Below are 61232 nucleotides of genomic sequence, written 5' to 3' on the forward strand. Positions count from 1 at the left end.
CATTACCAAGATGCTGTCGGAGACACGAAGCGAGACAGGCTTCTTTTCCAGCTAGCAACTGGAAAAGCCATGTGAATTGAAGCCATCCATTAAAAAACACATTCACATCAGTGTACTGAAAAACCAACAGACCACCAGAATGATATAAAGCTTCCAGAATCAGTGCAGTAGTTCTGAAGACAAAATATGTTTTAATCTATTTCCTTTTTATTGTACTCTTTCTCCAATGAGCTTGGAGGAGTGTACATTTTATCCTCAATGACCCTGTGACACATAAAGCTTCCTTAGACTGAATCAGACATTGGTCTATCGAGGTCAGTACTGTCTATTCTCACTGGTAGTGGCCCTCCAGCTCTTGTAGGCAGAGGTCTTTCACATCACCTACTATGATCCTTTGAACTGGAGATGCCAGGGATTGAACCTGGGACCTTATGCATGCAAAGCAAATGCTGTGTCACCCAGCCATAGCCTCTTCTCCATGAAGCTGGCTAAGCTAAGAGGAGGTGACTGGCCCACCCAGTGGGTTTCATAGAGATCTTTGAACCTAGCATTCCCCCGCCCTAGCCCACTGCTCTGAGCACGGCACCACAGTGACACTCTGTGACCGCATGCATGGCAATTAGAGAAGTATCCTGTTCAATGCAGTACAAGTCAGCAGCATGTAATCAGCAATAATGGGAAAGACATTGGACATTTCATTGGAATGTTGCCTTCTGTTTCAACTTGCTTGTTTTAGGAATATGGATCCATTCCTTAGAGATCCATTCCTTGCAAAACCAGACTGAAGTATGACTGATAAGGGAGAAGAATTATGGCTGCGGTCACACAGAACAGTAGCCACACTACAGAGATGGAAGATAGGCGGATTTTCCAGGCACAATCATAGTGCCACATCTGGGAAGCGTAGAGCTCCCGTGCCGAACCCGAGGCTTCCCGCTGAAGATGCGGGGTAAAAAACTAGTACCTCCAAGGCACTAGTTTCCAGAAACTGCGGGGCAAGGGCGGGCGCCTGATCGCGTTTCTGGTGGAATCCCGTAGCATCCAGCGCCCGCCCATGTCCCGTCGCGAACAGGTCCCCCCCAAGTCTCCACAGGATGCGCACAAGCGCCCAACCGTGCATGCGCACAAAGAGGCCCCCTCCCACTGCAGCCAGGCTTGCCGCCTTTGGAGGGTCGCTATGGCCACTGTCACGCAGGCGGTTAGAGCGGCTGTGACGAGGGGGCCCACCTCCCCCTCCATTGGCTATGCCTCAGAGCTCTGTTGGGGTCCGGAAATGTCTGTCGTCCTCTCCGGTAAGCCCACCACCGGCCTTCGGATGTGCAGATACGATTGCTCAGTCATGCGTATGCACAAACTTCAGTTTAAAAAAAACCCCATCCCGTTTGCCACGGAAGTGGCGCCTAGTGATTGCTGGTGTGATCGCACCACGCCGCTTCTTTGCCACGCTGCAGGATGGTCGTGTGATCGGCACCTCCCCCCTAAACACAGGACCTCGATGGGACCTCGACGGGTCATCTGATCACACAACTGCACGTTATTTTGCTCCGGGGCAAACAGCCACACTCGCCCCCCTGCATTTTCCTGCCTGTGTAACCGGGGCCTATCAGTCTTTAGAAGGGGATCTTCTTTCATAGGTTTTCATAAGCTGAAAGAGAATTACTTGCCTAAGGCTACTCAATGAGTTCATAGGAGAGGTGGGATTTCATGTGAACTCAACCAGAAAGAGCATTTTCTTCCTCTACAAGAACTGTGATGGCACAATTTTCTAAAGAGCTGAGAATATACGAGCCCCACTGAATCAGTCCAATGGTTCACCTCTAGTCATACTCCTGGAAAAGGCAAGCTGAAACAGAAGGCAAAATCCCAATGAAAATGCCAGTGTTCATTTTTTTAAACTTATTTCAGCAGTTGTTAACCAAACCTTGGAACAAACAGTGCTCAGAGGCCACCTCCCCCTTTTTTTGTCCTCCAGAAATTGCCTTTCAGTGGTGTACTGCCTCTGAAAATGAAGACTTGACTTAACCATGGTGGCTACTAGCCATTAATGGACCCATCTTCCATGAATTATTTGCTCTTCAAGACTTTTATACTAGCAGTGACCACTTGGTCCTATGGCAGTGAGGTCCACAAGTTAATTATGCATTGTGTGGAGGAAGCACTTTCTTTCGTCTATCCAGAACAAACTTCTCATCGACTTCGTTGAGCGCATCCAAGTTCTATTGTTTTATTTATATATTTATTTATTATTTCGACTTTTACCCCGCCCTCCCCGCCAAAGCAGACTCAGGGTGGCTCACATAAAACCAGTAAAACAATATATATTGAATTCAGAAATATTTAAAACACTGCATAATACAATTTAAAACCATTATTATCGATGGCGGTTCTCTGAGTAAAGTGTGTTCACATGCTGTTATGGGAGGGAGAAAATTTCTCTCCACTTTCTCCACTTTGTGCATAATATTATCAGCTTCTATCGTTGTCTCTTTCCTGTTGTCTTTTAACACATTTGAAATATAAGAAAAATTATGTGCATAAGTGATGTAAAAGGTCATGTTTGTCCAATTCAGGCTCAGATTCACTCTAATCTGAGTATCCCATCAATGACTGTAATCCTAATCCTAACAGCCTTTAAGTATTGTTCTGTCCTAACTTGGTAGAGCTAGCATTGTGTTTCCCTGTCTTGAAGTTTCATTTTTTTAAATTCCCTTCTAGTTTACATAGGTCAGACAGATGACAGCAAAACATGTAATTTAAAAGTGGGGGAAACTGTTTTTCATTCCTTCACTGATCAACTGCCCTTCATTCAAGTCTGTGCTGCAATCTCTCATCGTGGTGTCTCTGAGAATAGCAAATAAGTTTTTTACCTTCTCACATCGCTTCAAAACAGGTTGTAGATTCACTATACCTAATGATATGCTGGGTCGCTTATGTCAATTGTAAAAGCAAAAAAACTATGCCACCCAAAAGAGAATACAAGGTTTCTAGATATTTGGGGTAGGGCTAGCCGAAGGATTTTTGGAGCCCTAAGTGAATAACTACTGTAGGAAAGTGCACCCGCTCAGGCTGCCCTCATTGGGTCTAAGTCTGTGGCTTGCTGTGGTGCTCCATCCACTGATCCCAGACCTGGCAATGGGGATGGCCTGAGTTACTGCTTGACATACACTTATGCCTCTTGATCCCTCTTTGTACCTAGTAATGGGGAAATGCCATGCCATCTGCCCTGGTGCATTAGCACAGTGGCACCCAGGGCTTCCACTTGCTGCAGCTCCATACCTCCCAATCCTGCACCCAGCATGGTGACAGGAGGAGGCCCGACACATCTCCCAGGTGCCTCATGCCCAATCACACAACACTGCTGGAGGGCTGGTTTGCTGCCCCTCCAGCTCTGGGATAGATTGATATCCTAGCCAATTGCCTAGGTACATATAAAGGATGAGCTGGTTATGTCTTGGAGTATTCTGCAGGAAAGCAGAAAAACACTACTTTGGTCCCGGTCACACGGGCCATAAAATGCGGGGGGGGGGGAAGCATGGCAGTTTGGCCCAGAGCAAAATAACGCGTGGCCACCCGATCACACGTCCCTTTGAGGTCCCGTGGGTAGGGGCGAGGTGGCGATCACACGATGATCCTGCAGCGCGGCAAAGAAGCGGTGCGGCGCAATCTCACCAATGGCATGCGCGATTCTGCGGAGCAACGGAACTTTCGCTTTCCTGTTCATGCGCATGCACCGTTGGGTGCTTGTGCGCATCCTGAGGAGACTTGGAGGAAAAAACCTGTTTGCGACGGGACATGGGCGGGTGCCGAATGCCACGGACAACCACCGGAAACGCGATCAGACGCCAGCCCTTGCTCCGCGGTTTCCGGAAACTAGTTCCTTGGAGGTACTAGTTTTTAACTCCGCATCTTTGGTGGGAAGCCTCGGGTTTGCCATGGGAGCTCTACGCTTCCCAGATGTTGCAGTTTGATTGCGCCTGGAAAATCCGCCTACCATCTGTCTCAGTAGCGTGGCTAATGCTCTGTGTGACCGCAGCCTTTGTAAATCAACCAAAAGACCTGCCCCCATTCCTGACAAGGACTGAGAATAATTCAGGAGATCTGGAATGCTGAGAGGAATGTTTGTCATTGGGGGAACTCAAGCAAATTCATTTAATATTGTGGCTTGGGGAGGAATTTTTTTTTTGCCTCTGCAGAATAGCTCTCTATTCTATTGAAGAAAAGGAAGAAGTCCTACCTCAGAGACAACTAGGGATGTCACTGCCTGGCAACCCAGGGAATTTTGGGGGAGGGCAAGGGCAAGAATGACATCAGGCTACATTACATCACTGTATTGCTCAGCATTCTAGAAACTCTATGGTATTACCAACAGTTTCTACAGCATCAGCTGACATCTGATATCATGTTCCCTTTTCCAGTGATTCCTTGAAGGCTAACTTCAAAGCCTTAGGGAAAAAACTTCACCATCAGGATAACTACAAAGAAGTCTATTTGATTTCAAGTGTGCCTCATCATCATCAGTGCTGTTGTTGTTATTACGAATGGGAGGATGGCTGACTAGTTCTGTAAAACACTGAAGGAATGAATGCCAAAAAATGTATTCTCCAGATACAGTAATGATCCCACCTGGATTTAGATCAAAGTAAAAGTTATCAGGGTTTCTAGCTGGAGCCACAGTCTACGTAATCTAAAGTAACTTCAGTTTAAAACAGCTGACTTCAATGGGAATGAATTGCTTTAAATCCAAGTAATTCAATATAACTAGATTGTAGATAGGGTTTTAAAAGTTGAGTGTAAATAAAGTTTGGTAAATTACTGATATGCTTGCGGTTATTGACTAGTTATTGCCATTACAGATATTGCAGATGATAAGACCTAACCCAATAATGCTAAAATGTAGGAATGTGATTACTGTGAATATCACAGAACCCCCACCATTGCCCAGTGAAACACTGCATATACCCTCCCCTTCTTAATCAGGAGAAAATTAATTCACACAAGTAAAGCTGGTATTAGAAGAGTGTCTGTACAGTAGAACTCATTTGATCCAAGCTTGGTTATCTGCTTCTGACAATTTTAAGCATTTCTAAGCATAGACAGACCCATGGTTATTTCCCTGGTTGTTTAGATAAACGATGCAACAGGATATTTACTGGTTTCCTAAAGACAAAATCACTGCACCTTTGAAATGTAATTTTTAAAAGAAGTTTTGCAGTGCATGCTTTTAATTTTTTCCCCCCATCTTGCCTTCAGGATCTTCAGCATTAAGGACCAAATCAGCTGAAAGAGGGTGCAATCTTGAATGCATCACTGCTGGTGGTGTGGAGGCTGCTTAACCCTTTCTCCTCATGCTGTATTTCCACTCAGATGGTGATATTCTAAGCACGTCTATTCAGAAGAAAGTCCTATGTTCTTAAATGGGGCTTACTTCCAGGAAAGTGCCCTTAAGATTGCACCTAAAGTGTCAGTGGGTGCTTTTAAACAGGCTTTTTGCCTCTGTTTCACTTCCAAAGTGGTGGGGGTTTTGTATCTCTTTCAAACAATTCCTAACCAGTTTTCCTTCTCTGTGTCCACATCCCACCCTTTCCAAAATGCTGCTGGGGTGTTTCTCTTTGATGTGATATAGCTGTTGGCTGATTGGCAGACTATTCTCTTATATGGCATTGTTTCTGCAAACCTGAGATCTCTTTGTAGACCTTGTCTCCTAGCAGCAGGGGTCATTTCCTGCAGGAGCGCACAGGAGCGGGCACATGCAATAAGCCCCACCCCTTGCTCCCAGCAGCCCTCAGTCAGAGCAAAAAGCAGCCAGGTAAGTTGCAGAGCCCCCCTCCCCCCGTCCAAAACAGTCCATTGGCACCTTTAAGACCAAGTTTTATTCAGGTACAAGCTCTCCCTCCTCTGCGAGGACAGATCTGCACGCCCCCCCCCCAACAGCTAGCAATCCAAAACAGTCCAGTGGAGCCTGAGCGATGGGTGTTGCCTTCTGACACACTTCCAGTGACGTCATGGGGTGTGTGGCATATGCAAATATGTTATGCTAATGAGTTATGCTAATGAGCTCCTGCACCTCTTTTTCTATGAAATGACTCCTGCCTAGCAGCAATTTCACTTTGCTCAGAGGCTTACCAGGAACTTTTGCAGTGCATTTCATGGAAGGGCTGCAGCCCTGTAGCCAGAAATTTTTTAAAGGGGGGCCCAAGAGGGAGCAGTTTAGCTAATTTAATTAGTTGAACTGATACAATTGTTGAGGCTAATTCAATTTCCTGAGCTAATTAACAGAGCTAACTCAACTACCTGTCCTGGGTGCTGCTGCTGCGACTGTGAGGCAAGTGTCTCCAGGTGAAGGTGGGCCAGGCTCTTTGCACATGCTCAGAGGCTGGCTGGGGGTGGAGCCGGTTGTGACGGTGCTGGGCATGTACTGCTTTCCCGCCCCGGGGGAAGAGGAGAGAGGCCAGCCCTATCATGGGTTCTGTTGCCACGGCTGCAAGACATGCATCTCCAGGCAAAGGAAGGTCAGGCCCTTTACACATGCTCAGAGGCTGCCTTCCGTTACCCAGGGCTGGAGGCAGAGCTGGCTATGCTGTCACTGGGCGAGCACTCCCCCCCCCTGCTCTCACTTTCTTGCTCCCCCCCCCCCCGTGGCTATGAGCCTGAGCGGCTGACTCCCCATTTCCTTTTAAACATTGTCTGAAATTTCCCTGGCAGCAACAGAGAAAAACCGAGATAGCGTAGTCATGTGAAAATTCCCAGAGTTAAATTTGAAAGCAAAAGAGTATATTTTTAAAAAACACTGTTCACTGATCTGTTTAGTTTACTGTTGTCTTAAGTGCAGGAGTCAAGCCTGGTGTTATATTATTTTATGGTCTTCTCTAGAAGGGTTTTATTTCAGGGCTTGTCTTTCTTCCATATGAAATGAAGGAGAGACTACCAGCTCACCCACTGTACTCTGTCTTTTATCAAGAGATTTTTGTCTGAAATTGTTGAACTCATTTTATGCAGCTCTATGGTTTTGTTTTGTTTGTTTTTTAAAGAACAATTCTCCTGCTGTGTTTTTTGAAGTTTGGATTTTTAAAAACTTCTAATGTTCTTTTTTTTATATTGTTATTTTGTAAGCTGCCTCTGGCTGATTGCCCAAGAGTGATGGCATAAAAATTCCCTAACTAAAATAAAATAAAATGAACTCAGCAACAGAAACAATCTCATTTTCAAAACCAGTCAGACCAGAAACAGTATGCCTCACAGCACTCAAGTATAAATTGGTTTAAATACATATTCTCTAATCTACTGATAAATACTCTACTGGTACTCTACCAACGAATTCACAAATAGCTACACCATCTTGCTGTTCAATTCTAATGGAAACCAGTCATTTTTTTAAAAAAAAACCTTACCCATAATGGTAGGGAGATTTTCAGGATAGAAATGTTTCATTCTTCCATAGGAAAAAATCCCAAGGTTACTATCAAGTGAATACCTGGGGATTGTGTTTGTGCAGTGTGATCCCAGGGAAGCTTTTGGTTCGAGAACAAAATCCACAACTGCTCCAAGCTACCTTTGTATGGGAAGATGAGAGCAACTGGTGTCTACTTTAGCAGTGCTGATGTCTATGCAAGAATTTCCAAGCACTCTGCTGTGTTTTGTAGCTGGAGATCTGTAACTTCAAATAAGAAGAGTAGCATTTGTACTTTGAAAAAAAGCCTCTCCAGGGCAGGGTATCACAGAAACGTTCTGAAACATGGAAAGAAAACTCTCTTTTTCTGGTTCTACATTAGAGGATCTGTTTGGTACGATCATAGTCACCGAACATGATCAATGTCTCACTATGACTTGTGGGCAATTGTATAGCATAATTCAGTAAACTTTATTTATCTGGATGACCAGGTGGGGGGGGGGGGGAAGAAAGGCAATAAAACTGAACGGGGCTGTTTGGAGTCCTGTTGCCAGAGCGACTCTTTCTTTAGAAACTGTGCTTTCATAAGTGAAATAAAGCTGGGGTGTGAAACCCTTTTTGAGTATCCCCATCATGAGGTTTTCAGACCTCCTTCTGAGCCTACCAACCATCCTTAGAGAGAAAGCCACCTTTACAATGTGCTCTGCCCATCCACCTGGGGTTCGCCGAAGCCTCCTGCCCTGAGGAGTACACTGTTTTCCATAATAGGAGCGGGGTACATTGTTTTCCACAGTAACTCTTCTAACGTTGTGCCAGTACTCTAAATGCACGGAAGCTTCCAATGTTATGACCAAGGGCCAAAGAGGATACAAAAATGACCCATGCATTCAATTTTCTTAGGAGCTACTGGGCTACAGTAGAATTGGTGCCATCCTGCATGAATGGGTACAGATGGGATATGTATACCTTAGAGAAAGTGGTGTCATCAGAGAAAGAGAAGGTAAAGATGATGTGTCCCCGACTTTCCCGAACAGCAAGAAGGGCCTGGTCAGTGCTACTTGGATAGGTCCTTTTGGAAGACAGCACCCTGGAAATGTATGGTCTCTTTGTAAACTTCCTTTATTCCCAGATTTACAGTTAGAACACAGGTAGAGGCAAAGAGCAGCAAATCCACTACTCCAAAGCAGATCCCTGGAGAAAGCAAACCTTGCAGCCCTCACACAGCTCTGTCTGCTTCTTCCTCTGTCTGTTCCCCCCAGGACAGTTCTCTCTCTCTCTCCACAAACACCACCCCTGCCCCCCTCCTCTCAGCTGGGAGGAGTCACCTTCTCCAATTTCTCATGAGTGCTTTAAAGGAGCCATCAGGGGACCATCTGTTAATTAGCACCCCTTGAGGAAATACCAGCTGCCCATTTTGAGCCATTAACCTAACAAAGCATGAATGGGCTGAACAGGAAATGCAGAAAATGCTTAACGGGCTTTCGGGTAGAGTTGAAAGAGTGCCTTTCTGGGAACTTTTTAGCCAGAACAGCCTTCAGATGAGATGGGTCTAGATCTGGATCCAGGTCTTTTCATGACACTGGTTCAGAACAACTTTTTCTTTGACACTAGTAGCGCTCTTCAAGAGTAAACCATCCCTGTCTTAGTCCCAGAGATGATTTATGTGAGCCTGACAACTTTGATGAACGAACACAATATTTTTTTTTGCTACCCAAATTACAATTGTGTGCATCTTAGATGGGAATATCATAAAAATTTGCTAATGAACAGCTGAACATTGAAGCAGACAGAACATTTTTCAGATGCCTATCTGAACGCAGGCGTTTGGCAGACATTTCAGAGGACAGTCGTCTTCTCCGCATTTTAGAAGGCAGACTAAATTTAAAGTGCTGCTGCTTATTGATTTATGCTCTTTATCCTGGACATGGCTTTTTATTAAAGAAAGCAGATATTCAATAGTGTTAACTAGTAATGGGAATTGACTTTTCACTAATTGCACAGAGGCTGGCATTAATACACTTTAATAGAACCTGAGGCTTGTCTACTCCTGATCAATCCTGAAGGGTTTTTGTTGGCGTTGTTTTGCAGCTTGCTGTAGTCAAAGGGTTCCAGCAGCAGTGAGACCAAGGGAGATACGTTTCCCTTCTCAAAACAATTCCATCCATTTAATAGGATAAGGGCCATTACTTGGTAGAATAAGCTCATTGATGCTAAAGTTTTGTTTTGTGCCTTAACAGGCTGGGGTTCACATGGGGAATAATGGTAACAGCCTCAAGTGTGGTTTTGTTAGAAAAGGCAGAGCAGACCTTTTCTAAATGCATAATGAAAGGTAATGGTAAAGGTTCCCTTGCTCGAAAGCCAGTCGAATCCGACTCTAGGGTTGTGGTGCTCATCTCCGTTTCAAAGCCGAAGAGCCAGCGCTGTCCGAAGACGTTTCCGTGGTCATGTGGCCGGCATGACTTAACACCAAGGCGCACGGAACGCTGTTACCTTCCCACCAAAGTGGTACCTATTCATCTACTTGCAATTTCTTGCTTTCGAACTGCTAGGTTGGCAGGAGCTGGAACTAGAGACGGGAGCTCACTCCGTCTTGTGGCACCCGGGTCTCGAACTGCTGAACTACTGACCTTCCACAGCCTGCAGTTCAGCGTCTTAACCACTTGAACCACCGCAGCTCCTTTGCATGAAAACACATTCACTATATGTCTAAACAAATATCTGCAGTGTAATCAGTGTGAATGCTACGTACATAACCATGTGAGCAATGGCATTCTAAAGCCACAATCTTGCAGCTCAGCCCTATGTGCTGAACTGAGCATTTTCCATACTCCATTTTCCAAAACTCCATTTTCCATAGCCGCCAATGGGAGCTCCAAAGTCAAAAGAGTGGACTGGCCATTTAACTTCCAGTGAAATTTCCTGGTGGATCACTGCCCTAGAGATATCCAGTTTGGTGTAGTGGTTCGGAGTGCAAACTCTTATTTGGGAGAACCGGGTTTGATTCCCCACTCCTCCACATGCAGCTGCTGGTGTGACGTTGGGTCAGTCACGGGTTATTTCAGAGCTGTTCTCTCAAGAGCAGTTCTCAAAAGAGCTCTACATCACAGGGTGTCTGTTGAGGAGAGGGGAAGGGGAAGGAGACTGTAAGCTGCTCTGAGACACCGAGTGAAGGGTGGGGTATAAATCCAACCTCCTCCTTCTCCTCCTTCTCCTTCTTGGTTAACGATGGCCAGGAAGACAAAGATGGTTTGTATAAACTGCTTTTTTCTACTGTAAGGAGTGTCAGAGTGGCTTACAATTGCCTTCCCTACCTCTCCCCACTACAGGCACCTTGTGAGGTAGGTGGGGCTGAGAGAGTCCTGAGAGAACTGTGACTGGCCCAAGGTCACCCAGCAGGCTTCATGTGGAGGAGTGGGGAACCAAATTCGGTTCTCCAGATCTCCAGATTAGAGTACTCCAGGTTAGAGTCTGCCGCTCCTAACCACTACACCACGCTGGCCAAGCCCTGACAACCCTGCCAACGCCTTAGGGGCTGCTTGCCTGAGACCCTTCATGGGCAATCAGTGCCAGCTCACCAGATGTCTCCTCACATACTAAGGTTAGTTTGGAGCTGAACTCAGTGGCCCCTGGACTGCTCAACTGTAGCGCTGCAGGAGTTTCCCAGCTTGGCTGCTTTCACTTCCCAGTCTGCTCTAGCAAGTATATAAGGAGGTCCTGATTGTAGCCCACTTAGTAGCAGCAAATAGTGGGAAATTGATCACGAACTGTACAACCGGGGGAAGCGGCAGACCAAGGCGGAACAACTGCTTTTGCGGAATCAGTACAAGTTTACCCAGGGCTTTTTTTGTAGAAAAAGCCCAGCAGGAACTCATTAGCATAATAGGCCACACCCAACAGCAGAAACTCATTAGCATATTAGGCCGCACCCCTGACAGCACAGCTCATTGGCATATTAGGCCACACCCCCATGTTACCAGAAGTGTGCTCATCCAGCCACACCCACCTTTTGCTTCTTATTCTGTTTACCTTGTTTGTTGTCCAAAACCCAGGGCTTTTTTGTAGCAGGAACTCCTTTGCATGTTAGGCCACACCCCCCTAATGTGGCCAATCCTAATGAGTTCCTGCTGTTGGGTGTGGCCTATTATGCTAATATGTTCCTGCTGGGTGTGGCCAACTTGGAAGCCAGCCGGAACTCCGTTCCTGCCCAAAAATAGCCCTGAGTTTACCACAGTTGACACCCATGGGTGGTAGACCTGGCATCCAGAGGCCCGGTCTACCACCCAGGAACTTTAAGGTTTAAAGGGATGCAGCAACATTGGCACCATGGTCCAGCTGGGCTGTTTGCTCTCTTACTCTGTCTCCCAAGCTACTTTGCCTCCTGCTACCTCCCCAAACTAAAAACTCCCCCAACATTTCTGGGGAGAGAAAAAAATTAAACCCCCCCCCCACATTTCAGGATGTTTTAGTTTGTTTTGGATATTCCTGACTTGAAATAAAATAGGCAACTTCAGGTGTTGTGTTAGTTTGGGAATATACGAATGCACAGCCCTAGTACTTTGGGTCCAACTCAATATGTTCTGAAAAAAATCCTTCAAAAGCGCCTTAAAGACAAATAAGAGCATTTCCATTGTAGTAAAATAGTTGTGTTTTTCTAAAGAACTTTCTAGATCTAATTCACTAGCAGCATAGTGTGCTGTTCCAGTGATGGATGCAGAAAGCCTTGCCGGGGTGGGGTGGGGCACATAGCCATGTTGCAGGGCATCGTGTGTTTGTTTTAGCTACAGCATGTCAGCACTGCAGATGGAAATCTAGAACTAAACTGCTCATTGATGTAAAAAGTGAAAGAGTTCACATAATGGCCGGCCTGGGAGGGCAGGAAAGCAACACTGAGATGGACCTGTCTGACCTCTCTGTGCTATAAGCCCTACAAATCTGACAGCTACATCAGGGTACTATTGTACTAAGGGAAACTTGGATGCCTAACTCCAACCACTGCTCCCTGCCCCCAACATGCCATCAATAGTGGGATAAATGCTTTTAAGGGCAATCTTGACACGACAGGTAATCAGAATTGCGATGGCACTGCTTCCAGGGACAGTGCTATCATAATAGTTATTTAGAGGAAGGTGGGAGGGAGACGAAAGATGGGGACCAGGAGTCCAGGGAACAACAAAACAGTGGGTGGCAGTGATATTTTTCAAATTAAAAGATGGCAAAGATGGCAATGCTATCTTCCTGGCATGCTGGCAATGAGCCTAAAATGACTGCTATGCTCTGAGCAGTAGGGAATAGACACTATGTTGATGCTAAGTCCTTCTCAGATAATTGCACCTCAGAGGGCAGGAATGGCTTGGGTAAGCCTTTATCCATATCATACGTAGCTGGATGTTTAACCTGGCCTTAAATATGAGAAATGCCCTACATGTGATTGCAGACCATTTGCCTGAAGTTTTGCAGAAGCCTCAGTATCCGGTGTTGCCCCCCAGTCGGTATTTTCCTGATCCCACATTTCATCAGTTGAAAGATCAAGCACAGCTTATTATACCGAAGATAACCTGTCAGTGGCTTCTGTTTCAAGGCTTGTTATGTGACTGGCAATAAAATGTGACTAATATACTGTTAATTAATATCATGTCCTCCAGCTAATTTATCACATTATTAATCAGAGTGATAAAGCCAAAGAGAAGTAAGCTCACCTACAGTCATCTTGAAATTCAGCCCATGGTACAAAAATGGGCAAGTAGAAAAACAAAACATCAGAATGTTTCTGAATGGGTGCATTGTATTCACCAGCCCTTTAACTCATCCCAATGGAATATGTTATACAGAAAGACAGAATTTAAAGTGAAAGGGCAACCAATTCTGATCATAACCTTGGCTTTGCACTTCAAGTAATTATCCTTTAATTGCATTACACTATTTGAAATAGAGCCATAATTGGAAAAAAACAATCTGACATTCCCTGATGCTTTCTCTGACATGCGCTATTTGCTTTTTATTCAAATGTAAATTTTCTCTATAACACCATCAAAAAGGGGGGGGGCGGGTGGAATAAGCAAAATTGAAATGTCAGTAACAATTTCTGACATACAGAGAGCTTCAGCAGCCAGGATGGCGAGCAAGGTTTGAAGTTCAGGGCTTTTTTAAAAAAAAACCACCCTCAAAAGGTAGAATGAATGAATGTAAGCAGAGTGAAAGAGAAGTGAGAAAGGACGACGACTCCATTCCTTAGGGACACGTGTCAGTTTTGCACTATGCTATCAAAATATCAAAGCCACTGCCTTTAATTGTGTGATGAATGAGCCTTACAGGTTACACAGCAAGAATAAAAAATGAAGAATAATTTCCGTCTGTCACAGGATACTGATTTGGGGTTGATGACTGACACATAGACTTAATTCACACTTCTGCTTGATGTGCAGTCACAACGTTCTCTGTGATATAGGGGCAAATGGTCAGTCTTGTGTGTGTGATGTAGAATGGCAACCATTTGTACCGTTTTTGTTTTGCAATGGGATGAGTTAAAGGGCTGTTGAATACAATGTATACATTCAGAAACATTCTGATGGGTTCCCCCCCCTACTTGAAGCACCCAGTTTGCACCTGTGCACAAGGGTCACTCACAGGGTTGCCATTCCAGCTTGGGAAATTCCTGGAAATTTGGGGGCAGTGCCTGAGGAAGGCCAAGTTTTGGGAGAGGAGAGAGATCAGTGCAGATGCGGAGCTATAAAGCCCCTGGAGGACTGATCGTTGTGGCCTGGAGATCAATTGTACTTCTAGGAGACCTCCACATAGAGGGTGGCCACTGTAGCCACACGTGACATTTTACTTGTGCCTATGTCTCACTATGTGACATCACCCTGCCAACAAAAGTCTGCATGGTCAAAGCAATGGTATTCCCAGTAGTCATGTATGGCTGCGAGAGTTGGACTATAAGGAAGGCCGAGCGCCGAAGAATAGATTCTTTTGAACTGTGGTGCTGGAGAAGACTCTTGAGAGTCCCTTGGATTGCAAGAAGATCAAATCAGTCAATCCTAAAAGAAATCAACCCTGACTGTTCCCTGGAAGGCCAGATAATGAAACTGAAGCACAAATACTTTGGCCACCAAATGAGAAGAGAGCACTCACTGGAGAAGACCCTGATGCTGGGAATGATTGAAAGTCAAAGAAGATGGGGACGGCAAAGGATGAGATGGTTAGACAGTGTCATAGATGCAATGGACATGAAACTGAGCCAACTTCAGAGGACGGCGGAAGACAGGAAGACCTGGCGGGAGCTGGTCCATGGGGTCGCGAAGAGTCGGACTTGACTGTGTGACTGAACAACAACAAATGTCTCACTATGTCAACATTACATACTAGGCAACAGCATGAATGGGCCTGTTGTGTCTTTTCTCAGATGAGCTTCAGGGGAAATGTACAGGTCCCAGAGTGACCATTATTCAGGCCTTACCTTCCCAAATTCTGCAGCTAACCTTAAACAAACAAGTGGTTTCCCCTTTAAACACATATTCACTTGTGTGAGGCATTGCCGGGAGAAGATGTAACTGTAAGAGAAACCCAGGTATCACAGGGCAGCTTCGAGTCAGAATGGAGAGCATATAGGGCTGCGGGTTCACTGCTGACTTGCCAACCAAATATCTAACCAGTAAAACAGTAAATCACCGTGTACAATTAAACAATATTTGTTGTTTTCTATATGCAATGATTAGAATTCAATTATTAACAAGATTACAACAATAGCACTACAATATGCGATATAAAGCTTAGCAGTACATACAAAGTAATACAGTACTAGTTACAGACAAACGACGGAGTTCTAGTACACTATCCGTTTGCGTGTCCTTCATCAGGTTTGTCATTCTGTAATTATTTCTTCATTAGAATGAAGTGCTGCAAGCTGCAATGGAGTGTAACATGCTTAATAACCAAAAACATAAAAAATTACTCTAATATATAGAGGAGCATTTTACATTTTATAAGCTCACCCATATTTCACAATTTTTTGATGTGCGCTACCGTGCTTAGATTCTAGAAAAAAGCAGACAAGCACTATATGTATTTCACAATTCTCCAATGATAACACATACAAAAAAAATCAAAATAAAGAGAACATTTTAAAATTTACCAACCTGGTGACTGGGGAGCTCCTATAGCAAGCTCTAATGTGACTGGGTCTACAGCATATAATAATTGGCTAAGCTTGCCTCAGTGTGGCACAATGTTTCAATGGAAAATTTGTAGGCTGCAACAGGTGTTATGTTTTAAGATGGCATGTTCTATCTTAAAGGTACCCCGACCATTTACAGAAAAGAACTCAAGTCTAATTCCTGATTTAATCCTGATGGAATCAGTGTGAGTCAAGGAGAAGGCCATTTTCCGGGCTATAGTAAGTTGGAAGAAAGAATTTTTTTTGCACTACATTAACTTGCTTCTCTACCAGCATTGCCATGTTCAGTATAACCCCATCTACTTAACGGGGTCAGCAAAGGACAGCTGAATGGCATAGAAGGCCAGAAGCACAATGTCATTCAAAATCTTTGCCTTTCTAACAAGCCTAGCCTCTGGCTGATTTCGCACTAGAGCTGCCTCGATGTTGTGCTGCTGTTTGCCCCGATACTATTGGTCAATTTCACACCCGAAGCTGCGGGGCTGCATTTTGACTCGCGGCTTCGCTCGATTTCCCCCGCAGTTTTGTGATCCTGTTTTTTGAGGATCACGAAACTGCGGAGGAAATCGGGCGAAGCCGCGGGTCAAATGCAGCCCCGCGGCTTCGGGTGTGAAATTGACCAATAGTATCGGGGCAAACGGCGGCGCAACATCGAGGCAGCTCTAGTGCGAAATCAGCCTCTGTCTTGTTAGGGTTTAGTTTCAGTTTGTTCACTCTTAAGCCATTCAATCAAGCAATGAGTACAGACTACTTCTGGAGATAATTTTCCTAATATTAAAAAAATAGAAACAAAATAAAAAACTATGCCCATAATCACAGAATTTTGAATATTCAATGCACCGCAGTTTGCGTGCCATGGCAAATCCACTTCCTCACTCCCTCAGGAAAGTAGCTGGGGAGGGGGAGTGTATGAAAGCTGCCCTGGAGAATATACATCCAGCTTGATGTGGCTCTGGATGAGGGCAAGGTCTTATCAAAGCATGATGTGAGGAAGAGTCTGTTTACTGATTTACTTTATTTGTAGCCTGCCTTCCTTGCTGAGACTCAAGACAGATTACAGAACAATGCAATAGGCATAAAACGACCTGTGAGCAATGTGACTGGACTAAGGATTACAGAATTAGTAGACAATGTGAACCACAACTTTCCTAGGCAAGGTACAGTGGAATTACAAAGCTAGAAAGCAATGCAGTAAAAGAAAGAATAAACATTGAAGTGGATTCTTTGTAACAGACGACAGTCCTGTTTCATTATAATCCAACTCTGCAGGCACAGTTGCCATACCACTTTCAAGCACAATATTTTTCACTGTCCAGCTATGAAATAGGATGGTGAATGGTAAATCAGAGGCTGATTTCCCACAAGCGCTGTTTCATGCTCGCTCTTCCCTTTTGCCCCGATGGTACATGTCAATTTCACACAAGCTACTGCACTTGCCCAAGAGCTTTTTGCGGCCCAGCAGCTTGTGTGAAATTGACACGTACCATCGGGGCAAAAAGGAAGAGCAAGCGTGGAGCAGCGCTTGTGGGAAATCAGCCGGAGAGTGATGAGACACTGAATGATGGACAAGAACTTCTGAATCAACTCGCAGCCATGAGTAGGTCTTTGAGAAGGAAATACTTTTGTTTCCATGTTGTTTAGGAAGGCTGAGAAGATTTAACTTTGTATTTTGACAGCCTCTCATACATGCAGTGAGAATATTTACAGAGCTCTGGTCAAAGTCCTAAACTGTGATATTTCTTTGAACATTTATTTTTAGGATTTAAATGCTTCTTTAACTGTTAATGAAAAGAGAAGTCCAGCCTCAGAGATCACCGTGTTCACAGGCTGGGGCTGGCCACTTGCTTTCCCATATCACATGCCAAGAGTTTTCAGCTGTAGATTAGTTAAGTATCTAGTTACTTTACAGTTATTCTTGCTAAAGCTCACCGAGATTAACAAGAAAACATCTTATCTCCTTTCATGAAATTTGTTTTTCTGTCTGATCAGTCAAACAATTTCTTTGAAAGAGGTGGTAAAAGAGTCAGCCAAAAATCTCTCTTTACAAAAATGTCCAGTGCACTGTGTGGAAATATATTCCACTGAAAACTATGGAATTTCCTTCTGTATACTGGCTGCACTCTAATGCACAATTGTATGTACTTAATTCCCATAGACTCCGATGGTGAGTGTTTAGGATTATAATACAAGTGACTGATGCTCCGTCTCATGTGCATTTTTTTCTTTTTTAAAATAATAAACAATTTAACTGCAACAACAATAACTACAAAGCCATATCCCAGTAAGGTAAAGGTAAAGGTTTCCCTTGCTTGAAAGCCAGTCGAATCCGACTCTAGGGTTGCAGTGCTCATCTCTGTTTCCAAGCCGAAGAGCCAGCGCTGTCCAAAGGTGTTTCCGTGGTCATGTGGTCAGCATGACTAGATGCCGAGGCGCATGGAACGCTGTTACTTGACACCAAAAGGCTTGAATGTAAGTGCACGACCACCAACAATGAATGTAGTTAGCAGCATGAGTGCCGCACAGTTTCCAACAATGTGGTTTCTTCGAATGATGAATACATTCAAGCCTAGTTGGAGCCAGATACCACCATGTTACAAGTTAGAAGTGGTGGATGCATATATAGATATCATCATCATCATCATCATCATATTTCAGCTTATGCCAGGCTCTAGGCAATGTACAAGGCATGACACCATACAATATACAAAAACATTAAAATTCAATACATAACTTAATAAAAATTACAATACAGAATAAAAGATCCAAGAATTCCAATATTTTTTGCCAATGCTGTTCTGTGAGATTGGCAACCACAATCAATTTGCCATTGGGCTTGATAAGAAAACATCTTAGGTGTCTCCGACTGCAACAAGAAATCATATAGTAGTGTCATCAGTCCTTTAAAGGAAGACCAACCCTCTCTCAGTAAGCCTTCAAAAGGTGTAAGAGGCCTCACAAGAGATTGCTTCACAATAGGCATACCAAACAAATTCTGCAATTGCAGATACTGATGCAAAGGCAAAATACATTCTGCACCTTGTTCCAGCTTAAGTTTGGGTAATATGACCCCCTGCTTACTGATATCACATAGCCGAGTCAACTTTGCCTGCCTTCATACTTTATATTCACCAGACTGTAATCCCGGCTCGAACCAACACTGACCTCCCCACCACAGTTGATACAGTGAGCGAGCTCGAGGCCCCATGCACAACTTTGATTTTAGTTCTGGATCATTTCGACCCACTCAGGCTAGAGGAAGTTGACAAACTGCTCCTAGCTGTTCGTCCTACCACATGCTGCCTTGATCCGTGCCCGTCATGGCTAATTAAAGCTGGCCGTGATGGGTTGTGAGGCACCTTGAGGGAGATTATCAACAAATCCCTCATTAAGGGACAGTTCCCCAGGGTGCTTAAGGAAGCAGTGGTCCGCCCTCTGTTTTAAAAAAAAATCTTTAGACCCGGATGAATTGGCCAACTATCGGTCAGTTTCCAATTTGCCCTACTTGGGCAAATTAATAGAGAGGGCAGTAGTGAGTCAGCTACAGAGCTTTTTGGATGATGCTTCCATTTTAGATCCCTTCCAGTCCAGTTTTCGCCCTGGTCACGGGACAGAGACGGCACTTGTCACCCTCACAGATAACCTCCGAAGGCATCTGGATTAAGGCGGATCGGCGGTGTTGGACCTGTTGGCAGCATTCGACACGGTTGACCATCAGTTATTGGTCCGCCACCTCACCGACATAGGAATTCAGGGGCTTGCCTTACAATGGCTTGCTTCCTTTCTCCAAGGTCAGGGACAAAGGGTGGCACTAGGGGCAGTGCTTTCCCTGATGTTATTTAACATCTATATGCTCCCCCTTGCCCAGATAGCTTGGAGGCATGGGTTGGGATGTCACCAGTACGCTGATGACACCCAGCTCTATCTGATGGTGGGCGGCTGGTCCGACTCCAGATGGGAAGACCTGGAGCAGGCATTACAAGCTGTGGCTGGTTGGCTTAGGCTGAGCTGGCTGAAACTGAATCTGACGAAGACGGAGGTCCTGTACTTGAGTCAGGGCAGTTTGGGTGTGGGGATCCCACGCCCAACCTTCGATGGGGTGCTGTTGGTTCCAGTGCCGGAGGTTAGGAGTCTGGGAGTGCTCCTGGATGCCTCCTTAACAATGGAGGCCCAGGTAGTGGTCACTGCCAGGTTGGCCTTTTACCAACTTTGGCTGATTAGGCAGTTGGTTCCCTTCCTCGACTGTGCTGACCTAGCAACAGTGATCCATGTGATGGTCACCTCGAGATCAGACTACTATAACACTCTCTACATGGGGCTGCTCTTGTCGCAGATTCGGAAGCTGCAGCTAGTACAGAATGCTGCAGCCAGGCTTTTGATGGGTCTCCCTAGGTGGGAGCACATTCAGCTTGCGCTGAGGACACTGCACTGGCTGTCAATAGCATACCAAATCCACTTCAAGGTGATGGTTCTTACCTCTAAAGCCCTATATGGCCAGGGTCCGACATACCTGCAGGACCGCCTTTCCCCATATATACCCTAGAGAGCACTATGGTTGGGGTCTCAAAATCGACTGACCCTCCTGGGCCCCAAGGATGCCAGGCTTGCTACTACTAGGGCCAGGGCTTTTTCAGTGGTGGCCCCATCCTGGTGGAATGAGCTCCCAGAGGACATCAGGGCCCTGCGGGACCTTTTACAGTTCCACAGGGCCTGCAACATGGAGCTCTTCTGCCAGGCTTTCAGCTAGGGGGCCGCCACCACCATAGAGCCCTGGCCCCTGGGTTTTGACACCCAGCCTTGGCTTTGACAACTAGCCTGTGCTGGAGGAAGATCTTGAGCAGAATGACATCTTAGCTTTGTAAGCATACTCTGAAAGTAAGCCATCTAAACTTTGTAAGCATACTTGAAAGTAAGCCATTTTGAATAACTAATCATCTTTAGCACTTTATGAACCTGTATTGTTATAATGGTATTGTTTTAGATGATTTTATGTTGTTTTTAATTGTATTTATGCATTTACTGTGAGCCGCCCTGAGCTTGCATTGTGGGGAGGGCGGGGTATAAATGGAATGAATGAACGAATGAACAAACGGATGAATGAATAAATAAATAGGATGAGAGTGGAGAAATATGTGGCGCCAACCCCTCTCGTCTACAATCCCATGTGCATTTTCCATGGTCCAGTTTCTGTTCTGATATAGAAGAAGAGGAGTAGGTTTTTATACCCTTTACTTTAAGAAGTCTCGAAGCAGCTTACAATCGCCTTCCCTTCATCTCCCCACAACAGGCACCTTGTGAGGTAGGTGAGGCTGAGAGAGTTCTAAGAGAACTGTGACTGGCCTGAGGTCACACAGCTGGCACTATGCCGAGTAGTGGGGAATCAAACTTGGTTCTCCAGATCAGAGTCTACCACTCTTAAACACTACACCAAGCTGATCTATCAAGCCCCCATGCACAGTTTGAGTGTGAGCAGCATGGAGCCACCACTGGCTATTCCACATAAAATTGATCCAGATCAGAGTGTGCCAGATTTCCTTGGTAGAATATGGGATCATTATTGCTCAACTGGAAGACCATCCTAAACTATTCTTATGTTAATTATATTATTATGTGTATCTTATGTTATGTGTATCTGTGAGAGTGGTGGCAGAATTAGAGCACATGTACCATTGTGTGGGCAGACAGGGAAATGGGACCTTGCTTAATGGCTCTGCTCTAGTGTCTTCAGAGTCAAGTGAGTGGCTGAAGTGAGCCTTACACATGTACAAGTATATACATGCAGGTTCTTCCAACAATCAGGACCTGAACATTTGGAAGAACCCATGTGTTCACATGTATATGTGTAGACAACTCACTGCTGACATTCAGCTGAATGTTCAGATGGTTGGAGATTTTTTAGAGTGGCGTGCCACTGCTGTTCTAGTCTGCCTGTGCCTTGGATTAATTCTGTTGCATGCTGCTGCCTGCCTGGAAAGATGTTTTGCTTCTTCTGTACCAGGACTGGTTTGTCCTTTGTTTTAAAATAGTATTTAAAACACTATTTCAAGTTTTTCTCTGGGTTTTTGTGTTTTTGTTTTTTTGCCTAGGGGAGATTGTAGTTGTGGCGGAAAGGAGCCTTTGTCTTCTTTCTGATTCTTTTTACCAATAGTTTTCCTTAGTTTTCTTTTGTTTTAAAAAGAGATGCTGTTTCATTGGTTTCTCTTATCTTGTCTTGTTTAAGAATTCTAAACTGCTTTACATTTTAATTTTTAAAGGGTTTTGTGCTTTTGGAGGGGATTTTCCAGGTTTGTTTCTCTGGTTTGATGTTAGTTCTGTTGAACTTGTTGGTTCAGTTTGCATTTGGAAGCTTTTGGCTAGAGGTTGTTCTTGTGTGTTTGGTTGTTGGCTCAATTGCCCTGGAGAAAGCATGAAATGGTTTCCCCATAGGAAACAGTGGAGATAAGTAGGATGCCTTGTTCACCCTTGATCCAACTCACTTGAAACCTGAGGGTGTCTTTAGTGGACAGGGAGGACTTTGATGGACTTGGTCGAAAAACAGCCCCTTGGAAAGTGTCCCCCATAGGGAATAACAGACCCCCTGAAATTTTGGAATTCCAAAAATAGACATAAATCAGAACGTTGAAATAGTATAGAAAGAACAAAGCACTCCAGAATAATAGCCTTCCTTTAATGGTCTTCATTTGACCTAAATTCTCAAGTCAGGCCATACTAAATTATGATGATGATGATGAATTGTCACAGTCAGATATTTGACCGGTAGACGGTGTTCTGCAATTCAAGATCTATCCAAGTTCTTTAGAACTGCAGAAGTATCATCAAAGGATTCTTGCTGTTCCAAGAAATCTTGCTGTACTTCTTGAGTGGAGCTGGTGTCATTTGCTTAATGCCCAAAACATCCAGGTGTTTCTTGAGACTTCTTAGGCACTGCTCCAGTGGCAACTGGAATTATGGGAATCTTTTTTCTCCCAGAGGAGCTCTAACCAGAGTCATTTCGGGGGGGAACGCGGGGGAACGCAGTCCCCCCGGGTGAGGTGCAGGGGGTGGGGCACATGATGAAGCCCCGCCCCCTGCTTCTGGCTGCCCCGCTTCCAGCCCTCATTCAGCCTGGAGGAGGCAGGAGAAGAGGGAGGGTAAGTTGCTTCCTCCCCGCCTCTCCCCACCCCTGCCTGCCTGGGGCCAGGGAGGGCCTTGGCGGGGCTTCCTCGCACTCCTGCTAGCCTTGCAGGTCCACCACCAGGCCCCTGATGTCAGGGGGTGTGGCATATGCTAATGAGTTATGCTAATGAGTTCCCCTAGCTCTTTTTCTACGAAATGACCCCTGGCTCTAACTATTCATAGATCTTGGTATTTCGTGACCTTCTCCTGTTCTTTCTTTTAGGGATTACAGTGTCAATGATCCAAACCCTGTTTCTCATTTTTTTTTCTACAGTTGCGATATTAGGGGTGCTATGCTTTAGGTCAGGGGTGTAGAACTCATTTGTTATGATGGCCGTATCTGACATAAATGAGACCTTGTTGGGCCATGCCATGTGTGTCATAAAATGTAATGCCAGGTAGCGGAGATATAAACTTTATAAAGGACACAAACACAAATGGGGTTTTTTTTTACTTAAAATAAAAACATGGTAAAAAAATTAGCACTCTTGCAATATTTTGTTCATTTAACAGTGTCTGATAACTGACACCTCTTGCTCTGAATTATTTCATCAAAATGTCTGTGCTGTTGCAATCTTGAGTATGCTGTTCAGGTGTGTATCTGTAAGCTGCAAACCTATAATGATGCAGCAGCAACAGAACTGGAAGAAGAAGCAGAAGACAGCCAGTTCCATTGTGGGCCTGATAGAAGCCCTCCAGGGGCGGGATCCTGCCCTCGGGCCACATGTTTGACACCCCTGCTTTAGGTGTTTATTTGTAATGGGAAGTCCCAAAGAATCTTTGTTTCATCATTCTCCATGATCTTTTCTGGGTTTTGCTCCCATTAATTTCTGGCTGATGGTAAGCCATACTTCTTCCAAAGATTCCAGTGCGACATAGCTGCAACTCTATTGTGACATTCTTTATAGTCTGTTTGAGCAATTTTACTGCAGGCACTGGCCATGTGGTTGGCTATTTCATCCTTTGTCTTGCAAAGTCAACATTTGCTGTCATCACTGGTCTTTTGAAACTTGTCTTTCATACTTTTTGTTTCAAGTACTTGCTCTTGTGCAGCTAGAATGGGCCCTCCTTCTCCTTTCTATATTTTATTTCTAAATTTGAAATTAACCCTTAAAGATTTATTAACCCCATCATTAAAAAATTCATCCTTTCCTTCCATGTAATAACCACAGAGAAGAATTTTGCCATGGCTGAAGTAATTCTTGGATCCCCGTCCTTTAATAAAAATGGTACAATCTTAGTCCTATCAACAGACACTAAATTCCTCAGGACTGGATCCAACCATTTCACTCTATATAGGTCGTACCATGGGCAATACAAAATCATGTGGTCCAATTTTTCAGGCTTTCCCCATCCACATCAGCAATATCTGACCTGAAGAAGAAGAAGAAGAGGAGATTGGATTTATACCCCGCCCTTCACTACCCAAAGGAGTCTCAGAGCAGCTTACAAACTCCCTTCTCCTCCCCACAACAGACACCCTGTGAGGTAGGTGGGACTGAGAGAGCTCTGACAGAAACGGGTCTTTTTCAAGAACAGCTGTCATCCAGCAGGTGCAAGTGGAGGAGTGGGGAATCAAACCCAGTTCTCCCAGATTAGAGTCCGTGCACTTAACCACTACACCAAACTGGCTCTCCTGGCATGTGATCTTCATGTAGCAGCCTCTTGGAATTGCTGATGGGAGTGCATTCATCTTCAGCTATAGGCAGGAATTGTTTGCAATATCAGATAGGCTGGGAGGGAATATGGAGGTCAGAGTCCAAATGAAAATAATGAACTGACCCTGCAAGCTCTAGAGCAGAGGTGTCAAACTCATTTGTTATGAGGGCCAGATCTGACATAAATGTCACGTTGTCGGGCCGGGCCATGTGTGCCATAAAATATAATGGCAGGTACTGGAGATATTTCACCACTGACTTTGACCCACACCCCTCCTCAGCACCAAACCACCGCTTGCTCAATATGCTCTAGAAGTTTTGCACAGGACAGAGAGCCATAGCCTGACAATTTAGGTACAACAACCAGAGACTCTCATGGCTCTTTAAAGCAGGGGTGTCAAACGTACCACTTGTGGGCTGGAATCAGCCCTTGTGTGGCTCCTATCCAGCCTACAAGCAGCTGGCTCTCTCCTGCTTCCTTCCCCAGGGTTGCTGGTGCTGCATCCCCCCCCCATCTCCCTCAATCATGTGGGGAGAGATACAAAGACAAGCCTCTCTTTGCTCCATTGACGGAAGTCTCCTCCCCTCCTCCTCCTCCTCCGGGGAGGAAGGGTGGGGCCAGAAAAGAGTGAGAGAGAGTGCCTGTGCACAAAAGAGAACAAAGTCAGAGTCCCATGGCACCTTCAAGACCAACAAAGTTTTATTCCAGGTATAAGCTTTCATGTGCATGCACACTTCTTCAGAGAGAGGGGGAGACGGGGATTCTTCTAACAAGCACAATTTACACTGAGATCCCCCTGCTCTGCTGATTACTTTGAGATCTGATCACACACACACACAGGTTCAAAAAGAAAGGGGGTCAGGAAAGAGATGCATCTGGGATAAGGTGAATTTAAAAAGAAATTGTTTTGGCTTGTTCTGAAAAAAAAAGATTAGATTTCTCTGTGCCTATCTGGGATTTTATTTTCTTTCAAAAAGACCCAGATCAGGAATTACAACACATGGATTGGATTCCATTGTTTAATGACTGGAAGCACATAGCTAAGTATTTAAAAATACATTTATAGTTCCAATTTGTCTCCCTCTCCCCTCCCCCACCTCACTGGCTGTCATTCTTCACATTAACCCCCCCCCTGCTTTTTTAACTGTTTCATTATCATTACTAGCACTAACTGGATTTTGCCCAGTCTGTAATCAAGACATTATTCCACTTGGAGAGATCCCACTTTCCAGTTCTAAGAGATGAAAAAAAATAAAAGAAACCCAACAGCACAACGTGCAAACTTTATTTGTAGAAAGAAGCAAGAGTCCAGTAGCACCTTAATGACTAACAAAATTTGTGGCAGGGCATGAGCTTTTTTGAGTCACTGCTCACTTTTTCAGATACAGCTAGAATGTGAGTCCATTGGTCCTTATGTCTTGGAAAGTGGAGTCGATTTCAGATGCAAATGACAATAGCTGGCGTTGGTAATGACAGACAGAAGAAACCTAGGTTTTAGTTCAGTCCTGGAGGATGCATTGTGTTGAGCTTCATTATCAGTTGCAATTCAGCATTACATTACTCTTTCTAAGCATTACTCTTTCTAAGCTCTCTTTGGAATTCCTTTGTAAGAGAACTGCTACTCTTAGGTCAGCAACTGAATGTCCTGGAAGGTTCCAATGTTCCCCCACTGTTTTTTTTTAATGTTGTGCTTTGTGATGTCAGAGAGCTCGAGGAGCATACATGTACTACAGCTTCACCTGTTATTTAATCCTCCCCACACTGCTGAGGGTGGAAGGCAGGAAGTGGTGGCGGCTACAAGCATGGGCGGCTTCAAAAGGGAATTAGATAAGCATATGGAACAGAGGTCCATCAGTGGCTATTAGCCACAAGGTATAGATAGGGACTCTGGGGCAAGTGATGCTCTGTCTTCTTGGTGCTTGGGGGGGGTCAACAGTGGGAGGGCTTCTGATGTCCTGGCCCCACTGGTGGACCTCCTGATGGGACTGGTATTTCTGGCCACTGTGTGACACAGAGTGTTGGACTGGATGGGCCTTTGGCCTGATCCAGCATTCGCATCTCTTATGTTCTTAGGAGCTGCACAGATTTGAGTCAGGGGCTTAACAGGCTCTGGGCTCACCTGACTCAGCAGGCCTCCTCCACCCCTGACCTGCATGTGTTGTGCCCCTTGCATAAGCACCAGGCTTTTCTCTCTCGCCCAGGATGCTGTGTGCAGCACGCCTGGACAGGCTAGTCATTCCATTCACACACTTAGATAAGCAGGCACATTTGGCAAGCCAGCCAGAAGCTTTCAATTGGTGCTTGTGTCCACAGGCTCATTTCCTGGGCTGCCTGCAAGTGGGAAGCCACTTGGCTGGGCTTGAGGAGGTGGGGCCAAAGAGATTATTTCTTACACACACGAATAGCCAGCCATCTTTCTAGCTGCCCAGGTGGCAGAGGCAGAAACCCAATGTGCTTTGACCGGAGGAGGTGGCAGTGGCAGGCAGAGCATCCCAGTCCCGTAGCTAAGGGCAGCAGGCAGGTCTCAAGGCTGTGCAGAGCTTGGGACCAAACCAGCCCTCCTTGACCCTTATGGGTGCCAACTGTAGGTTGGGCAATCCCTGGAGATCTGGGGGAAGACCCTGAGGAGGGCCCAAGTTTGGAGAAGGGAGGGACCTCAGCAGAGGCTATAATACCCTAATATAGGATATTCTCATCCCTATTCAGACTGGTTACCCCTCAATTGCTTGCAGGCCAGATAAGAGGCCTGGATGGCTGGTTCCAGCCCCTGGGCCATATGTTTGACATCATGTCTGCTCTCGAGGATGTGCTTATCCTATCTAACTCTGCTATTCTCTTTTTCAGAAGGGAGATTGCTGCAACTTTTCCCAACTCTTGCAGGATTTCCATTTCTAGCATTCCTATTTTTTCATCAATAAGTTGTAACCATCCCCTCCCATAATGGTCTTGTTTTACTCTGGCTAATAGGCAAAAGCCATCTATAGAAAAGAGAGCCTTCATTCTCATATTCATAGTTTGGAGCAAGGCACATGCCTTCAGTTAACTCAATGCAAGCTCTTCTTTCAGAGCAGCACTGGAAACCCAGCTAGGAACCTCCAGGATCCTTTTCACAAAGTGGGAAAGAGATTGATCCATTTTCTCATTCACTTCCTCAGCTCCTGTCACTGTACCATAAGTTACTTGTGGAGTTACTTTAGCCTGAAATAAGGCCAGTGCAGAAGGGACATAGCATTCCTCTTCCTTGTAGCAAAATCTTGATAAAGCTGTTGTTCTGACCTTCTCGTCTGCTCTTGTCTGATGATGTTTCCACAAGTTATACCTTAAAAGGATCCCTAAGTATTTTCAGAATACTAGTATGGAACCCATTGCTGTAAACTGAATTTTTAAATACCATTTCTCCCCATATGCACATCCCTACTGACTGGCCCAAGGTCACCCAGTAAGCTTCCACAGCCAAATGGGGACTCAAAACTGGGTCTCCAATATGCTAGTACAAACTCTTAACTGCTACATTATACTGACTCTTAAGATTGTGCCAGACAAATGCAGTAGCAATCTTTATTGACATCACTACAACTTTGCATCTTAAATCCAAGAATTCTGCTGCTGTATATTCCCCCCCCATCTTGAACTGGAAAAGTTAGATTTAAAAAATGGATTTCCCCCCAAATGTTTCCTCACAAGTCCTCTTTTGGTGGGTCGTTGTTCACAGGTGGCTGGGATGCTCCAACTAGTTCCCTATGAGCAGATATGTCACCTGTTTCAGAGGCATATCCCTATATCTGTTTGAGGAGAAACCGAAGACACATCTGATGCCATGGCAGGAAAATGCCCTGGGAGGACATAAAAATGGGCTTTCAGGAGGCCAGCAATCGTGTGAATTCACCCTTTCTAGGAAGCAAGGAAAAAGAAAACCTGATTTTTATGGATGAGATTTTAATTGCATTTCACAAGGGATGCTCAAGAAAAGTCAGTTTAGTGCCACTGGTAACATGGCAATACATTAGTGTAAGTCCTAGTGATTAAAGAGGACTGAACTCTGATTGAACTTTTTGTGAACTGGGTGATCTGGAAGATGGAAAAAATCACAACTGACCTAAAAAGCGGAAAACAAAGTGGGCATGGTTAGTTTACTTTTGTTATCTACCAGGCCATTAGATTAATTTAAACAAAGAACGAGAAGCCATCTGAAATCAATTTTACTCAAAGAAAGATGAGAACTGCGCTCATCTACTTCTGCTCATAACAAATGTTACCAAGCCCCGGCCTGAGCACAGCATAGAAGCATAGAAGAAAACCTCTCTGTCTGGCTAACCTTTTAGTGGGTTGTTTATGAGCATGGGAAGGGGTATTTATACATATTGCTTCTTTTTATATACTTGACATTAATATGTTTTACTCGTCCTGAACCAAATGAAAAGATAAATGTGAAAAGAAATGGAAGGGAATAACAAGAATTCTGCTAAAATCCATGCCTATCACTTTCTGTGTAAGAAAACCAAGACAGGGTTACTTTCTGCCTTATATATAATCCTCTTTTTGTGTGACTCTTTTCTTAACATTCCACACGCTCCCACAGCCTTTGGCTCCCTGACCTGTCAATCCGACGGTGTGCCAATGGCTGCGTGCCAGGTGCTGGGTCTCCTCCTCTTCCCCGCCCACTCCCCCTTCAGCCACTGTGCCTTGTCAGAATGGCTTTCTCTCTTGACAAAGACACTTCTCCTGCTTGCCTCCTGTGTGGGAATAACTCTTCCCACAGTGGCTGTTGGTAGGTGTAACGAAATGGCAGTTACCTGTGTTTGTAAGATGGCTGTGGTTCTTTGTTTAAAATGTTCCCCCATCAGGTTTAATTGAGCTGTAGTTCCTCACAAGTCAAAAGGGGGAGAGGAGAATGATGTAAGCTGCTTTGGTCTCCATTGCAGAGAAAGACTACTTTTCCTCCTGGGAAACCATTGTTGCAAGTCTCCAAGTGAGGGCTGGAGATCACTCAGAATTACAACTGCTCTCCAGATGTCAGAGATCAGTTCCCCTGGAGAACATGGTGGACTCTGTGTCCTTATACCCTGCTGAGATGCCCCCCCCATGACAGCCAATGTGATGTGGAAGTCAGGGTTTTAGAGCACTGTAGAGTGTGTGTGGGGGGAGATGGAAAGCTGAAGAGTGAGGGGGAAATAAAGGTAGGTTGATGCTTGGCTGGGAAGGAGATAAAGTTGCCAACTCCAGGTTGGGAAATTCCTGGAGATTTGAGGGATGGAAACTGGAGAGGGTGAGGTTTGAGGAGGAGTGGGACCTCAAACAGGTACAATGCCATAGACTCCACCCTCCCAACCAGCCATTCCTTCCTGGGGAACCACTGTTGCCAATCTCCAGGTGAGGGGTGGAGATCACTCAGAATTACAACTGATCTCCAGGAGGGAGTGGGGAGGAGATAGAAAGCTGAAATCAGGGGCAGATAATGGCAGGTTGATGCTTGGCTGGGAAGGAGATAGGGTTGCCAACTTCAGGTTCGGAAATTCCTGGATATTTGAGGGGTGGAGCCTAGAGACAGTGAGGTTTGAGGTGAGGTGGGACCTCAGACAGGTACAATGCCATAGATGCCACCCTCCCAACCAGCCATTTCCTCCCAGGGAACCATTGTTGCTAATCTCCAGATGAGGGGTTGATATCACTCAGAATTACAACTGATCTCCAGGAGGGATGGCAGAAGTAAGCTGCAGTCAGAGGGGCAGATAATGGTAGGTTGATGGTTAGCAGGGAAAAAGATGGGGTTGCCAACTCCAGGTTGGGAAATTCCTGGGGATTTGAGGGATGGAGCCTGGAGAGGGTGGGGTTTGAGGAGGTGTTGGACCTCAGAGAGGTACAATGCCATAGACTCCACCCTCCAAAGCAGCCATTTTGTCTGGACTTGTCAGGACTTGATACACTACAAGAACGTTTATGAAATCCTATGAAAGCCACAAAGAAGGAATTTTATGCAGCATCCATTGCATATGCTAGCTCTCACCCAGCTCTATTATTTAGAATAATTAGATCCTTAACTTCCTTTCCTCAGCGAATGAAAAAAGATAGTAATTCAGCAATCAGTGTTGAGGCTTTTGCAAGCTATTTTGCAGATAAAATCTTGTTGCCCCACCAGGAACTGCCAGCCAAATATTGATACAGTATGAGAACTGGAGACCCCTTGGCCAGTGTTCCCGCTAAGCTGAGTTAGTGTGAGCTAGCTCACAGTTTTTTAGCCTCTGGCTCATGCATTTTTTGTCTTAGCTCAGGAAGGATGGCTCAAGAGTAAGCTAAGTGATGCAGTAGCAAAATTGCTTGCTCACAACGTTAAAGCCAGTAGCTCACAAAGTAGACTTTTTGCTCACAAGACTCCACAGCGTAGAGGGAGCATTGCCCTTGGCCATCTTCAGGTCCAGTGATGGACCATTTCAACCACCTCTCTCAGAATGAGGTTGACAGGATTCCGGGTAATGTGAAGCCCACCCAGCTATATCTGTTAATGGACAGATGGATGGAGTCCGCCCCAGATATTTTGGCCAAGGGTATGGCTGGCTGGTTAAAACAGTGTGGGTTGAAATTAAATCAATTGAAGATGGAGGTCTTATGCCTGAGCCAAGGGGGAATGGGACTGGGATCCAGCTCTCAGCTCTTGATGGGGCACTGTTAATACCAGCACCAACAGTGAAGAGCTTGGGTGTGGTTTTGTATGCCTCGTTATCTGTGGTGGCCGAAATCACAAATGTTACCAGATTGGCATTTTCCCATCCTCACCAGATCAGGCAATTGGCTCCCTGTCTTTCCCTCCTAAACCTAGACACTGTGATCCATGCAATGGTCACCTTTAGGTTTGGTTACTGTAACTCGGTCTAGGCAGGGCTACTCTTCAGACTGACCTGGAAACTCCAGCTGGTCCAGAATGTGGCAGCACATGTCCTTACAGGAACATTACTAAGAATACATATTCAACCAGTGCTCTGCCAGCTACACTGGCTCTCAGTTGAATACCAGGTCAAATTCAAGGTAATGGTCAAACATAAGTTGAACTTAAATAATTCCCTATCAGTGGCTGCGGTCACACAGAACATTAGCCATGCTAGAGAGATGGAAGATAGGCGGATTTTCCAGGCGCGATCTCACCGCCACATCTGGGAAGCGTAGAGCTCCCGTGGCTCACCCAAGGCTTCATTCCGAAGATGCGCTGTAAAAAACTAATACCTCCGAGGTACTAGTTTCCGGTAACCGCGAGGCAAGGGCGGGCGTCTGATCGCGTTTCTGGTGGCATCCGGCGCCCGCCCATGTCCCCTTGCAAAAAGGGTTTTCCCCCCCAAGTCTCCATGGATGCGCACAAGCACCCAATGGAGCATGCACATACTTTGGTGTACAGAAAAAAACAAACCCGTTTGCCACACTGCGCCGCTTCTTTGCTGCACTGCAGGATTGTCCTATGATTAGCACCTCCCCCATGGGACCTCCACGGGACATCTGATCGCGCAACCGCGTGTTATTTTGCCCTGGGGCAAACAGCCACGCCTCCCCTCCGTGATATCCAGCCGGGGCCAGTATCACCAGTTTTAAAGAGAGAAATCTAGACATACACAATACAGTAATGTAGACTGCAAATGAGCATGTTGTTAGCACCTTCACAAACAGACCAATAAAATATCAGTAAATCCAGGAAAAATTCCAAAATATACCAAGTACAGGAAGCAACTGGGAAAAGCAGAGAGAAATGATTTACTTCTTTTATGATTAGAATATTGACTTTATCCTTAAAATTTATTCAGAATGTTACTGACCTTATAGCTTTGGTTGTATGAATTTAATCTCATTTCCTGATTTATTACTCAGTTCAACACTGTGAACTCCTAATGTGAATCTCTGTGTCCATATGAAATCCAAGGGTTTTTTTTTTACAGCCTGCAGCCCAATTTTAAAGGAGCCAGCCAGGATCTACAACCATTCAAGTTTATAGTAAAGTGGTGCCCTCTGCTGGATCTAACAGTATATTTTCCCCAAGAATTTTCAGGATATCGTCATTGCGAGAAAAACCAAATGAATCAAAATATTAGTATCAGTGTAGCGTTGTTCGTTTTCCACTGGGAGGAACATACATTTAATGTTGAGGCTTCTGGGAGGAATGATTTTTGCCTTTGCAGAATGTGTGTGCAAGTAAAGTGCAGTCATATTCAATGTTTCCTCTAAGCTGTGGAGTCTTGTGAGCAAAAATTCTACTTTGTGAGCTACTGGCATTAAAGTTGTGAGCAGGTGATTTGGCTACTGCATAAATTAGTTTGCTCTGGAGCCATCCCTCCTGAGCTAAGACAAAAATGTGTGAGCCGAAGGCTAAAAAACTGTGAGCTAGCTCACACTAACTCAGCTTAGAGGGAACACTGGTCATATTGAATCCAATTTACAGTGACCATGTAGGCTTTTCAAGGCAAGAGATGAACAAAGGTTTATTGCCTGTCTCTGTGTAGAGACCCTTATCTTCCTTGGTGGGTCCCATCCAAGTACTAACCAGGGAAGAATAGCTAAGGGAAATAAGGATAAGGGGAGAGACAGAAAGGGTTTTGTGTGTCTTCAGGAAGAGATTTGAAGGAGGGAAGGACAAGTGTGCTCGGCCCTTGAGGGACCCCCCCCCCCCCAGCACAAAAGGGGAAATTGTCTGAGAAAGAGAATGTAAATCTTAGCCCCCATATCTGATTACCTCACCTCCTTAAAGAAACTGGTCTATCTTCCTCCATCAGCGTTCATTGGGCAGCCATCACAGTTGTTCATATCCCTTTTAAGGGAATATCAGCCATGGGGCAATCTAAGTCTTTCCTTCAAGGTTTGAATAATTTGTATCCCACCCCCAGTACTATTTATTTATTCAGAAAAAAATATGTTACTGTCAAAGGAAAGAAGAAGGAGCACTTTTCTCTTCCTTAAGGAGTCTTAAAGCAGCTTACAATCTTCTTCCCTTCCTCTTCCTGCAGCAGTCCCCTTGTAAGGTAGGTGGAGTTTTGAGAGATTTTTGAGAGAACTATGACTGGCCCAAGGTCATCCAGCAGGCTTAATGTGGAGGAGTAGGGGATCAAACCCGGTTCTCCAGATTAAAGTCCCCCACTCTTAATCACTGTACCGTGTCTGAGTAAAATTCCACTAGTAGGCTTCCCCCCCCCTCTGCCCTGTTCAGCCAACAGCAATTGTTGGCCACTGTCCCCCACCCCACAGAGACCATTACCATCCCCAAGGTCACTCACAAATAGTTCAGTGGTTTCAGCAGGTGAGAGGAGGAAATTTGCTCATCTTCCAGAAGTCTCTTTGGAGCCAGGGTGGTGATTAGTTGAAAGAGGTCAGAAGATCCATGGCCTAAGTTTTCTATAAAATGCAGGGGTCATTTCGTAGAAAAAGAGCTAGGGGAACTCATTAGCATAACTCATTAGCATATGCCACACCCCCTGACATTACCGGAAGTGTGTCATAAGGCCACACCTCCTGACATCACCGGAAATGTGTCATAAGGCCACACCCCCTGACATCACCGGAAATGTGTCATAAGGCCACACACCCCACCCCCAATGGTCCAGCCGCCACCACCGGCCTTGCAGCTCCACTGCCAAGCCCCATGAGGGGCCCGGCGGTGGACCTGCAAGGCCGAGGGGAGTGCAAGGAAGCCCCGCGAAGGCCCTTCCTGGCCCCAGGCAGGCAGGGGTGGGGAGAGGCAGGGAGGAAGCAACTTACCCTCCCTCTTCTCCTGCCTCCTCCTGGCTGAATGAGGGTCGGAAGCGGGGCGGCTGGAAGCAGGGGGCGGGGCTTCGTCATGTGCCCCGCCCCCGGTACCTCACCCGGGGGGACTGCGTTCCCCCGCGTTCCCCCCCGAAATGACCCCTGATAAAATGTAGTTTATCTTGAGATAGGCCTCATTCCCTCCCCCATCCTATACCCTTCCCCATTCCTTGACTCATCATTTTATGGATTCTGCTTGCTTTTGGACTGAATTTGCTAAAGTTTTAAGAAGACTTGCACGGCAGAAACCCTATTCAGTAACTGTATTTAGGAAGTTACCTTTGTTATTTGTGTGTGCTTCACTGGAACAATACTGTTTTTTAAAAAATATTTTCTTTCTTTCTAATAAAGCCTATTTCGCTTTATGGTGTGTTGGTGTGAGTCTACTGGTCCAAACTCAGGTTAAGCTTAGTTACATTTTCGACAGAGAGGCTTGGTCCAGGGTCTCAGGTGCAAGACAGAAGAACAATTATCTCAGACCAAGGAAGGTCAGCCTTGACAGCTACCTCTCCAGGAACCTACCTGATGCAGCTTACAAAACAGTAAAAACAAAACATAAAAAGACAAGTGGGGACCCATGAGACTCACATGGGGAATCCCTTCCCCCATTGCTGCTGGTTCCCCACACGTTTCCCTCCTTACAGCTCGGGGGGGGGGGAGACTTGCAGGGAGGAATCCCCCATCACCAAGCTTGGTGCAGCTCCAGGCCCCACCACCAACTATGGTCCCCAGTGTCCTTCTCTGCCCAGCTGCCTCCATCCTCCCGTGCTGTGGTCAGGCTCAAAGTCAGACCCATAGCCAGCAGTGGGGCACTGAGGCTTGCACCCCCTATTGAAACAGCAGTGCCCCTATCAATTTGCCTACCCCCCCATCCAATCTTCCCCATTCTTAAGCTCTCCCTCCCCTTCCTTCCAAGCTTCATTTCTTTTCCTCCAGCAGTGGCTGGCCAGGCAGGGAGCAACCTTCTGGGACAAGCCTGGTGTGTGTGGGGCTGATTTGTGGCACTCCTTGTTCTCCAGCAGCAGGCGGGCCAGGCAGGAAGGACGGGGGGCAGTGGCTGCAAAGAAGCAGCCAAAGCCATGGGATGATGAAGAGGCCTCAGCCCCAAAGCGCCCAAGGTGGGGAACGTGCAGTCAGGCCTGGGATAATGCAAGGGGCTCTGCAGAGCATCTGAGAGGGGCCCGGGCAGGGGGCTTGCCATGGCAAGATGGTGTGGCCAAGGGCTCAGAGGCCACAGACTCTGTGTACGTCTCCAGGGAATTCAGTTCTGCTCTCCCTCCCCCCACTCCCCCATTATTTTAATTTAAATTAATATCATTTGAATCTAATTAGCACCCCCGGCACCCTCTGAAAAAATTCCTGGCTGTGGGGCTGCTCAAAGTGACTGCCAGGATCTTCCGCAGCCGGGGCTAATGTGGCTGCCAGCAGCCTCCACTGCTGCAGCTGGACCTGGGACAGCTGCCACCATCCTTTGATGCTGAAGCTGTCCCCACCCCACCCCCAACGCTGTCTGGCGCAACTTCCTTGGAGCCCAGCCATGGTGGCGGTGGTGGTGTTTGGGAGCCCCTCCAAGCCTGGAAGGGCTCTCAGCATCTGTTGCTGCCACAATCAGCCCTGGGTGACTCCCTGACTTTGCCGCCGCCAGAGCTGGGTCTGCCAGCGGCTCCCAGGCTGTTGCTGCTGTAGCCACTGCAGCAGCAGCCGTTCAACCTCTCTTCAGCTACTCAGTGGTGATTGCATTGTCTGTGCATGCACAGACTATGCTTAATTTATTTAACCCTCCCAATGAATTTTTTTAACCTTTCAGATTTTTCTGAAAACCTAGGGGTGCCCCAAGTTTGCAGAAAAATCTATTAGGGGTAAGTGAGGCCCCAATCCACAAGTTTAGCTATTCGCAGATGGGGGCCACACCTGGTAAATAGATACACTGATATGAATTAAAATCCAGTATTAAAACACCAGCCCAATCTAAAAACATAGACCATACAAACAGACCATCGAGAGCTTAAAATAAATTTCCAACTACATTAGTATTAAAATATCAATCTCTTAATTAAAACCTGGGTGAATATGTTTTGGTCTGGTGCCTAGAAGAGAGCAATGCAGGTGCCAAGTAAGCCTCAAGGGGAAGGCCATTCCATAAGAAAGGTGCCATTACTGAAAAGACCCTGTTTCTGGTTTCTACCCACTTCACCTCTCAAGGCACAGACAGCAGGGCTTAATGAGGTAGATCAAACTGGCAGGATGAGCAATATGATAAAACCTAATGGAATTTATCACTAGTACTCTGAAACTAATGCTTTTTGTCTTCTACAGTTTAACACTGGAAACAGTTTTCTTGCTAGCAACACATAAATTATCAATATCTATTTATTGATAAAAACTTGCTATTATCTGACAAAAATCAAATGCCTTGTTCAGATCTATGGCCATTCCACCAAGGCACAAGCATCCTCTGGTACATTTCTTAGAGGAACTCTTGTAGGAGAAGTTACGTGGTCCTCTTCTGGCATGTTTATCAGATGATATAGCATCAATGTCAATGACAGGAAAGAAGAAGACATGAGAAAAGTTGTTTTACAAAGCATATTCAGTTGAGAGATTTACACACTCTGACTACACTGAGATCATGAAGATGGAAACTACATGCAGATAAAACAAGGGTGCATGCGTCCATAACAGATGTTTATCAAAGAGTCACACATCCCTTCCTCCATCTCTGCTGTGTAACCCTCTGTAATCACAGTAGTTGCAGGCCTAGCACTAGACATGAGAGAACTGGCGGATGAGGCACCTACCTCTCTGCCTCAGATGACCTTTAGGTGGGAGATACCATTGAATGGGAGGGGGAGAGCTTCACATTCCAAGAAATCCCAGAATTCCCTGAAGCTGGCCTGCACAGATGTCATTCTCATGTGCAAATGACCACTTGTTAAGCATCAATAATGGTAAGTATAACTCTGTTATCTTTGCTTAGAGGAATGTTACAAATATGTGAAATGGTCCTAATTAACAACATTCAAATAGTTTAGGTACTCTGCCTTCTGAGAGCCAGTTTGGTGTAGTGGTTAAATGCACAGACTCTAATCTGGGAGAACCGCATTTGATTCCCCACTCCTCCATTTGCACCTGGCTGGATGACCTTGGGCAAGCCATAGTTCTGGCACAGCTGTTCTTGAAAAAGAGCAGTTTCTGTCAGAGCTCTCTCAGCCCCACCTACCTCACAGGGTGTCTGTTGTGGGGAGGGGAAGGGAAAGGAGTTTGTAATCCACTCTGAGACACCTTTGGGTAGTGAAGGGCGGGGTATAAATCCAATCTCCTCCTCCTCTTCTTCTTCTTCTTCTTCTTCTTCTTGCCACAGTTTCTATGACACAATGATGCTATGTGAAAGATATCAAGATCTGAAACTGCTAAGTTTGTTGTATAGAATAAAGAGTGGTCAAATTCGATGTTAAACTCAAAAGAAAGATGTTGAGCCCATTTTCTATTTCCATTTCAGTGATTTTGTAAGTGTGGCTTACAGTGACCATAGGTAAAGGCAATTTAACTGCAGGATGGCTTTAAAAATTACCGCATATGTTTAATGTTAATACAGTATTTTTAATTATAGATGCTTTTAACCTTTGATCTGGTTCTGTGCAGGTATAGAAATGAGGTATCTTTTAAATAACCTTAATCAATAAAGTCATTTCCCGACATGATCAGTTTAGAGAGGGAGTAGAACTTATAAAACTAACTAATAAAAACAATCACTGAAATAGTTCACCCAGCTGAATTAAGCTGAATCTACTTTTCCAAGGTGCAGGAGAGGAATGGTGTGCCCCTTAATAAAAAGCTGTTTAAAAAAACCCAAAACCCAACAAAACAAACCCTCTGACTCCAAAAGTAAAAGGGGAAATGGCTGGTTTTGTAACCACCAAGGACAGAATAAGAGCAAACACATTAAAAAATGCATGGAGAGCGAGATTGGCATAGGACACATACGGAATACTGCCAGACTGCCTAACCAGGGATGAGAGGAAGCGGTCTGCTTGCATAGTCACTCTCCCACAGGCATACTCCCCTCTCATCCAGTTTTGGAGCAAAGAGTAGTGAGTGTTACGTTTGAACTAATGTTAACACTTAACCATAGCTGGGGTCAAAACCTTGTTGGCAGCCTGGAGGGAGGTGACAGGCAGCTACCTTCCTCTCAAAGCAAGAGTGCTGGGGGGGGGGGAGAGGGGCTCATGCCCGATTTGTGATCTCAGTTCAGAAATTCATTTTGACTGTTATTATACAGCAAGAAGATTCATTCCAGGATTGGGAGACTTGTGGAAACATGCCCTCCACTACGCTTCCCCTGAAGACTGGTAGGCCCACCTCCTCCAGCCAGCTGCTGGCTGCTGTGTGAAACCACTGGCACTCATTCCCTCCAGCTGAGCACCCGAAGAAGCAAGCAGCAGCCCATGGCTATTTATTTATCCATTCATTTATACCCTGCCTTTCCCTCCAGTGGGGAACCAAGGTGGCTTAATCGTTCTCTTCTCCACCACTTTATCCACACTACGGTGAGGCAGATTAAGATGTGTGGGTGACTGGCAAAGGTCATCCAGCAAGCTTGTGTGACGGAGGCCGTTTTTTGCACTGGCATTTTGCTCTGCATTCGGAGCTCTTCGAGGATTTGTGTTCCACATCAGTCTCTGCCTTCACTCCACAATTGCCCTGGACTGGAACCCGAGTCTCCCAGATACTCTCTAGCCAGTACATCACACTGGCTGTCAAAGTAGCTGGAAACCCAAGAGCAAAGAGGAGGTGAGCACATGGTTGTAGCTGCTCTTCCTCCCATCCTTCTTGCCTCCAGGCAGTGTTATCACCCAAGCAGGGGCATGATGATGGCCAGGGCTGCTTATCTCCTCTTTTGGGGCCAGCCGCTCCTAGCATCAATCAGTACTTGTTTAGTGAGGCAGCAGACCGAGAGCATCAGTAGACCCTCAGGAATAGGGTTCCCAAGTGCTTACCTTAATCCTGCGGGGGTAACATGCTCCCCAGCTGGACCATTCCTCCCTGTAACACACCATGCCGTCGCCAAGAAGTGACGCTGGGCAACGCTCTGGCAATGGGACTGAAAACTCGATGGTACCATCGAGTTTCCAGCCCCATTGCCAGAGCGTCGCCCAGCATCACTTCCTGGCGACGGCATGATACGGCGCGTCTGTTGTCCCCGCAGGAATGTTCCTGCGAGGATGTCTGTGTCCCCAACTGAATCATGGTAAGTATTTGGGAAGCCTGCTCAGGAATAGCATAGGGGCAAAAATGGGGCTCTGCAGTGGGAGGGGAGAATCAGCAGAAATTGCCACCCCTCTTAATAAAGTGCCCTGAGTTCTTTGGAATGTGTAGTTGAACACAGGCCAAGGTTAGACCAAGCAATTGCTTCCTCCTGTGTCTGGTGGCCCAGCTACAAGTGTTTCAAGCATAATTCCACTTTATTGAACTGTCTCTGTGTTAAACAATATCTATAGTTATATACATGAACCAGCTCCACTTAGCTATGCCAGTTAAGAATCCACAGTTACACTAGGAGGCTGCCATTTTGAGGCTTCCCACTTTTTGAATCTAAAGGTTTACATGAGAGTGTATCCTAACCTTTCACCTCAGGAAACTGGATTCAAATTGTGCAAAGGGCATAAGCAAAATAGAACTGATGACCTCCAGCACGCTCCTATGTAAAATATATCCACATGATAAAAAATCCGTTAAAAACTTCACTTAAACAGCAAATCTTTGTTCTCCTAGCTCCCGGTTTCTGCAGTGAGAGGTCGAAGCTCAGCTATGAGATACATTTGAAATGTATAGATAAAAGCTCAACCAGTTTGCAGGCCAAACTTGCTGTAGTGTTAAGCAGTAATTATATTTCATGAGTCTGAAAAGCCACCAGACTGAAAAGAAACTATGACACTTGAGGACTTGATTAGACTTGAAAAGATAGATAGCAATTAGCAGGTGTTATGATGAAGGGATGTAATTAATTATAGAAAGATCACAAATTGAGAATGTAGTGGTGTATATCTACTCATATTTACTAACTACAGACGCCGATGGCTAAGGGGGTCTACGATAATTTAATTTCCACATTCAGTGGTAAACAATCTCTTTTCTCAGTTGCCAATTACCTGAAAACTGTAAGAAAATGGTGGAAAGGATAGCTCCTCAATTAGCATCCTAGAAACTGTTTTGTCAGTTTTCGGCCCATTAACTAAAATATTTGCATTGTTAATAAACTTGGTACCTAAACTCAGATTTAAACAGTAATTGGTTACACCTTTTGTATTTCACTTCTGCCTGCTGAAGCTTGCAGTTACTTTTACCTACAGAAATTGGTCCAATAGGAAGTGCCTTATTGAGCAGTCCTACATAGAATTGCTCCAGTTTAAAATCCATAGATTTCAATGAGGTTTTACTATAGGAACTCTGTGTAGGTCTGCATTGTGTATCTCCTCCCTCACCTGGGACCAATGTGGCAAGAATTTTCTAGCCCAAATTTGAACCTTTACATTCAGAAGGAAAAAAAAGAAAATTAACTTCCCGTTCTTCGTTTAGGCTGCTTTATTAGGCTGCTTTTAAATGTACTTTTTGTGCTCCAGTTTTAGTCCTGTTTAGTTATTATGATTTTACTGATCCAAAATCATATCCTTTTGATATGTGCAGTTACATTTTTGTGTGGCTAGGAGAACCTGTGGATTTTTCAGTGTCAGTATATGCTATTGGAAACCCACATTTTTGTCAATACATGGTCATGTGTAACAAAGCTGGAGCACAAAACAACTGGAATATATGCATGTTGCTGTATTCATACAAAACTGTGATCGTCCATATTGTGAAGATTGTGGATAGTGCACTCAGTATGTGAAGCTGAAGCACCAAAATGACAAATGAATGGACAGAACTTTGTTTACACTGCTTACATAACTTGACTGTCACTTTTTAATCATTAAAATATGTACACTGTTACATTATTGCTGATTACTGCCTTTTAAAATCTTTTAACTTGTTCAGTGCCCCAGAAATTTGAGAGACAGTACACATTAAATATGCAAAACTAGGAAAACTAGGCGAACCTAAACAGCATGATTAAAAAGTAGAGACATCACCCTGGCAACAAAAGTCCGCATGGTCAAAGCAATGGTATTTCCAGTAGTCATGTACAGCTGTGAGAGTTGGACTATAAGAATAGATTATTTTGAACTATGGTGCTGGAGAAGACTCTTGAGAGTCCCTTGGACTGCAAGAAGATCAAATCAGTCAATCTTAAAAGAAATCAACCCTGACTGTTCCCTGGAAGGCCAGATAATGAAACTGAAGCTCAAATACTTTGGCCACCAAATGAGAAGGGAGCACTCACTGGAGAAGACCCTGATGCTGGGAAAGACTGAAGGTCAAAGAAGACGGGGACGACAAGAGATGAGATGGTTAGACAGTGTCATCGATGCAACGAACATGAAATTGAGCCAACTTCAGAGGGCGGCGGAAGACCGGAGGGCCTGGCGGGATCTTGTCCATGGGGTCGCAAAGAGTCGGACTCGACTGTGCGACTGAACAACAACAACAACAAAAAGTCAATGCCACAACATATACAAAGTGGCCATACTACCTCGTATCATACTCTTGAGAGAGAGCATTATTCATTTGAAGAAGATTGTTTCCAAAAGGCCAGGGCTTTTGTAAAATGCTATAGGACAATACCAGATTTGAGTCCAGTAGCAGCTTAAAGACCAACACGATTTTTAGGGTATTAGCACGATTCTAATCACAGAGACATATGCAGGGCAAACATGTGAAAAATGCCTTGCTCGTAGTGCCAGTCTTAAATCTCATGGAAGTCTGTAGTTTTTTAATTAATTTATTAAATTGGATTTACTAGGCTGTCCTTCGCTACAAGTTTGTATTGTGGAAGCTGAGGAGCAGCAAGTAGGACTGTGCATTTGGATATATCTTGCACAAATATATATATAAAAAAACACCTTAGCAGTAATTTCTGGATACAATCGGCTCTATGGATAGAATCTGGAATTTTTTGGGATACCAGGAAATGGGTCTGAAAAAATATGGGAGTGACTGGGAATATTGGGAGTCAGGGTATTAAGGCTCCCAGGATTTTTTGTTCAAAGTTTGCTGTATGTCTCTGAGTGTCTTTTCAAGGTTTGGGGTTTCTGTTATTTTTTTCATGTGTGTTTGTCTGTGCGCATGCACACCTGGCGACCTCTTGTGACTGACCCCTACTGGGGGGCCTGGAGGATATTTAGAGAGGTGGCTGAATAAAGCCTGCCCCAACCCCTCGACTGCTGGTATTCCAAGGAGGTCTCCCATCCAAGTACTTGTTCAGGGCTTGGTTTTGACTTGCCAGGTTTTGATTTCTGTGCTTTGAAATTAGTTCTGTGGGTCTTGCAACACGGTGTTCTTTGCGCAAGTCAGTTTGTGTCATGTTTGTGGTTAGCAGTATATTCTCTGTTTCACCATTGCCTTGAATTCTCAGGTTGTACACTGGCCTGGATTATCTGATTTTACATTTGTTGGCCTCGCAGCAGCATTTCTATGTGTTTGGCTAGAAGGATTCTCTGGTTTGACAATGGCTTGGATTTTCAGGTTGTATATTTGCAGTGTTAGGCTTGCCACATTGCTACTGGAATTCCCTGGTTCTGCATTGGTTCTTTGGGCTTGTTGGATTTGTCTGCTTTGAGACTTTTGGCTAGGAGTGGCTTTACTTGCTCTTGTGTATTTGGCTATTCATTGCCCTGGAGCAAGCATGGAAGTCCCCCCCCCATGGGAAACAATGGAGGATGGCTGGGGGCACCTTGTTCAGGGTCCGATAGAATTGGACCTCTTTATCCAATTCTCTTGAAACTTGGGGCTTATTTAAAGGACAGGCACCAGGAGCTCCACTGCAATTTTGGTACAATTTTCTCAAAAAACAGTCTCTTCAGCTCTAAAAAAAGATTCCCAATAAGAAATAATGGCACTAAATAATACTGGAACCCCACCCAGAACCTAGATAACCAATACCAATATCTTTAAGCCCCCTGATATCTGGATAAAAAAAAAATACTGTTGTTTTTTTTTTTTAGGTATTATCATGTCATCAACCATTCCAGATCTGGGACCCATTCAAAGCGCTAGGCAGCAGCACAGGACACACTAAGCTGCAAGCCAGCAACAGCCGCCACGACAGGAAGAGGGGGAGGGTTACAGCCATGCCAAAATATAGTGAGAGATAGAGCCATGGGTGAATCCTCTTTGTCAGTGAGTGGCCTGCTCCTCAGCTTGCACTGAAAATGAGAAGTGTAGCACTCTTGTTTCCTAAACATGTGTGCTAGCAGCAGGTCCTTCCAAACAGCAGCAATGAAGTGGCTCTGTGATCGGAGGAGGAGAGGGAGATTGGATTTATACCCTGCCCTTCACTTGGAGTCTCAGAGTGGCTTACAAACTCCTTTCACTTCCCCTCCCCACAACAGACACCCTGTGAGGTAGGTGGGGCTGAGAGAGCTCTGACAGAAATTGCTCTTTTCAAGAGCACCTCTGACAGAACTATGGCTTGCTCAAGGTCATCCAGCAGCTGTGAGAGGGAGTGGGGAATCAAACCCAGTTCTCCCAGATTAGAGTCTGCGCACTTAACCACTATACCAAACCCAGTTCTCCAGACCCACAGATTGAAGACTAGTTTAGAGCACATATTTAGTAGTTATATAGCAATTTTATGTAACTCCTTTCCCCAGCCAATAAGATAGATCAGTATCATCTATCCTAGTAAGTACTGCACACCAGGCTGAACAAAGTCTAACCATCATCTCTATATAATGCAGGCCACCATTTATCGAGTGTCTAGAGAAACTTTCCGTACCAAAGACACAACACTCCCCTATGCCTCAGGTCACCTTCCTGCTAATCCCCAATAACAAGTGCTAGTTTTGAAATCTACTGCTTCACACAAGGCAATTCCTTCCTAAGTCACAAGCCTGAATTGCCACTTAAAGACAAATGCTTTTATTTAAATTATAAGGGAAAAATGATTTGGAGTTTCTACTTATTTAGACTAGAAAGACACCCATACTGCACTCATAGTAAAACATAGCCCTCTTATGGCTTGCATGTTCATCTCCCTGCTGCCAACTGCGTGTCTTCAAGAGCATCAGTGGTCCATGCCCAAATGTTGACACCATCCCACGAGTCTCCAGTTCCACAGGAAAGGGTCCATTTATTTTGGTACCAGATGCATTTTCATGTTAAGTACAGGTTTTCTGACTCCATTTTAAAAGAAGAAGAGGAGATTGGATTTATACCCCGCCCTTCACTTGGAGTCTCAGAGCGGCTGACAAACTCCTTTCCCTTCCCCTCCCCACAACAGACACCCCGTGAGGTGGGTGGGGCTGACTCTGACACAAACTGCTCTTTTTCAAGGACAGCTGTGCCAGAGCTTGTGACTGACCCAAGGGCACATCAGCAGGTGCAAGTGGAGGAGTGGGGAATCAAACCCGGTTCTCCCAGATTAGAATCCGCACACTTAACCACTACACCAAACTGACACCACACCAATTATGGGCAGCTAAGACCCGCTGTTATTATCAAGTAGGAGAGCAGAATGACTGAAGTCGGAGGCCTCTGCTATCTACTCCAAAGTGACTAAGCATTAGGAGGAGCTAAGGGAGTTCATAGCCTCAGCAAGAAACTTACATTTGGCCAAGGATACAGCTGTTTCCCATGCATGCCCCCTTTAAATTACCGTATTTTTTGGACCATAAGACGCACTTTTTCTTCCAAAAAAAGTGAGGGGAAAAGTGTGTGCGTCTTATGGACCGAATACTGAGCCCCAGGGTTCAGAATTTTTTTCCCCCAGTTTTCCTCCTCTAAAAACTAGGTGCGTCTTATGGTCCGAAAAATACGGTAGTTGTCATTAAATGCTGGTGGCCTAGAACAGTTATTCTGCTGTAAGTGGTTATGTTCTGAAGATGACTTTTATTACCCTTTTCTTCAGACTATATTGAGAATGGCAGTGTCTCCAGTCTCTGTTTTGATCTTTTCATGTCATAATTAAGTGGCAAAAAAATTAAACTCAAGAAATTCAACAAAATATGTTCATGTTTTACAAATGGCCATGCATGCAATTCTGCAACCACTTTACCCCCTCCGCCATGCACCAGGAAAAATTTATTGGTTTACAAAATAGAAATTAATCAAATACAGTGATTTTGATAAAGTCAATTTCTTTATTATTGCAGCTAAACAATAAAAACAAATCCAGCAACCTTTATTCCTCTTGCAGATACAGGGTCATGAAGACTATGTCTGACATTTACTAGAAATTGTGTCATGATTTAAAAGAACCCCAAGAGCATCAGTAACTTTTTACGGTCTGTGGAAAATGTTTATCTATGAATGAGACATTCCTCATTTCTTCAGTATTAACTACGTATCTGTGACATTTAGTGTTAACTGGATGTGCACAGAATTTCATCCTGTGTTTTATTAATATATCTGGAAGTTTACCAATACATTTGGATATATTTTATATACTGACCAATCACGGAACAACAAGTATACCCACTCAAGAGAAAACCAATCCAACATTTTCCTTAAAAAAGGATGGAAACAGTATTTCATTAACCCCAGTTAAGTGTAAATATAGATTAAGTTATACCAGCTTTTTCTGCTGGTGCAAGAGGGAGACCCCAAAAATAATGTGCTGGAAATTAGGACACCTGGGTAGACAGAACACTATACATGGGACAAAGAATGCAGCAAGGAAGGGAATCGGGCAGGACTCATTGTGCTAGCAGAGTAAATCCAACCCAAAGAAATACATTTCAACAAGAATGTTATATTTATTTATTTTTCACATTTCTACCCCGCCACAACTTTGCATCAGCCAAAATCAGGAAGATTGTTTTCTTAAAAATGAATCACAAACTTTATTTAAATGCGTTTATTGTACAGCAGCCTTTGCAGAATACTACTTGCCAGGGAGAGTAGAACTTCCATCTGCAGAAGGAGCCTGCCAGCAGCTATGCAGGCTGCTAAAAGGTTTTAGGTAATGGCCAATTTTCTGCACTTCATCTTCAAGACCTTTAATTGCATAACATACAAAATTTATCAGTTCAAGCAAAGCTTCAAATAAAAAACAGGTTACAAAAAAATCAAAGTCCACGCTGACTCAGAAGGCAGAATGGTGCTTTTGTTAACATGAGATACTATTAGAGTGGCTTTAAAATGTAACATTTTTACTGTGAAATTCACCAGAAATTACTAGAAGCTGGGCCTTACATAGCTCAACTCCAACAATGGAATGATTATTATTAATTACAGACTGTAGGAAAAGACTTTGTCTTATCTGAGCCTAAATGTACTAAAAATCAACACAAAGATGTAGATGCTCTTAGAATTTTTCTTAATTCGGGTACATGGCAAATTGCCATAAAATGCAGCCAATTAATGCTTCTTTTAAAAAGATTATTCAAAAAATACATCTTACTTACTTGTGTGAATAATCTGTGATTAAAGACAAGTCATAACACAATCTCTGTAACTGTTATAATCGAATATTCAAGTAAATAACGTGTTTAAGACCAAGATGAGACTGTGTTGTACTTCAGCCCATAAGTGCTCTTTCAGCCTGCATAGACACTCGACATAAAGTTCTTAAAACAATAAATGCATAACGGAAATGCTTCCTAATGATAAATCTTTGGTTAAAAATGTCCCTCTTATCTTATCATACTGATGCAAGCAGGGGATAGGGTTTATTTCTATTCAGAATATGAATGAGAAACTCACACCTATCTTTCTAAACCTTGAAGTAAACCAGTAGAGATTAATCACTGAAGCAATGACAGTGTGTTATACTGTCATAAGCTTTAGTTTGTTGTTAATATTTTTTTGCCTATCATGGAACATCTCTATCAAATTATCAACCTACCCAAGGACTAATACTGGTTATGGTTGCTAGTGGTTAAAGTGACTCAAGTAACCATCACTTTGTTTTGAAAGGAACAGCATCTCCTCTATGGAACAGAGGTTGCAAAATGACTAATACTGAACATGTTACTCCTCTTGTATATTAAAACTTTCAGATCAGGCAACGTACTAGTACCTTGCTTGTAGCAATAGCTACAGGGATAGAAAGAACACTGAAAATTTGTTATGTCTGAGCTTCAGTTTTCATACATTACACTGGACAGCAACTGTAAATCTCAACCAATCATGTATATTTGTATGTGTAAAGCTTTGGATCTTAGTTCCTTGCAGTACAGTATTTGAATACGGCATGTAGGCTATCCCACATGCTTATTGCGAATGATTTCTCCCCCTTCTATCTCAATTTGCTCATACAGCCATTTGCGGTCACAGCGACATTCAGGTCCACACTTGTTGGAGCCGCATTTGGAACAAGCATAGAAACATCCAAGGCAATCTTCATCAAGACAGTCACAGAGATCAATCGCACTATAAAGCAGAAGTCCTTGGCTATCATATACTCTGCTCTTTGCGGGTATTATTTGCCTGCAGAAGGAAAGAAGCATAATTTAGTCATTTGTAATGTCATCTTCCATTTTAACCTGAAAAGTAGTCTTTTTGCTAGTTCTCTTATGCAGAGAAGAGGCAGAGATTTCATGCATAGCAATAGCCATGGAATTATTATTATAGAACCATCACATAGAATCAGGTTTGTCAATCAGCTCTAATGCTTGAGAGAGTTCCCATGCAGTAGGGTAAATTCATGTGTCAAGATACTTACAAGCCTAACAGCCAGCAGTCTCCATCTTGTCACTGTGACTTATAAAGCAATTGTCTTCCTATAGAGCATATATTGCTAATATTGCCACACTCATGTTATTTGTTGAACTGCAAATCAGAGATCAGTTCTTTACCATGCAAGACAGAAGCCTGGTCTAGACATGTGGCACAATGAAACAGTAGTGAGTAAAGTAGCAGGAGGATGGACAAAGCAGGGGAACAATTAAATTTTTGCTGCTTTTGATATGGTCGACCATGACGTTTTGTACCTAAAACATGGTGCAGGCTTTAGAGGGACAACACTTGCAGCTCCAAACATTTTTTTATCATCCCAACTGCATAAAATCGTTATTGCCTACTCTGAATCTGCAACTTGAATGCAATCATATGGAGTCCCACAGTGGTCTGTGCTGTTACATCTACATGATTGAGATCATCTGGAGCTTTGGAGTGGCTGTTATTGATATGCTGGAAAAATCAAGGATCCATAAATCAATCATCTGGAATATTGTGTGCAGTTCTGTTTGTTGTATCTCAAAAAGGACACTGCAGAGCTAGAAAAAGCAGGGAAGAGGACAACCAAGATGATCAAGTGGTTGGAGCACCTTTCCTATGAGGAAATGCTGAAGAGTCCGGGACTTTTTAGTATAGAAAATATGGCTTAGAGAGGACATGATAAATAAGTGATGTCACAAGTTCTAGCCAGCAGGTGATGACAAATCTACTATTCATCTTCTCAGAGGAAGAATCACTTCACCCTGATGCAGTCAGTGCTGTGTCAAAAAGGTACTGGACTAATTTGTTTGGAATCCTCTTTTAGACATAGGCAGACATACCTTTATACCATTATTAGTGCTCTTAAAATACTACATCTTCATCCACAGTCATCTCTGCCTATGTCAGAGGAACCTAACTACTAAGGCTGAGGGTTCAGATGGGCACCATAATGTAATGAATGTTTCCAAAGTACTGGCAGGTCCAGCAAAAAGTTAAGGGGTTCCATCTTCCTGTGATTGGGGCAGCTGTCTCCAAATGGGTGCTCCCTACAGACACCAGGGTGATACTGTCCGGGCTCCTCTGAAGCACCTCCAACTCCACTGAAGTGAAGAAAAACTAGGACTTGGTCTTTGCTTTTGAGAAGAAACAAATGGACACCAGGAAACACATCAGCGAGCACCATAGCATCCATGGGACCATGTCTGAAATGACTGACCTAGGACAACGCTCACATCTGGAACTCTATTTTTCCCAGTGTAACCTATTTCCATAAGGTAGCATTGTTGATATTTTGCCTCTTTCTAAACCTCTCAACCATTGTCTAAATCTTTTCACTTTGTACTTTCTTCTAAGAAGCATCTCCTTTCAGTGCTCTGGTTCTCTGGAAGTATAATGCAGTTTGGAATGAACAGTGTTTATTTCAACTGATAGCATTAGTATTATGGTTTATTATTGCTCACCAGAATTCCTCATGTATGTAGCACTGACATTTCCAAAGGTGACATTAGGAGGCCAACAGATCCATAGCAATGATTTGATTAGTATTTTTGTTCATATCCCACTCTAATTCAAAAGCATTGAGAGAAGCAGACAAAGAGTTGCTAAAAGTCTCCCACTCAGGTACCTGCCTTCAGAGGCAGAACTATAACGAGTGCTCTTTAGCCTTTCTGTGGATTAATAGCAGGTGCATTGACAGCAGATTGTATGGAAACATTCCATATTTCACTCCCAAGCTTTTCCTAGCTACACTATACAATGCCATTTTGCTTTTATCATGCCATTTCCAAGCATTTGAAAGAAATACATTCTGTCTACACAAGCAGATTTGAAGAGAGGACTAGATACTGTTTTTCCCTGAGGGCTTGAAAGCAAGGATAAGTTTAATCAATGCAGAAAACAGCCCACCTGTCTGAATTAATGGATGTACTTTTTGTTTGCAGCCTTCTTTTCTCTCTTTTCTTTGCTTCTGGAGCAAATTCAGTATGCCGTCCCGGATTAGCAAACTGTAATGACTTCAAGGTCTTAGCTGTGCGCCCCTGAACAGATACAGACAACTTAACTTGAAACAGTAATACAAAGCTCAATGCATAAACCACTGCTAATCAAGTTGGGGTACATCACATGTAGTATTAAATTTGGGCACAAACCTGAGGCCATGTGTGACAACAACACTTGTTAAGTGTCAAATCCTTCAGAAGTTGAATACACACATATTTTCATTTATTTTATTTACGTTGTTTACAGTCTGCCTGTCTCACTTCTATGTAAGGTGTACGCAGAATGAGTCAATACATCGATGGATGGGACATTCAATAAACAATGCAATAGGATTAGGGTTTTAGAACCTACCAGAAGTCTAAACACAAAACTGAAGCAAAACATTGGCGTCTCTTATGTTCTTAGCATTTGCTACTGTCACATATGAATGCTATTACTACGTGCATCATGTCACATTGATGCTGAGAGAACTTCACAGGACTGCTGGTTAGTCTCCAGGCCAGATTTGGTGTTGATTAGGGTTCTTTCTTGCTTGCTTGCTTGCTTTCTGACTTGCTTGCTAGTCCATCTTTTTCACTTGGACTCAAGGTGGATTACACAGATTGTGTCAATACAGTCGACCAGATAGGACATTGAAATAAACAATGCAGTAGGATTAGGGTTGTAGAACCAACCAGAAGCCTAAAAACACAACTGAAGCAAAGCTTAAATGTTAACATGACATGTTAAATGATGCCAAAATTACATAGCAGGGTCCTAGTTTTGGCAAGTTATACACAGTAGTATAGGCCACAATTCCTAACAATTTTGTGAATCATTTAGTACAGTACAACCCTATTTCCTGCGTAGAAAGCCTTCTTGAATAATTCAGTTTTGCATAGTTTGTGGAAAGCTGTGAGTGGGAGCCTTCCTGACCGCCTCAGGCAGGCCATTCCACAAGGTTGGAGCCACGCTGGAGAAAGCACATCTGGAAGTCACTGATTTTGTCCATTTGCAGGTTGGCAGCTGCAGAAGAGGGGTTGTGGTGGCTCAGAGGTTAAGATGCAGACCGAAAGGCTGGTAGCTTGGCAGTTCGAGACCCGAGTGCCACATGACGGAGTGAGCTCCTGTCTCCGGCCCCAGCTCCTGCCAATCTAGCAGTACGAAAGCAAGAAATTGCAAGTAGATAAATAGGTACCGCTTTGGTGGGAAGGGAACAGCGTCCCGTGCACTTCGGCATTTAGTCATGCCAGCCACATGACCACGGAGAAGTCTTTGGACAATGCAGGCTCTTTGGCTTGGAAACAGAGATGAGCTCCTAGATTTGGATTCGACTGGCTTTCGAGCCTGCAGTTCAGCATCTTAACCACTTGAGCATCCGCAGCTCCATTTGTACGTGATAGCTAATAGCTTAAATTGAGCCTGGTAACTGACAGGCAGCCAGTGAACGGCCTACAGGATGGGAGTAATATGTTTGCTCCATTTAGCTCCAGATAATAGCCAAGTCCATGTGGGAGATACAGTTAAAACTAGCAGCCCCCAAGCTGAAGGAAATATCTACTAGGGAGGTGCTCTGTCTCAAGAATGATCGTTACACATGTGAGCAAGTAACTGCCCTGTATCATAGCAGAAGGCCAATACTATAACATACGCTACATCTTCATGGAATCACTTCTTGGTGGTCCTGAGCTGCTATTCAGTGTTTCCCCAGTAAGGAACAGTAAGGAAAGTAAAAACAAAACAGAAATTGCCACCTTTGGAGGACGCAATTGAACATAACAGTGACCTTAATGGTGTAAATGAATGAAAACATACCACAGCTGTACTTTGGGAAGGTCAGATAAAGAGAGGGTCATGTGTGTTTATACTTTCAGAATGTCCAAACGATATTCTTATCACCGTGCATGCACTGACTCTTACACATCAATCCACTTCAGCTTCCAACAGTCTCCCAATTCTTTTGTCCACCGTTACACTCACTTTTACAGTTATCATGTTTACCTTGTTTATTCATATGTGCACTTACTTCACTCAGTTATTATATAATCACCAGTATTCCGTCTAAGCTAGCTCATGGAGTTTTAGCCTCCGGCTCACACATTTTTGTCTCAGCTCAGGAACGATGGCTCCAGAGCAAACTAATTTATGCAGTAGCCAAATCGCTCGCTCACCGGTAGCTCACAAAGTAGAATTTGTGCTCACAAGATCCCACAGCTTAGAGGGAGGATTGATGATCATGTGATGATCAATGTGTCAAGTGGCTTTCCTGAAAGTTAACTGTTGTGAGATTATACGAAAACCCCATCCATGACATTTGATTAGTAATGTTTCACACATACAAGCCACTGCTTCATTCTGTAGTTCTCAAATGATGAATGACTGTGTACATGTGTATAATATCCAGCACATGGTTAACACTTAAGATGGGTTTTTCTAGTCTGGATATAACTAGAAAATAATGTTCCCGCTTTCTGTGTATTTTGATCCTATGCATATTTACTCAAAACACATGCTACTGTTTCCCACAAGCTTGCTCCCAGGTTAAAGTGTGCACATGATAGTCTTAGTCCAGTATGTAGACAAGTAAAAAAAATGCTTCATATGCATACATCTGAATCAAGTGTCCTTTGCTGATGGTCTTCAGAACCCACCTCAGCATTTCCACTGATTATCTGTGTGCATTTTGGACAAAATTTCCAGCCAGGGACAAAATGTCATCCAAACTTGGCACTTACAACAGTTGTATCATCTACGTCAATAGCATGCAAATTTTTCTTTGGAAGTTTTTTTGTGCATATTAAAAGGATCACAGCATGACTTTTTGCAAGTCTTCATCTATCAAGATAAACTTAAGCATGATAAAAAATAGACAGTACAAGTGGGGACTCATGATACTGGCAGGGGAGGTAACTCCTCTCACCATCCTGATTCCCCTCCATTGCTTTTGCCATCCTTGAGGGCACCATAGCTCTCACCACCCTCATCAGCAGACCTCTCCCCCCATTGCCACCAGGCCTGCTAAGACTCCTGTCCCCCCCCCCAGCAATAACAGTGGCAAGCCCCATATGGTTCCTTCCCATCGAGCTCACTAAGGTTTCTCCATCCCACCATCAATGGTGGCAAGCTCCATGTGGCTCCCCCCAACTGCCAAGTCTACCAAGGCTTCTCCCCCTCCACTGTTGACGACCATGGCAACAGGGACTCCTGTGCAGCTCCTAGCCCCGGGTTTGCCTAGGCTTCTTTCCCCCATCAGTGATGGTGGCAGGAAGCCCTGTGTGGCATCCAGCCACCAGGCTCACTCTGCCTCCCACCCTCAACGGCAATGGCGGTGAGCCCTGTGCGGTAGAGGGGTGTGCATTCAGTATAAAGCAACGCTAACTAGTAGTTGATTTCCAACAGAACATGGATCTGTACAATCAGTACAATTGTCCACATTGTGTCATTGCTTTCTTTAGCAGCTGTTAGGAGGATTATCCTGGAGGGAAAAAACAGCACCGGAAGTAAGATTTATGCTGCAACTTTTCCTTTCAAACTTGACTGATGAGTTTCAAAATGAAAATCCATCCTAAAATTAAATTCAAGAAACGTATCAGGTATACTAATTATTCACTCAATGACCTAGCTAAATTATACAATTTACTTTGTATTGCAGACAGCCATTATGTACAGGAAAAACAACAACAACTGGGGCTCAACATGAGCACTGACACTCTTCCAGAGTGCTCTAAACCCCTGACTTGCATCTAGTGTCCTCAGTAGCATCCATCAACTGCTGGGCATGAGGCAACTGATAACTGTTTTATAAAGCATCTAAGGGGCCTTACAGACCAGAGGAGTTAGCTATGACACGGGTATCCAGCAATCATCCATCTGTAATGCCAACTATAATAAACTTCAGAGCTAAGGGAGAACCAATCAAGAAATATATGTTTACTGATGTTTTAAAGAAAGTCACAGGAGTGAACTGGTGGGAGTCACTTGAGCACTTGGATTTAGAGACTGCTTAAGTAATGCTTTCACTTTTAACAGCAGTAGCTTCTGCTGGTGTAGAAAGAATATTCATTCTAAACTGAGAAGTTGTTTGGGACCCAATGAAGCAGGAAAACTTGTTTTTCTTCTCCAGATTATGAACAAACAAGATGAAGATGAGTGAGCTGTATAGGACAGTATTTTAAGTTTTTCATGTGTGGACTGGGCTGATAGTCTAAGTTTTTTTAAAAGATATTTTGTTTTAACCACGTCAGTTAACAAACATGTATATTTAAGCAAATACAAGAATACATATGCTATAATGTTATTGTTTTAGTTAAATAAAACTATCTAAATTATTATTAAGGTAATGATTATTTTTCTCCTTCCCATAAAGTACAGCAGAAAAGTTGTCCAAATATGAATAATTAACATACTAAAATGGAGATAGGTAATTATGAAATTATTGCAAGGTAAACTGATGGGTTTCTAATAGTATAACCAAATTAGCATTTTTTTATATAACTTGGTGCTTGGGGGGGGTCAACAGTGGGAGGGCTTCTAATGTCCTGGTCCCACTGGTGGACCTCCTGATGGCACCTGGTATTTTTGGCCACTGTGTGACAAACTGTTGGACTGGATGGGCCTTTGGCCTGATCCAACATTGGTGTCTTATGTTCTTATGTTAACTGTAAAATTAATCTGAAAAGTCGTTAGTTTAAAAATGAAACCTTCATCTGGTTATAAATATTAAGATTATACCAACAAGAATGAGCCTTTATGTAGAAAACAATTATTTAAATCTAGACTTACTAACTAGTGATTTAAATAGATTTGACTTAAATCAAATCCACCCTGCCTGCTACCCTTTACACCTAGGAAAACTATGGCCCAGTTGCATGGTGCCAGTTGTCAGTGTGGATCCAACTGCACAGTGGTGAACCTACATGGGCTTGTGAATGGCAGCCATTTCCCTGTCTTTGACACTACCCCCCCCAAACTATTTCTTCTCTCTCTCCACTTGGCAATCCCCAATTCTCTGCTTCCTTCTCTCCTTCCCACCACCCACCATACTTTTATCTGCCCTGCCAACTTCACCTATATTTATTACGTATTTACTTTATTTATAGCCCACTTTTTTCCAGAAATGGGGACTCAAAACACCCTACTTCATTCTCTTCTCCTCCATTGTATCCCTAGAGCAACTCTGTGAGCAGTGGTGGACTGGGAGGGAAAAAATCTGGAAAAAAGCCCCCCCTCCAGGCCACCATGTTTCTGCTCCACCAAAAGAGGAGAGAAGAAGCAGCAGTCTGCCTGCCCCAGCCTCCCAAAGGGGGGGGGGGATGAAGAGGCAGCCTGCCTAATCAAATGACCTGGTCAAATGACCTGGGGTCATACTGGACCAGCATTACTGCTGGAGAAGCAAGCTATCAAAAAAAAAATATCTTCCATCATCTATTTGGCCAAAAGATAGCTCCCTACCCCGACTCGGACAACTTGGCCACATGGATCCAAGTCATGCCTCAGTGTTGTAATGCACTCTACATGGGTCTGCCCTTGAAGTAAAGTCAAAGACTCCAGTTGGTGTAGAATGCCGTACCTTGGCTACTATTGGGAACTAGTCAGAGTATGCATAATATCAGGTGGGGTAGCCATGTTGGTCTAAAGCAGCAGAACAGAACCATTCTACAGTCACTCTTACCTATCAGTCACTAGGTTCAAGTTAAAGTACTGGTAATCACAAAAAAAGTCCTTCATGGCCTAGGACAGTGGTGGCGAACCTATGGCACGGGTGCCAGAGGTGGCACTCAGAGCCCTCTCTGTGGGCACACGTGCCATCACTCCAGCCAGGCCCAGACCATCATTAAAGTGTCGAATTCTCTGCCAAATAATTTTAAGTAAATGAAAGCATTTAGCATTGCCTTCCTTAGTTTGTTTGGCTCATCTTAAGTTAATGTATGAGTTGTTTTTTCTAAAGTAAAACCTCAGTATTCAGGTTAAATTGCCGTGTTGGCACTTTGTGATAAATAAGTGGGTTTTGGGTCGCAGTTTGGGCACTCGGTCTCTAAAAGGTTCGCCATCACTGGCCTAGGACCATCAGATCTGCAGGACTTGACCTCTCTTGCTATGCTCTGTCACAACAGCTTTGCTCATCCAAGTGAAACCTTCTGAAACTGTCATCGGACAAATGAGTAAGATCAATAGCTGCCATACACATGCTTTCTTTGTTGCGGCCCATGCCTTGTGGAGTGGCCTGCCAAAGGAGATCAGAAAGGCTCCCATACTTCTGTGTCACTCCACAAAATGTGTAAAACAGAATTGTTTAGAAAGGCCATTTTTACAAAGGGAATAGGAATCTAGTACAATTGAATTGTTCAGGAAAGCACTTTTATAAAGGAAATGAGATCCTAGTCCATGCCAATTTTTATTCTATGCATTACCTTGCTCTAACTGCCTTTTCTACTTCTCTAATTCCTTTTCTTTTGCATTGTCTGACACACCATGTCTGATATTTTTTCATCGTTCCTAATTTTTGTAATCCTAATCCTAATGCCTTTGAATACATTGTTTTACACCCTTGGAGTCTGAGAGAGAAAGGCAGGCTATGAAGTAAGTACATTATAACGAATCTATTTGGCTGCTTTGGGAGTGATTCACAACCACTCTCTGTGAATGGATTACACCCTTCCATCGGCCTTTCTTTATAATACTGCCGCACCCTCAACGATTGTGCCATTTTTCTACTGTATGCATCTGAAAAAATGCGCTTGTATGAAATTGTTTAAATAAATCGTTCATACATAAAGTACTATGCTTGACTCCTGTGTAATACCTCACTAAATGCACTTATTGTAGTTAACAATTAGCAGCACAAAATAAAACACCCCATTACTGAAATGATGATATGGGAAAGAAAACACGCACAACCACTTCGCAGACTCTGATGCATAGCACCCCTCCTTCTATATTCCTGTTGCTGGGGCACTTTTAGTTTTCGACTTTTTACTTCTAACAAACATCGCCCTTTTCGTAAACCGCTACGACGGTGCTAATGGGGACATTCCTGGCGTTCAACCGACAAGGCGAAGCAACGCTCCCCTCCCTTTACTAGCTGGGGCGTAACTGAAGCTTGAAAGAGGCGAAGGACACAAAAGAAGTCCTTCAGGCCGTCCACAGGCTCCTCTCACCATCCCGCCAACACGTACCTTGCCATAAGCTTTTCTTCGGCCCTGTCCTGAAAGCATCCCCGAGCCCACTTCCCCAAAAGCCGCCATGACCGCGATCAGCTCCACGCACTTCCCTGTCTCCTTTATGAACCGGAAGGAAGCGGCTGCAGAATCCCAGCACAAAGGGACTGTAGTCTGCGTGAGGCCTTCACAAGACTTCCGGATTCTGATCGAAGACGGTAGAGTCCTCCATGTGCGGGTCAAGCGCTCTAGAAGGACATAGGCGTTAATGTGGGAAATCACGACAAGCGAGGCTGAAGAGTCCCTTTCATTACGCAACCACACGCTTTCCAAAAGAAAGTAAAGTACAGAGGATAAAACTGCATGCTGGGTGGGGATATTGGTGTGAGGAGGGCAGAGCTGTCGCCTACGTGCTTTCCTGAGAGGGTAGTAAAAAAGAGGCTTCTTTTTAGGGGATGTACTAAAAGGAAGGACAGGATCGCCCATTGGAAACAATGGGAAACACTTGAAGGCTCATTCGAAATAATGAGAGCTAGGAATGCCAATTGACTTGCATGGGCTCCATTGAAATACATTACAGTACAAGGAGAGTTGCAATAAAAATGCGGAATGGATTTTCCATTAGAGTTTCTGGGCCTGAATAGACTACTCTGGTACTGGAATGAGAGACCAACAGCCCCAAGGTGTAGCAGGAGTGTTCTGGGACTGGGATGAGAGGCCCCAGAGCGGAATGACAGCCTCTAGGAGTAACAGAAGTGTCCTGGGATTGGAATGAGAGACCACGGAGTGGAATGACAGCCCCAGGGTGTAGCAGTAGTGTTCAGGGACTGGAATGAGAGACCACGGAGTGGAATGACAGCCCCAAGGTGTAGCAGGAGTAGCCTGGGACAAGGAGGAGAGACCATGGAGTGGAATGACAGCCCCAGGGTGTAGCAGTAGTGTTCAGGGACTGGAATGAGAGACCGCAGAGTGGAATGACAGTCCCAGGGTGTAGCAGTAGTGTTCAGGGACTGGAATGAGAGACCGCAGAGTGGAATGACAGTCCCAGGGTGTAGCAGTAGTGTTCAGGGACTGGAATGAGAGACCGCAGAGTGGAATGACAGTCCCAGGGTGTAGCAGTAGTGTTCAGGGACTGGAATGAGAGACCGCAGAGTGGAATGACAGTCCCAGGGTGTAGCAGTAGTGTTCAGGGACTGGAATGAGAGACCACGGAGTGGAATGACAGCCCCTGGGGGTAGCAGGAGTGTTCTGGTACTGGTATGAGAGATCATGGATTGGAATGACAGCCTCAGGGTGTAGCAGGTGTGTGCAGGGACTGAAATGAGAGACCACAGAGTGGAATGACAGCCCCTAGGATTAACGGAAGTGTTCTGGTACTGGAATGAGAGACCACGGAGTGGAGTGATACCCCTTGGAGTAACAAAAGTGTTCTGGGACTGGGATGAGAGGCCCCGGAGTGGAATGACCGCCCCTAAGCATAACAGAAGTGTTCTGGGAGTGGGATGAGAGTCCACGGAGTGGAATGACAGCCCCTGGATGTATCAGGAGTGTTCAAGGACTGGGATGAGAGACCACGGAGTGGAATGACAGCCCGTTGGAGTAATTGAAGTGTTCTGGGACTGGAATGAGAGACCATGGAGTGGAATGACACCCCTTGGAGTAACAAAAGTGTTCTGGGACTGGAATGAGAGACCACAGAGTGGAATGACAGCCCCAGAATGTAGCAGGAGTGTTCTGGGACTGGGACTAGAGACCACGGAGTAGAATGACAGTCCCTGGGTATAGCAGGAGTGTTCAGGGACTGGAATGAGAGACCACAGAGTGGAATGACAGCCCCTAGGAGTAACAGAAATGTTCTGGGACTTGAATGAGAGACCACAGAGTGGAATGGCAGCCCCAGGGTATAGCAGGAGTGTTCAGGGACTGGAATGACAGGCCACAGAGTGGAATGACAGTCCCAGGTATAGCACGAGTGTCTATGGATTGGAATGAGTGACCACGGAGTTGAATGACACCCCTTGCGGGTAGCAGGAGTGTTCTGAAACTGGAATGACAGGCCCCAGAGTGGAACGACAGCCCCAGGGTGTAGCAGGAGTGTTCAGGGATTGGAATGAGAGACCACAGAGTGGAATGACAGCCCCTGGGGGTAGGAGGAGTGTTCTGGGACTGGGATGACAAGCCCTAGAGTGGAATGACAACCCCTAGGAGTAACAAAAGTGTTCTGTGACTGGGATGAGAGGCCCCAGAGTGAAATGACAGCCCCTAAGAGTTACAGAAGTGTTCTGGAACTAGAATGAGAGTTACAGAAGTGTTCTGGAACTGGAATGAGAGATCGCGGATTGGAATGACAGCCCCAGGGTGTAGCAGGAGTGTTCAGGGACTGGAATGAGAGACCACGGAGTCGAACGATAGCCCCTGGGGGTAGCAGGAGTGTTCAGACACTGGAAGGACAGGCCCCAGAGTGGAATGGCAGCCCTGGGGTGGAATTACAGCCCTAGGGTGTAGCAGGAGTGTTCAGTCTCTGTAGTCTGGAGATCAGTTGTAATTCCAGGAGAACTCTGGTCCTCACCTAGAGGTTGGCAACATTATTCATTAGCAGAATGCACATTTAATTATTCTTCAGGATGCTTTTCTGCATTAATAGCATTCATACATTCAAATGCAAGAAAACTCAAAGGCCCTTCTAGCAGCTTGGTTTGGTGCAGAGTTGGTAATGCTTATGTCTATTTATCTCAGTGGGCTTTGACACACTTAACTTTATAGATAATTGAGCTGTGGGGTAGATAACTGATGTTAGATGAACTGCTTTATCTATAGCAGTTGGCAAATTTTACTCTGGGTTGCTTTTGCCAGCTATACCAAGGTCCAGTCCACCCAGGGATTTTACCTGTAAAAGTGGCTGTTGGTTCCAAAATAATCTGTCTTTTACTTGATAATGTATAAATCACATACACACAATACTGAAGCGCACACACATTCAATCAAGTTCCTCAGGAATACAAGGTTACAAAGAATCACTTTTGTATTCACAGGTTGGGTGATAAAGAGCAATACTTATCTGTCCTGAAGCTTGCACGTCACAATGAAGAATGAGGGGTCAGGAAAATATAGTAGGGAGATTTAACACACCGCTAGAACCAGCTAGCTAGTGTGGGCCTCTTGACTGCAGATCAAGAGATCAAGTAGAAGCAAGGGTTTTTGGTACGGGAAGCTGAACTTAAGAGGAGTTTGAAAGCAGACAGGGGCCGTTGGTGGGGGAAGGCGGCTAGCAACTGCCAGGCAGCTGGTCTTCACCTTTTATAGGTGAATCTTTGGGTGGGTGGCATCTGTGCCAGCCTGTGGACCCACCTCCCTGCTAGTCTGTCCCCAAACTAACCTCATTGGCTGCGTGCATTGACGGGTGGCAACCTTAAGGGTTGGGCCAATATTATAATACTAGATCTAACTCAAGGAATGGCATCTGGATAAGTGTGAAAGTTTGGCGTCAAGGAACTTCCTTGATGTGCAGATGAAGCTTGACCTTTCCCAGGTGATCAAAGAGGTATCTTACAGGAAATGCTCTTTCAGATGTAAAGCAGAGATGTGTACGACGTGTCATTCAACAGTTCATCAATGGGGGATTCTTTCCTTAAGTTGTTGTTTGCTGACAATAATGGCGATGTGTGCTTTCTTTCTTTCTTTTCTTTTTTTTTGAGCCCCTGGAGGGGATTTTTTATTAATTTTTTCCACTACAAAAAGCTACAACAGAAAAAGGGAGGGGGAACTACACGTACGGGGAGAAAGCAAAGTACCCACTACTAACTAAAAACCCAAGAGAGGAGATCCTCCAACTAGCTTTTATACATCCAGTCTTTTCATCATTTTTCTTTTTTATGAACTGTGTCAAACTTTTAAAACTTTTTACCCTCTCAGTTTACATTTAACTGCCCAATAACAGTACCCCCAATCATCCCCAAGAACCAAAGTTCTCAAAGGCACAATTCAGAGTCCTTCAGCCTTTTTACTTCTTCTCTCTTCTTTTCTGCAACTTGTAAGGACTTTTTGGGGCTGCTGCCCCTTGCTCAGAAAGAGAACCCTCACCAGATGAACAGGTTTCCAGCTCGCCACTGGACCTACTGTCCTCTTCTTTTTTCTCGTCCTCTGGCCTTCCCAGCTGTTACTTCAGAAATTCTTGAGCTTTCAGAACAGAGTCAATCTTTTCCTT

The 61232-nt window shown here is 44.5% G+C and overlaps 1 protein-coding gene across 1 annotated transcript; it reads right to left on the bottom strand.

Moving 5' to 3' along the window:
• Nucleotides 1-45989: 45989 nt before the first annotated feature.
• ARL14EP (ADP ribosylation factor like GTPase 14 effector protein) lies at nucleotides 45990-57149 on the bottom strand. Its single transcript, XM_015406282.1, has 3 exons — nucleotides 57047-57149; nucleotides 49800-49930; nucleotides 45990-47663 (listed from the first exon to the last, which is right to left on the bottom strand). Exons 1-3 carry the CDS (start codon nucleotides 57113-57115, stop codon nucleotides 47435-47437), a joined length of 429 nt encoding a protein of 142 aa, XP_015261768.1. The 5' UTR covers nucleotides 57116-57149; the 3' UTR covers nucleotides 45990-47434.
• Nucleotides 57150-61232: the final 4083 nt, after the last annotated feature.

The sequence above is a fragment of the Gekko japonicus genome, unplaced genomic scaffold (genome assembly GCF_001447785.1).
Source record: "Gekko japonicus isolate JY-2015 unplaced genomic scaffold, Gekko_japonicus_V1.1 scaffold1464, whole genome shotgun sequence".
In the NCBI taxonomy this organism is placed as follows: Eukaryota; Metazoa; Chordata; class Lepidosauria; order Squamata; family Gekkonidae; genus Gekko; species Gekko japonicus.

Bases quoted from the DNA above. Each gene is read 5' to 3' on its own strand.
- ARL14EP (XM_015406282.1), bottom strand. From the start codon at position 57,115: ATGGCGGCTTTTGGGGAAGTGGGCTCGGGGATGCTTTCAGGACAGGGC. The intron at 49,931-57,046 runs GTACGTGTTGGC...GTATCTGTTCAG, and splicing joins GAAGAAAAGCTTATGGCAAG to GGGCGCACAGCTAAGACCTT. The intron at 47,664-49,799 runs GTGGGCTGTTTT...TTCCTTCTGCAG, and splicing joins ACATCCATTAATTCAGACAG to GCAAATAATACCCGCAAAGA.